Source organism: Apium graveolens, unplaced genomic scaffold, assembly GCF_009905375.1.
Source record: "Apium graveolens cultivar Ventura unplaced genomic scaffold, ASM990537v1 ctg8143, whole genome shotgun sequence".
Taxonomy (NCBI): domain Eukaryota; kingdom Viridiplantae; phylum Streptophyta; class Magnoliopsida; order Apiales; family Apiaceae; genus Apium; species Apium graveolens.
In genome coordinates this window covers 1-61,512 of record NW_027420923.1, presented here as the reverse complement: position 1 = coordinate 61,512, position 61,512 = coordinate 1, and the positions used below count along the sequence as shown (strand labels likewise).

The window sequence follows — 61,512 nt, the reverse complement described above, 5'->3', positions numbered from 1 at the left end:
ATACGTATATTATTTGAACTTTTCAAAGGCTTCAGACTTGTAATCTACCATGTTAAACATGGTAGATTAAAACACATAAAAGCAACACATAATCTGATCTTAACATATATTATCCATGATCTAATCATAAAAGAAAATATGACAAAAATCAGAAAAATCATAATCAAATCAGAAAAACAAGAATCACTGTTTACGGGCAGTAAACGACTTCAAACGCCTTACAGATGAGTCGTTGATAGATTTAGCTATCAGTTTTGTTCAGACGCTCGTTTACCTATGGAATAGGGTATTCGTTTGCATAAATCGGACACCAGACCCAGATTTCAGCAAATCTGCAGCAGCCAATTCAGAATTCGTATCTAATATGATTCTCATAATTAGAACAAACATAAATCATGTATATATCAGTATATACAGATTACATAATCATCTTATGATTATACAACTCACATGAATATCATATATTCAAACCATACATATATAAGCATTTTATATCAACATCAAATCATGGCGAATCACGTACATGCTCATATATCGAAAATAGTTAAACACATAAACGAATTAAAAACTTTTCGCAAGTAGCTCTGATGCCATTGAAGGGTTTTTAGCACATAAACGCAGCGAAAACGTAAATTTAAATCTTAAAAAACCGAAACCCTTCGTAGGATCCATGCGAAAAATATATTTAATTCGTAGTTCAGTATGTTTACCTTAAGAAGCTTTACGTTAATGGAAAGATGGAGGTCTTTAATGGCGATCCAAAAACGATGAACGGAGATCCTTAGCAGCTGCTCCTCAAGTGTGAAGCACTCCACCGGTATCCACCAAGAAATCGATGTAATGGAGGAGGAGGTGGAGAGAATTATGGTTTTTGTTATTTTTAGGTTAAGCCAAAATAAGGGTTTATAATTGTATATTTATAGGCAAAATTTTCAGCTGAAATTTTTTCCATAAAATATTATTATATACCCTTTATTTTTATTAACCTATTAATAATAATTAAAACACCTTTTAATTATTAATCCTTTTTCTAAACACTTTAGAAATAATTCTCACTTGATTTAATTTTCAAAAATTAAATTCTTAATTAATAATATTAAGAACATTTCTTAATTAATTTATAATCATTAAATCTCATTTAATCAATTATTAAATTTGCTACTTAATTATTTATTTTACAAATAATAATTACCAGCGATTATTAATTAATTCCTTCACCATTAATCATTCTTCTTTTATGGTGTGACCATGTAGGTTCAATATTAAGCGGTAGTAGAAATAATAATAATAAAACTATTTTATCATTATGTTATATAAATTCTCTAATTCATTTATATATGATTAATTAATTAATCATATTTATTTACATAGTGAGGGATACTTATCAGCATATCGCGACTATCCGGATAATACGAATTTACTGCTTAGAATACAAGAACCTATTCAGTGAATAGTTACCGTATAATTAATTTCTTCTTACCCTGCAATGTCCACGAATTAAATACAAGGCATGGATCTTGTGTCAAGCCTATCTAATTTAATCATTTGCTTTCTCATTTACTATGCTTAGTCTATGTAAATAGAAACTCCTTTCTAATTCATTCACTCTGGCCAGAGATTCCTGAACTAGCATAAGTGGATCAACATTGAACATTCTCTTCCTTCACTGGAAGGGGTAGATCCTTTATTGATCATACACTATCTTTGTGTACAATTCCTATACCCAGTAGAGCCCTAATAATTGTCCCTGGAGACTAAGAACTAAACCAAAGCCTAGTTCAGGTACACAAGATGACTATGATGACCTCAAGTCTAAGGATACTTGTACAACTATCACTATGTGAACAACTGCTGACACGTGAGTGAACTCCATCAGTTGTTCAGCTGTGCGAGTCATGTTCAGTGAACTTATTCTATAATAAGAACCTACATACTAGCTATAGTGTCACCACACAAATATCTATGAGAACAGGACATCCTTCATAATGAAGCAAGCATAGTATGTACCGATCTTTGCGGATTACTAGTTACCAGTGGTAATCCTACGACCCAGGAACTATTTAAGTTTAGAGTTATCATCTTTAGGTCTCATTATTATTGATCTCATCATAATCCATAAAAAGCTTACTCTAAACTATGGTATATCTTATTTAACACTTAAATAGATAAAGCCCGCAATAAAAAACACAAACAAGAGTCTTTATTAATATCAATGAAATCAAATAGATTACATAAAGTTATTCCTAAATTCTCATACATGATTGGACTTAGGAACATATCTCTTTCAATCTTCCACTTGTAATAGGGTTGTGCACCCTATATAACCACCAGCCCAGCGTGACAGAGACCTAGCTAGTCTCTGAGTTCCGGAACAAGTTTCATAGGATAGCCTGATCAGCTGTCCTCACCAGGGATCATCCAATACTTTTATATCTGAGCAAGTGATTTTGAGGTTCCCGGAGAGGAACAAATTTTATAGGTCCTGTGATGGAACAAGTTTTATGGTTCCCGTAACGGAACAATTAGTTTTATAGGTCCTGCGATGGGACGAATGATTTGAAAATGGAAGTAGCATGCTAAATTTAACCCTGGTATTTACACAACACAATTAATAAAATGTTTAGAGAGCATGCTAGCTATTAAAGATCCAGTTTTCAACAGTTTCTCAGTTTTTATCTGTTCACACTTGTTTACTTGTTTTCTACTAACAAGTTGTAATTTTTGTTCCTACAATTGTTCATTATAAACTGTTTTAGTTAGTATTAATATAGTGGTACTTCTGAGCGGTTGATCGCTCACTCTTGCAAATGTGGGTTGTATATTTTCGCATTGCAGATGCCTAGGGGATGTTGCTATTTTCTAAGGGCCAGTTTCCAATTCCTCCTGTGTCGAGCTCCTCTGAATAGGTTGTGTCTGACAAAGTATGGTCTGTGAGTTGCTGTAGAATAATAGTCATGGCAGGTTGCTTTAATAAGATGGTTTATAATAAGTGTGTAACCTAAATTAGACTTGAACCTGGAAAGATCATGTTGGAAGAGTTGTTTATATTGAAATAAAGTAAGTTAGTTGTATTATAACTGTAGTTTCATGTTGTTAGTGACGTCAACTACTGACCCGGAGTTGAGGCCATCACAACCTTTGTACCCCGAGGTTGGAGGAAGTGGACATGCTGGACGAAGTGAAGTTCGAGGGCATACTCCCCCTTACATACAAGGTTTGGCCCCTATTCTGGAAGACCAAGAATTTTTCTGGGACCTTATACTGAAGAGACTCCGAATCTTCGGATGATGATGTGGCTCCAAGGAGGAGGCGTGCTGAAAAGGAACCTATGACTGATGCTAACCAACGCCCCAGAAAACGCACAAGGGACGAATACCCAAGAAGTGTAGGAGAGGATCAGGGCTCATGAAGCCGAAATTCAAAGGTTAAAGCGTGATCTGGAGACACACCTAAGGCCCCCTCTAACCCCGAGGAGGAGGAACCCTCTGGTCATAGACCTGAATGGTCCGATACGAAGAAGGGTTGTTGCATCCAAGTGATCTTTTACCCCTAGGAGATCCTGATGATCCCACTCCACCATTCACTGAAGAGATAATGAATGCCCATATCTCAGGGAAGTTCAAGATGCCCACGATCAAAACTTATGATGGCACGGGAGATCCCGCTAATCATGTGAGGACGTTCTCTAATGCCCTATTACTACAACCCGTGAATGACGCCATTAAATGTCAGGTCTTTCCTCAAACCCTGTCGGGCATGGCTCAAAGATGGTATAGCCGTTTACCTCCGAATTCTATTGGGTCTTTTAGGGACCTAAGTCAAGCTTTTATTTAGCAGTTCATCAGCGGGAGAGTGCATGAGAAAAGTTTAGCATCTCTCATGTGCATTGTGCAGAGAGCGAAGGAATCTTTGAGAGACTACCTGAATCGTTTCACAAAGGAAACTTTAAAAGTCCCGGACCTTGATGACAAGGTAGCCATGATAGCACTGCAACAGGGAACTAGAGATGAGTTCTTCAGGATGTCCTTGGCCAAGCGTCCCCCTGAAAGCATGTTGTAGCTCCAAGATAGAGCTGGGAAGTACATCAAGGTGGAAGAGAGCATGAAGAAGACAGTAGTAATTAACGAGCCCACTGGAGGCAAGAAGCGAAAAACTGATCTGGAATATATTGCTGAGGACAAGTACCCCATAATTGAGCAAAACCCTGATTCAACCCCAAAGAAGGAGGACCTGGGCAAAAGTTCACTGAATACGCTAAGCTGAATGCTCCTAGAAGCCAAATCTTGATGGAAATCGAGAAAGATCAAGATATTCGTTGGCCTAAACCCTTGAAGGCAGATCCTGCCAAGCTAGACAAGAGCAAATATTGTAGATTTCACAAGGATGTTTGTCATGACACCGATGAATGTAGACAACTGAAAGATGAAATAGAATTCCTCATTCGAAAAGGAAGATTGAACAAGTACACTGGGGAAGGAAGAGATAAAAATAATAATGGGAGAACGGATTTTGAAGATCGTAGGAGGGACCAAGACGATCAGGGTGGAATCCCCAGCCTAGGGGACCGGTTATAAATGCAATCTTTGGAGGACCACAACCCCGAGGGCCTGTGATAAATACAATTTTTGGAGGACCAACTGCTGCTGGATTATCCAAGAACTCCAGAAAAGCATATACCAGAGAAGTATGCATATTGTTGGGGAGGCCCCGAAGAGGGTCAGGACATAAATGACAATGACTTTTGATGATTTTGACCTGGAGGGTGTGAAATTTCCCCATGACGACCCGCTGGTCATAACACCAATAATAGGAAACAGCCCGGTTAAGAGGGTCCTTGTGGATAATGGTGCTTCAGTGGATATCTTGCTCCATGACACCTTTCTAAGGATGGGTTAAAATGACTCCCAACTGACCCCAACCGACATGCCGATATATGGATTTGCGGGAGTGGAGTGCCCGTGGAAGGAATAATCAAGTTGCCAACAAACATAGGACAGGAACCAGGCAAGCAACACAGATGTTGGACTTCGTGGTGGTGAAGGCTAGTTCAACTTACAATGCTATCATGGGGAGAACATGGATACATGCATTTAAGGCAGTCCCTTCTTCCTACCATTCAGTTATGAAGTTTCCCGCCCAGAATGGGATTGGAGAAGGAGAGGGGAGATCAAAAAATGGGTAGAAGTTGTTATGTGGCCTCACCAAGGGTAGATGGAGTCGGTGGGCAGGTTCTGCCTATTGAAGATCTGGACATTCGAGAGAATGATGAGAAAAGAGGGAAGCCATCTGAAGACTTGGTTTCGATTCCTTTAGCTCCTGAGGATCCTGAGAAGTGACCTTCGTTGGAGCCACACTGGAGGAGCCCCTTAAAGGGAAGTTGGTGAAATTTCTGCAAGAAAATAGTGATGTATTTGCATGGTCGGCAGCTGATATGCCAGGCATAGACCCGAAACTGATTACTCACAAGCTGAATGTGGATCCAAGTCGGAAAACAGTGAAGCAAAAGAAGAGAAGTTTTGCTCCAGAAGGCAAGAAGCTATAAAACAGGAAGTAGAGAAGCTTTTAGAGGCTGATTTCATTGAGGAGATACAATTTCCAGAATGGTTAGCAAATCCTGTAATGGTGAGGAAGGCCAATGGAAAATGGAGGATGTGTGTGGATTTCACTGATCTGAATGACGCATGCCCTAAGGACTGTTTCCCTTTGCCAAGGATAGATACTTTGATAGATGCCACTGCTAGGCATGAGATGCTGAGCTTTATGGATGGATTTAGTGGATACAATCAAATCAAGATGCACAAGGACGACATCCCAAAGGTATCATTTATCACTGACTTTGGTGTTTATTGTTATCTTGTTATGGCATTTGGTCTCAAGAATGCAGGAGCCACCTATCAGAGGTTGGTAAATAAAAATTTTAAGGATCTTATTGGCAAGACCATGGAAGTGTATGTTGATGACATGTTAGTCAAGAGTCTAGTAAAGACTGACCATATAACCCATTAGAGGGAAGCTTTTGAGGTCCTGAGGTACCACAAGATGATGTTAAATCCGGTAAAGTGTGCTTTCGGAGTTGGATCTGGAAAATTTTTGGGATTAATGGTCTCCAAGAGAGGAATCAAGGCCAACCCCGACAAAATAAAGGCAATCCTAGACATGGAACCACCAAAAACTATCAAAGATGTTCAAAAGCTCACTGGAGGGGTTGTTGCGTTGGGACGATTCATCTCCAATTCTGGGGACAAGTGCTTGTCGTTCTTCAAGTCCTTAAAGAAGGTTAAGGATTTCGTATGGAGTGAGGAAAGCCAGAAGGCATTCGAGGAATTAAAGAAATATATGGCTTAGGCTCCGTTGTTGGCCAAGCCAGCTTTGAATGAAGTTTTATACCTGTACTTAGAGCTGTTCGCGAACCGAGCCGTTCGCGAACAAGCTCGAGCTCGGCTCGTTAAGGGCTCGCTTCGGCTCGGTTCGTTAAGGCTCGAGCTCGAACACAAAAATGTGTTCGTTAAGAAAACGAGGTCGAGTCGAGCTTTTGGCATGTTCGGCTCGAGCTCGGCTCGGCTCGGCTCGAAAAAAAATTAAAAAAAAATATTTTTTATATATTTTATTATTATGAATTTTATTCAGATTTTTTATAAATATTTTTAAATTATTGAACTATACGAATGTCAAAATATATATTTTAGTAATTTGAAAAAATTCAGATATTAAAAATTAATTTTTTTAATTTGATATTTTAATAATTAACAAGTGATTTGACTACTACTTGTAACTAGTATTTATTTCCGGATCAGTGTTTCGATTTTTTGAAATTATTTATAAATGATCCAACCGTACGGATGTGAAGATCTATATATTTAAGTGATATAATAAAAAATTTAGAAAAAATAAATATATTTGGTTTGCTATTTTAACAGTTAACTAGTAGTTTGACTAGTACTTCTCCCATATTAATGTTTCGATTTTTTAAAAAATATTTATGAATGATCAACCGTACGGATGTTAATATCTATATATTTTAGTGATATGACAAAATTTTTAGAAAAAAATAAATGTATTTGATTTGTTATTTTAACAGTCAACAGGTGTTTTGACCTTTACTTGTAACTAGTGTTTAGTCTCATATTATTGTTTCAATTTTTAAAAAATATTTATGAATGATACAACCGTACGGATGTAATATCTATATATTTTAGTGACATGATAAAAATTTTAGAAAAAAATAAATGTATTTGGTTTGTTATTTTAACAGTTAACCGGTGTTTTGACCTTTACTTGTAACTAGTGTTTAGTCTCGTATTAATGTTTTGATTTTTTAAAAAATATTTATAGATGATCCAACCATACGGATGTTAATATCTATATATTTTAGTGACATGATAAAAAATTTAGAAAAAAATAAATTTATTTTGTTTGTTATTTTGACAATCAACCTCTTGTTTGAACAATACTTGTAACTAGTGTTTAGTCTCGTATTCATGTTTTGATTTTTTTAAAAATATTTATAGATGATCCAACCGTACGGATGTTAAGATCTATATATTTTAGTGACTTGACAAAAGTTTTAGAAAAAAATAAATGTATATGGTTTGTTATTTTAACAGTCAACCGGTGTTTTGACCTTTACTTATAACTAGTGTTTAGTCTCGTATTAATGTTTTGATTTTTTAAAAATATTTATAGATGATCCAACCGTACGGATGTTAATATATATATATATATATTTTAGTGACATGATAACAAATTTAGAAAAAATTAAATTTATTTTGTTTGTTATTTTGACAATCAACAAATTTAGAAAAAAATAAATTTATTTTGTTTGTTATTTTGACAATCAACCATTTGTGTGAACAATACTTAGAACTAGTGTTTAGTCTCATATTAATGTTTAAATTTTTTTAAAAATATTTATAAATGATCCAACCGTACAGATGTTAAGATCTATATATTTTAGTGACATGACAAAAGTTTTAGAAAAAAATAAATGTATTTGGCTTGTTATTTTAACAGTCAACCGGTGTTTTGACCTTTACTTGTACCTAGTGTTTAGTCTCGTATTAATGTTTTGATTTTTTAAAAAATATTTATAGATGATCCAACCGTACGGATGTTAATATCTATATATTTTAGTGACATGATAAAAACTTTAGAAAAAATAAAATTTATTTTGTTTGTTATTTTGACAATCAACCACTTGTTTGAACAATACTTATAACTAGTGTTTAGTCTCGTATTCATGTTTTGATTTTTTAAAAAATATTTATAGATGATCCAACCGTACGGATGTTAAGATATATATATATATATTTTAGTAATATGACAAAAAATTTAGAAAAAATAAATGTATTTGATTTGTTATTTTAACAGTCAACCGGTGTTTTGACTTGTACTTGTAATTAGTGTTTAGTATCGTATTAATGTTTCGATTTTTTTTAAAATATTTATGAATGATCCAACCGTACGGATGTTAAGATCAATATATTTTAGTGATATGACAAAATTTTTAGAAAAAATAAAAGTATTTGGTTTGTTATTTTAACAGTCAACCGGTGTTTTGACCAGAATTTTTTAATTCAGCTCGGCTCGACTCGGCTCGTTTTGATGGAGAAAGCTCGTGTTCGGCTCGGTTTGACTCTGCTCGATTTTGTTCGATAAAAGCTCTTGTTCGGCTCGTTCGTTAACGAGCTCGAGCTCGAACACAGGTTTTTGTTCGTTATGAAAGCTCGGCTCGGCTCGTCAGAAAAAAATTAAAGCTCGGCTCGGTTCGATCAAAACTCGACTCGGCTCGGTTCGTGAACAGCTCTACTTGTACTTGGCCGTTTCAGAGAGTGCTTTGAGCACTGTATTGGTTAAGGAGGATCTGAAAATCCAGAAACCCGTATACTATGTCAGCAAAATTCTGCATGGAGCTGAGTTGAATTATTCAACTATTGAGAAGTTTACTTTAGCCTTGGTGATGACTTCAAGAAAGTTACGTCCTTACTTTCAGACTCATCAAATTGAGGTGCTCACAAATCAACCCCTGAGAAATATTATTCATAGTCCAAAGGTTAGTGGGAGGTTGATCAAGTGGGCAATAGAGTTGGGCGAATTCGACATCAAATATAAGCCAAGAACAACAATAAAAGCCCAGGCATTGGCTGACTTCGTGGTGGAATGTACCATACCCAACCAAGAAGTCGGGGGCAGGAGGATACCATACCTCAAGACCCTCAAGACAAGGAGGCTGATAAGGGGGACAAAGAACAGGATGATAAGGAGAAGGAATATTGGGTTCTCTATTTTGATGGAGCATCAAAAACAAATTCAAGTAGAGCAGGTTTGGTTTTACAAAGCCCTGATGTGTTCTTGATTGAGTATGCCTTGAAGTTAGACTTCCCGACTACAAACAATGAGGCGGAGTATGAAGCTCTGATAGCTGGCCTTGGCTTAGCAGGGACACTTAAAGTCAAGAACTTAAAGGTCTGTGGAGACTCGAAGCTGGTCATATCCCAGGTAAAGGGAAAGTTTGAAGCAAGGGATGATACGATGGCTAAGTATGTCCGCCTGGTAAGGGTTGTGATGACCCAATTCGATGAATGCCATGTTGAGCACATTCCAAGGGAGGAAAATGCTAAGGCAGATGCATTATCAAAGTTTGCTTCATCTGAGATAGAGGAAAGTTCAGGAAGTGTATACTTCCGTGTTTTAAAGACACGGAGCATTGATGTTAATCTTGTAGCTCCTATAGGTCTGGGGACATCATGGATAGATCCCATTAAGACCCGTATTCAAACCGGTTGGTTGCCAAATGATGCTACTGAAGCACGAAAGTTGGCTGTTAGAGCACTAAGATACTAGTTAATAGATAGGATTTTGTATAAAAGATCTTATGTAGTTCGTTACCTAAGATGTCTCAGGCCCGATGAGGCACGCTTGGCTCTTGAAGAAGTGCATGAAGGCATTTGTGGGCAACACTTGGGGGGCAGAGCACTAACTCATAAGATAACCCGTTTAGGCTTATATTGGCCAGAAATGATGGCTGACGCCAAAGAGTATTTGAAGAAGTGTGACCGCTGTTAGAAGCATGCGCCTGTCGTTAGACAACCCCCCGAGATGCTGACCTCCATCAACTCACCCATCCCCTCTGCTATGTGGGGAATGGATATACTTGGGCCTTTCCCCATGGCCACGGGACAAAGGAAATTCCTGATTGTAGCCATTGATTATTTTACTAAGTGGATTGAAGCAAAGCCTTTGGCCAAAATCACCACTAAGCAGGTTGCACAATTCCTGTGGGAAAATATCATGTGCTGGTATGGAATTCCCCGCATCCTAGTCACTGACAATGGAACACAGTTCAACAATGAGGAATTTAAGAAGTATTGTAAGGAGAACGAAATTGAATTACGGTTCACCTCTGTGGCTCACCTGCAAGCCAATGGACAAACAGAAGTTGCGAATCGAATAATCCTGGATGGACTAAAGAAGAGGATCGAGAAGTCGAGGAATAATTGGGTGGATGAAATACTCCCAATACTATGGGCCTATAAGACTACCTGTAGAGTCACGACTGGAGCAACTCCCTTTATGTTAACATATGGGGCAGAAGCAGTTGTTCCTGTAGAAATATCACATTCCACTCCCAGGATTCAAGCTTTCAATGCTGAGGAAAATGAAAAAGGGCAAAGGTTAGCCCTGGATCTAATCGATGAAGTACTAGATGAGGCACATGCGAAGATAATGGAATATCAGAAAAAAAAAACTTCATTCTACTACAACCTAAGGGTTAAGGAAAGGTTCTTCAAATAGGGTGACTTAGTCCTGAGAAAGATAGAAGCTTCTGGTGTAGGGCAGAGTGGGAAACTTGCCCCAAATTGGGAAGGGTCGTACAAGGTCAAGAGTGTTCAAGGTAGAGGAACCTACAAGCTTGAGACTATGGATGGTTTTGAAATCCCGAGAACTTGGCATGCACAAAACCTGAAGATTTACTATGTGTAAAGTGGTTGAGCACGATTCTCACTTGTCAAGATGACAAGAAGGTTGAAAAGCACCTTGAAGCTTTGCTTGCTTAGGATTTACATTTTTAGCTTTATTTTGAGGTTTCTTAAGACTTGTGTAAGGGGTGAATCCCAACAATTTTTGAAATCTAGAAAAGTTAGGAAAACTTTAAGAAAATTCTGGAAAAGTAGATATTACTTGGCAAAATCTGGAAAAATCCAGAAGAAACCTCAGAAATTCCAGAATAATCTGGTAGTTGGGTTTGAAAATCAGGGCCCGACCCATCTCATGGGCTCAAATTCTGGAAGGTTCCAGAAATAAGCTAGACAAAAAAGCCTAGAAAGTCCAAGTGTTATTAGGCCTAGGAGAATAGAAGTCCATCTAAAGGCCCAAAAGGGAAAAGCCCAATACAGAAAAAGCCCAGTAAAGGGTTCAAAAAATCCAGCCCAGGTTTAGGGCCCAGATCATGTATGTGGGCTTGAAATAATAAAATAAAAAAATCCTGATCCCATTCGATCAGAATTCGTATTGAAATTCTGGTCAAAAGGATGAGGTCGAAAATGCCTTCGACTAGGGCTGAAATAGAGGGATAAATCGACCAGACTTTGACCCAATTCGACCAGAATCACCATTTAATTTTTGGTCGAAATGTCTGAGGTCAATATAGCTTCGACTAAGACTAAGAAGGAGGCGTTTATTCGGTCAAAAACTCAAGATCCTGACCAAAATCGGTCAGTATTCTCCTCGAATCCTCCTGCCAGAAACAACCTTCGACCAAGACGTACAGAACCTCAATTCGACCAGGATCCTGGTCGAATAGGATTTCTGGTCGAAAAAGGGAGGGATATTTTTTAAAAAAATGTATAAATCCTGGTCGAAAATTCGACCAGGAGTTGCCCTGGTCAAAATCCTGGTCGAATTCCGTCGACCAGGGCATACTGATGGTTAATTCGACCAGGATCCTGGTCGAACAGGATTCCTGGTCGAACCAGGTATTTAAAAAAAAAAGAAGAAAAAGATGGAAATTCCTTGAATATTTTCTGAAAAATGTGAATATTTTCAGAAAATAAGGAATAAATCCAGAAAATTAATGGAAATTCTTTGAAAATTTTCTGAAAAATGTAAATATTTTCAGAAAATAAGGAATAAATCCCAGAATTAAGGGAAAAATCCAGAAAAATCAAGAAAAAATCCCAGAATTAAGGGAAAAATCCAGAAAATCAAGGAAAATCCCAAAATTCAGGGAAAATTCCAGAAAATTAAGGAAATATCCCAAAATTAAGGGAAAATTCCTGGAAATTAAGGAAAAGTCCCAGAAATTCAGGGAAAATTCCAGAAAATCAAGGAAAAATCCCAGAATTTAGGGAAAATTCCATAAAATTAAGGAAAAAATCCCAGAATTAAGGGAAAATTTCTGGAAATTAAGGAAAAATCCCAGAAATTCAGGGAAAATTCCAGAAAATTAAGGAAAAATCCCAGAATTCAGGGAAAATTTCTGGAAATTAAGATAAATTCCTAAATAATAGGGATAAAAGTAAATCGTTGTAAATGTGTAGGTCGCTCCACACTTTACGCAAAAGTGATACCCTGTAAGGGAATGAATGAACTTAACTTTTGCGAAACCTAGTCACTGTTTCCCAAAAGTTGGGGGGCAAATGATAGGGAAGAAAATAAGGTTTGGGTATGTAATTAATGTTGCATTAATCATATCAGAATTGGGCCAATTGCTAGGCCCATTTGAGAGGGCCCAAAACCCTGAATATTAATTAATTTCGTAATTAATTAGTAAGGGATAAGTCAACTGATAAGATGAGTCTTAATGGAGAAATAAATCCTTGTAGATTGGCCTCCAAGGAACCTGGTGGGATAAGGATTCAACTTCCTACCTCTTAGGACTCCAAAGCCCATTCTAATTCTGAGACTTGTCCACCAAGTCTCCAAACCCTAGTCCAATTCAAGGACTCCCAACATCTATATAAGGGGTCTCACCCCATCAATCAGAACTACATTTTTTGACTTGATCCTTAGCATTCAGCAAGGTACGTAGGCATCTTGTTAAGACAGATTGAGTCACGAAACACAAGAGTAGTCAAACCGAGCTTCGAAGCTCACGTTCCTTAGCATTAAATACAGCAATTAAGATACCTTAGTTTTTAATCCATAACAGAAGTATTTCGTGTTCTTATCCCCATATTGCAACCATAATTTTTTTGATCTCTGGAGCCAGTATATTTCTTTCTGATCAAGAATTAAATGGAGTTTTTGTTTGGCCTCTTGATGCATTATAACGACTGTTCGTACCTTCTACTCCGTAGTTGTTTCATCTCCAGCTTGCATTCTTTAATTTTCTTACTGAAGCACCCAGTTATTTCTCTCCCCCAAACTGCCAGTTTCTCTACGCATTGTTGAACTTTATGAGTAATATTAGCTGCTCTATCGTACTCCCATTTGTCCTTCACAATCTGGTAGCAAAGTGGCTTCGTCAGCCATGCATTCTCGAATCTGAAGCACTTCTTACCATTCCAGGTCTGTTTTACGATGGGCTCGAGACAAATGGGACTATGGTCCGAGGATGAACCTTCCTTCGTGTACAACTTTGCAAGAGGGAATATAGACAACCATGAACTGGAAACAACAACCCTGTCCAGTCTTATTTCAATCCAAGCAGCCGTATTCCTACCTCGTTCCCATGTAAATTGGTGGCCATTAAGAGGCAAGTCTTGCAGTGCTATGTCCTCCAGAACCCTGTTAAAGCCATCAATCAAATGTTGAGGATAAGCAACCCCACCTTTCTTATCTTATTGAGAATCTATATTATTCATGTCGCCAATAATACACCAAGGTAAGTTTGAATCACGTGCTAGATTTCGTAGTAAATCCAATGTTCTGCGTCTCATGTTTCTGTTGGGCCCCCGTAGAAACTAGCCAACCTCCAAGTTTGCATATTACTTAGTTGGAGCTCAACATCAATGTGATATTGAGACAAGCTGAGTAGATTAACTTGCTCATTTTCTCTCCACAGCAAGGCCAGGCCCCCGCTGCGTCCCAGGGGTTCAACAACAATCATCCCTTGAAACTTTAGACTCGACCTGATTCGTTCCATTTGATCTTTACTACTTAACGTCTCACAAAGAATAATAACAGAGGGTCTTTCTTAACTAACAGTAACAGCGCCTTTTAGGAACCGAATTTTTCGGGGCGACCCCAAGCCCTGGAAGTTAAAAGTACTCATGAGGAGTGGCGGGCCTGCACTGCAGCACCCGCCAAAAACAAGTTTTTTTGGTTCTCATTAATTTCAAATTGTGGGCTCATGATAATGTCCAAGTCCGTAGTACTACTCCCATTGGGCCCAACCTCATTATCCTTCCTTCTACGTTTTGGGTCGTTTATCACCAGGGCCTTATTTTCCAGCTCAGCAATTGTGGGTCCCTCTTTCAACGAATTATTATCCTGATCGATTGCTACTATATTTATATTTCTGTTAGGACTTGCAGATAGGATCCCTTGATTGACTCCGTTACTGGCTCCGGCTTCTTTTATGTTACTCATATCTGTTATTCCTGGATTCCCTCCTTGATAATTCAAATTAGCACCAATTTCGGTAACAACCTTGTCACCTCTGTCGGTCACTGTACTACTCACCGGAGCCGCCCCTCCCGTTCTAAGCCACTTACTTCCTATAGTATGATTTCGCCGATGAGGCTCAGCACGCATCCAAGAACCATAGGGTTTTTCGATCGGTTCCTCCGGTGTGTCAAATAACTTGGCGCAGAACTTGTCACTATGGCCTAGCAAACCACAGATAAAATAAAAAGTCGGGATCTCCTCATACTTAAGTTGACCCAACACCAGTTTGCTGCGTTTTTCTTTAACTTCATCCTCCTCTTCAACGGATTATCAATCGAAATTATAACACGGACACACATATACTCCCTCCAAACCCCTATGAAATTTTTTGCATCTGATTCCACAAATGTACCAATGTAGTCTCCTATATCCCGTACCACCCGTTGTGACATAAATCCAGCCTCCATATCGTGCAGTTGTACTCATATATCTAATTTGTTGATGGGCAATGTTCTTGGGTTGTCTCCTTCTTTCAGCCTTGCAAATAACAAATGGAATCGTCCAAAAGTCCACGGACTTCCATCTATCACCCTCTTGATGTCTATTTCGTGGTAGAACTGGAACATGAATCTATTAGCCTCCAATTGTTTAACATACATCCCTTTGCCTGGTCGCCAAAGTGACGCCATCTTGTGCTGCATCGCCTGATAATCGATGAGTGACTCAATAAGAAACCGCCCAACAAGACACCACCTTGTATCCACTTCACCCAGGCCCCCTTCCTTTTCATCATAAGTTATACCTCCTTGTTCCTCCTCTTCCAAACTAATCATAGCGAAACCTTCCTCCATTTCCTGAAGACTGCTGCGAACCGTATCCATGGGATTTAAACTAGATGACTAGACAAACACTGAACTTAAAACTTTCTGAAACGATAAAGACCTCTCAACGAGAGAACAATACTACCATGTCAAAAGACAAGACTTTTTTTTATTTAAGTCGTGTTAAGTTTGGTTTCTCTGAAACCAACTTATAGGTAAAAAAATCATTTTTCATAAAAAATATAAATCTTAGTTTATTCTTTATAACTATATATTTTAATCAGCCATATATCTATTTGATAACAAAATAATATTATGTTCTATTTTTTATTATCCATGTAAAACTTTGATAGACATATAAAATTATTACTTCTCTCTTTTTGCTAGGGACTTAGCGGTGTTGTTAGTTGTTACACTGAGGGGACTGATGGTTAGACTATTGAATGAATAAAGAGTCATGTATGTGGCGGGAAAGGGAACTTGGAATAGTTGTGATGCGTATGTATGTTTTTAACGTGCATGTAATTTGTGTTTTGTTTTTATGGAAATGGGTATTTTTTTTATGGAAGATGTGAAGATGAGAACCAACCAACTAAATTATCCTATGTTTTGCTTACAATAGTATAATATATATATATAATATATACTGTTATATTAAAGACGAAAAATTAAAAGTTTGTCGGTAGTCGGTCTAGTCAATGTAATTATCAGGTTTGATTTGTTTGTTTGGTATTCGTTGATTTATTAAATTAATCGTGTTGATTTATGCTGTTTGTGTTGATCTTGGATTGCAGTTATTACGACAGTTATAGAGAGATGAGAAAATCCTTGGGATTACCGGATCAACGGCTGCCTGTAGATTTTTGTTCAGATTCAGACGAGGACGAATTAGAGGACGATGATGAGATCTGGATGCAGGTATATATATATATATATATATATATTTGATTTATCGAAAATCGAGGATTAATCGGAAGAATTAATACCTAGTACTCGTACTCATGTTTTTATAGATATACCGTACTAGGGTTTTGTATACACGTACGTCCAGTCATATGGGATAACATCTTCAGTTCACCGTCTCTGTTTCTTTTTAAGCTGTTGCTGGTAGGATCATTGTAAAAATTAGGGATATAAGCGATATTAGAATTCCCGAGTCCCATGTATATTGTCTTATGTAATCAATTATCCCCACAACCTGCAGGTAGTACTTGTGTAATGTATACGTGTTTAATCTAAAGAGAAAAAGCAGGGACACAGTTGTTGGGATTTAATTGGTATAGATATCTTTCCTACTCTCCACTAAGTTACTAACTAACATTAATATTATGTCCCTTCAGAAACAATGCAACTCCATGTTGGAGATCGTTGGAATAGTCTATCTAGGCGAAGTTAATGTAGAGCCTCGGAATCAGCTTGGCAGGATTTACATGGCATCTCCTGTTGGTATTCTTGACATATACAATGTAGGCCAAGTAGATGAGGAGGACACTAGGGAAACACTTCAACCCGGAGATGAATTTGATGTCAAGGACATCAAAGGCCCTATTCCTTTCCAAAATGATTGTAACAGCCTGGACATTGATCTCTTTCATGGCGCCTTCAAGGGTCACATATATGATGTTTTTGCTAATAAGCAATTTTACTCTAGAGATGATGCTTATTTACAGGAGGTAAAACTTGCTTCAACTGATGGCACAGGAGATATTGTTCTTCTCATGGGCTTTTATGCTCATGCCACTATAGCACGAGTGGAGGTTAGGTTAAAGACCTCCGTTGCAGTAAATGTTCATGGATGCATTTCCGCATCCAACACTGAATTGGACAAATGCAGGGCTACTAGCGTACTCTTTCTGAAACAGCAACAGAAACGAATAATTGTAGGAACTGATGGCCTGATTCCCTTGTCCAGATCCCTTGTAGCTGTTCCATTTGAGTCTGATTTATATCTGGACATCTCCTTGGTTGTTGATGGTCATACTCTCCAAGCCACTATGTCTTTTTTCTGCTCGTAAAACCGGGGTTTTAACAAAGAATTTCAAAATTTCTCAGCAACAGTCAACTGGGATGCATTGTATTATAACTCCAAGAAGGTGAATGAAGCTTAATATGATGGTCTTGGATTGAAGCCTTCCTGAATTTGAATCACCTTTGTATCAGCAATTATGATTAGTTTGTGTTTTTTTAATTATCGCGTTCTGCCTTTTTTCTGAATGGAACTTTTCTACCTGAATCATGATGTATGTTGTAAGGAATCTTCCTTCAAAACTTAATTTATTATGATTATATGAAATGAAATGAAATGGGTCATTTTGACAAATATAACATTACTATCTGATTAGTCTAATAAAGCTCAAAATTTGTACTATAGAAGCATATCGTGAAAATTTTCATTTTTGTCCATAATTTCATACAATGTCATCATAACTGCATGATTGGTGTAATTAAACATCACTCACTTGTCTATAGTTGAACAAGGTTAGTTACTCAACTGAACTTGAGTTTTCTGATAAAAAAGGCATTAACAAACCTGATTAAGAAGTTCAATGTCTGAGAAAACCTTGGACATTAATTTGTACTCCTGCAATCAGTATATAAAAAAAAAAAAAAATTATCAGTCCAAATGTCCAGTAGAAAATCTGAGATAGAGTGCAAGGAATCTGCTGCAAGAAACATCCAACATCGAAGATTCATTTGGGTGTGATGCACGTGGATAATCATCAAACGGGGGTCAATGTCTGACATGACATACCAATTTTCCGATCTATTTGATGGTGGTCAGACATAGACACTTAGCTTCGCATATTGAAGCCCCTCGTCGGGATCAAAAATTGTTTAGAGACGTGAATCAACCAAGCAAAACAAGAATATACACACATCAGAAGCACACAACTAGTTGTGCAACAAAACATGAATTCATTGTTGTTTTATACAGGGAATGAGAAGGAGATGCGATCACGATGATTCACAATGATTACATTGATGAAATCAAGGATGTAAACAAAAATTTAGATCTAAAACGCATGCGCCAGAATAAGTTTTACAAACTTGAGATTTTAGACTCTGTCACATATACGGGAATTAATATTTCAGCAGCACTGCGTTCTGTTGTCTGGGTTCGAACTACATCCTCCGAAGATTTTGACGTAACGGAAAGTTTTTCTCAGCAGCTGGTACAGGGTTCTAATGTAATTGAATGCCCTTGGCAGCCAGGGGAAAATTGACTTAACAATTGCCATAGGATTCAGCCATGATTAGTAGAATAAGGGATGTCCATCCGGTAAATACTCGTGCACCCTTTCCCTTCCCTGTTTCTTGATCATACTGCTCCCAGAAATATCCGGTTTGCTGATAGTTCTTGACAATATTACTGAAGTTCAAATGAATTAAAGAAAAAGAACATTAAAAGAATAATTCAGAAACTATTATATGACACAGAAAATACATCATGCGGACAAAGATCATCCCAGCAGTACCTTACTAAATTGTCTCTCAAGTTATTGTAGATCTTCTCGGCCCTCTCCCTGTATGGTCCATTCTCTAATATCATTGAGAGAAAAGCATGTTAGATGTTGAGGAGAGATGCAAAAGTAAGATATAAATTTGTCAATCCTTCAAGAAAATGTCTTTTTCTTTTCAATCTTGGCTTCTACCTTTGTGTAGTGGTGCAGTGAGGATAGAATCAAGTAGTTCATATTTATCCAAATTGAACCTCTCCAATAAGGCGCATCATTTTCGGTATTGTACTTCATGTACAACGAGCTGTGACAATAAAACATGATGTTAATTTTTTTGTTCTATGAAGTTCTAAATTAAGCATAATTGGCGGAAATTATGTTCGTTACCTTGTTTTCGCTAGCGAGCGAATCCAAAGTCACTCCACAAGATTGCCTTGTCTGAGATGAGGTCGAGCTGTTTCTCTAAGATCCATGATTGTTGTCCATAGATATGCCGACATAAATCATGTGATATGATTATTAAATGATTAACATATTCCCTCTGTTCTACGACTGGTAGATAAAAAACAAGATAAAAAAAAAGCAGCGATCTCCAAAGCTTCATGCTACAAGTTGGGTTTTTTCTCTTTAGATTATGCCAGAAAAAGAATAGAGGTGCACCCCGGAATAGCTATGAGATATGATTTATTAGAGTGAATTTTATGCAACTTACCGCAGGAACAATTTTCCAGATAAATGGAAAAAGGCTAACATAACCAATATGAGGAACAAATCTTAGTATTGGCTCCTCTAAAACTTCTCGAATAAGCTGTCTGCTCAAGATATTATTTGGTCCATCCACTAGTTTCCAAGACAAAACGAACCTGAATGATATGGTATATGAGAAATGGAATGGGTCATTGTGAAAAATATAGCATTACTATCTGATTAGTCTAATAAAGCTTACAATTCCTTGTACTATAGAAGCATATGGTAAAATTTTACAATTTTGTCCATAATTTCTTACAAATTATTATGAGAACTATCTGTGAAGTGTGAAGTTTGAACTGGTTCTTGTAATGAAGAGGGTTCTCTTGTTTTTTGCATGTTTATGGACTTTCTCAGTTCACATTTTTTAAGAGCGGCCCATCAGATTACAGAACTAAAAGTTAGTTTCTTGTTAACTGAGTAGCATGAAGTGCCGAAGTGTGTGCAAATGATTTCATTTTATCCATCATCTTTTCGGTTATACTATTTCAGCTTAGATGCATATGATTCCTGTATTAGGTTTAAAATTATATTTTCACCTTTATTTTGCCTTAGATGTGTCGCATGCAATGGGATGGTACCTTCAGGTCCCGAAGCAGTGAAATATGTAGCACTTTTTTAAGTTAAGCCAAGTAAAAGCATGCGTGGTCGTTTAGCAAAACAAACAAGCATGGTTGGTTTTTTGTTTTCTGTTGTCCGGATAAAGAAGAACTTTCAATTTACTTGAAAGGCCAGATCAAAATAGGCAAAAACAGCAATATGCACAACATACCTTTTCTGTGTGATTTCCGAAATCGAAATAGCTCCAATGATTTGTCAAAGTGCATCTACAAATGTTACTAAAATGTCATATAACTGCGTGACTAGTGTAATTAAACATTACTCACTTTCTATTGTTGAACAAGGAAGGTAAGTTAACTGAAATTGTTTTTTCTGACAAAAAAGCATTAACAAACCTGATTAAGAAGTTCAAAGTCTGAGAAAACCTTAGACATTAATTTGTACTCCTGCAATCAGAATAAAAAATATCTTAGGTCCAAATGTCCAGTAGATGCCCCATATAGTAGAAACTAAATATATCGTACCTTGCCACGAACACTTTCTATTTTAAGAAAATCTGAGATAGAGTGCAAGGAATCTGCTGCAAGAGACATCCAACATCGAAGATCCACGTGACGTTCCTCATCATTTGGGTGTGATGCACGTGGATAATCATCAAAACGGGAGGTCAATGTCTGACATTTCATACCAATTTTCCGAATAATTTGATGATCAGACATATATACTTATCTTAGCACAAGAACCATGAAAAATTGCTACACGCTAAATTATATATTCCATGGATATAAATCCAGGGCAAAAGATCAATAAAATATATCAGTAGTAGGTTTCTGACAGCATCTGATAGCAAACGGTGTTACACAAAGTCAATGGATTTCTATTTCCACTAAAATTACGTATTGAGTACTTGAGGCATATGATAGCAATCGACCCAAAAAAAGGAAGAACCAAAAAAAATCTACAAATACAAAGGCTAAAAAGTAGGACCTGTGGGTTTAGTTGACGGATGGTAGTATTATCTCTTCCATGCCAATAGTAGCTACTTTCATCCTTTCCTGCAAAAGAAAAAATTTATTGTAATAACCGATACTCGTGCAAAGGTTGAACATTAACAGTATAACCGGAATTCTTTGTAGATAAGTAATAACCGAGGGATGATTATCATGAGAAAATGAATTATTAAGAAGAAACAGGAATAAGGACGAAGATATGCAAATACCAGACTGTGTGGTGTTAAACCACTGAAACCATGCGTTAGGCGAACAAAAGCTCTCTCCAAGAAAGATGAGATTTGTTTTTCTGATGTACAGACGCATACACATGAAAGTTTATGCACTAGAAGAAGTATGACCCACAACTACAATTTACTCTTTAAAAAAGAATAAGAAAGGATATTCGATAACATGGTTTATTGTTCACTTACTAGCATGCATGCAGCTGTAAAAATCATTATGTACATATTAACGGCACTGTGAGAATATATTTTTGTAACTGTTTCTACCATTATGTTCGCATGCACTCCTCACATATTTAAATACCTATAATTTTAACATTTTTATGATTCTATCTGAGATCAGATACTACCAAACCCCATTGGAAAGAGCAGTTATTTTCCTTGGGATCGAAAACTTGCATATAGTGTAACTGTGCACCATTTAATCCACCAGCTTCTTTCTGATCACCTTCCTCCTCAACCTCATCACATTGTTGTAAGGTCTCTCTCTTTGTTTTAGATGGTATACCCGATGCATAAGCTTACCCAACAATATTACACTTCATAAGGAACAGTAGAAGTTCCAACATGAAGTAGCCCGGGTCTTGGTGCTACAATGAAGAACTTAAATTTATTAATTGCAACTACAGTTAACAAGATAACTACAAGTGAAACCTACCCTCTATCCTTTATTAATTCTCATCTGAGACAAAGATTTCCTTTCTTCAAATAAGAGATTCAAATTATGCCCAGGTCACCAGCCTAAATTTGACAATTGACTATCACGATAACACCATTTAGCTCTTAATTCACTCACTGGTGTGAATGCAATTCATTCCATTACTTCTTCATGTAACATTTATTTTCTTTACCCAGTTAAAAATCAATTGCACAGGTTTTAGATGTGTTTTGGCTTGACTGTCTTCTATTAGGTAAAATATTATACTGGTATACTACATATCAACACCACTTGCAGAAGTAATAAACCAAGATAAACAGGTTTTATCCACCTGTGATTCACATAGCTCATCAGAAACTTGAAATACTGATCAGAAACTTGAAATACTTGAAATATCAGAAAGTTTCTGATATATTGAATACTGGAAGATTCGCATAGCTCATCATGGACCGAATCATGTCTAACAAAGTTCGATTTCTCCTTTCAGATACCCTATTCAACTGTGGAGTATATGGAGGAGTCCACTGGGAGACTATACCATTTTCTTTGAGATAAGCTAGAAACTCTCCATTCAAGTATTCACCACCTCGATCTGATCGAAGAGTTATAATACTATGTTTGGTTTGTTTCTACCACTTCATACGTATATTATTTGAACTTTTCAAAGGCTTCAGACTTGTAATCTACCATGTTAAAACATGTAGATTAAACACATAAAGCAAAACATAATCTGATCTTAACATATCATATTATCCATGATCTAATCATAAAAGAAAATATGACAAAATCAGAAAAATCATAATCAAATCAGAAAAACAAGAATCACTGTTTACGGGCAGGTAAACGACTTCAACGCCTTACAGATGAGTCGTTGATAGATTTAGCTATCAGTTTTGTTCAGACGCTCGTTTACCTATGGAATAGGGTATTCGTTTGCATATAATCGGACACCAGACCCAGATTTCAGCAAATCTGCAGCAGCCAATTCAGAATTCGTATCTAATATGATCTCATAATTAGAACAAACATAAATCATGTATATATCAGTATATATACAGATTACATAATCATCTTATGATTATACAACTCACATGAATATCATATATTCAAACCATACATATATAAGCATTTTATATCACATCAAATCATGGCGAATCACGTACATGCTCATATATCGAAAACTAGTTAAAACATAAACGAATTAAACCTTTTCGCAAGTAGCTCTGATGCCATTGAAGGGTTTTTAGCACATAAACGCAGCGAAAACGTAATTTAAATCTTAAAAAACCGAAACCCTTCGTAGGATCCATGCGAAAAATAATATTTAATTCGTAGTTCAGTATGTTTACCTTAAGAAGCTTTACGTTAATGGAAAGATGGAGGTCTTTAATGGCGATCCAAAAACGATGAACGGAGATCCTTAGCAGCTGCTCCTCAAGTGTGAAGCACTCCACCGGTATCCACCAAGAAATCGATGTAATGGAGGAGGAGGTGGAGAGAATTATGGTTTTTGTTATTTTTAGGTTAAGCCAAAATAAGGGTTTATAATTGTATATTTATAGGCAAAATTTTCAGCTGAAATTTTTTCCATAAAATATATTATTATTAACCCTTTATTTTTATTAACCTATTAATTAATAATTAAAACACCTTTTAATTATTAATCCTTTTTCTAAACACTTTAGAAATAATTCTCTCACTTGATTTAATTTTCAAAAATTAAATTCTTAATTAATAATATTAAGAACATTTCTTAATTAATTTATAATCAATTAAATCTCATTTAATCAATTATTAAATTTGCTAATTAATTATTTATTTTACAAATAAATAATTACCAGCGATTATTAATTAATTCCTTCACCATTAAATCATTCTCTTTTATGGTGTGACCCTGTAGGTTCAATATTAAGCCGGTAGTAGAAATAAATAATAATAAAACTATTTTATCATTATTTATATAAATTCTCTAATTCATTATATATGATTAATTAATTAATCATATTTATTTTACATCGTGAGGGATACTTATCAGCATATCGCGACTATCCGGATAATACGAATTTACTGCTTAGAATACCAAGAACCTATTCAGTGAATAGTTACCGTATAATTAATTTCTTCTACCCTGCAATGTCACGATTAAATACAAGGCATGGATCTTGTGTCAAGCCTATCTAATTTAATCATTTGCTTTCTCATTTACTATGCTTAGTTCTATGTAAAATAGAAACTCCTTTCTAATTTCATTCACTCTGGCCAGAGATTCCTGAACTAGCATAAGTGGATCAACATTGAACATTCTCTTCCTTCACTGGAAGGGGTAGATCCTTTATTGATCATACACTATCTTTGTGTACAAATTCCTATACCCAGTAGAGCCCTAATAATTGTCCCTGGAGACTAAGAACTAAACCAAAGCATAGTTCAGTGTACACAAGATGACTATGATGACCTCAAGTCTAAGGATACTTGTACAACTATCACTATGTGAACAACTGCTGACACGTGAGTGAACTCCATCAGTTGTTCAGCTGTGCGAGTCATGTTCAGTGAACTTATTCTATAATAAGAACCTACATACTAGCTATAGTGTCACCACACAAATATCTATGAGAACAGACATCCTTCATAATGAAGCAAGCATAGTATGTACCGATCTTTGCGGATTACTAGTTACCAGTTGGTAATCCTACGACCAGGAACTATTTAAGTTTAGAGTTATCATCTTTTAGGTCTCATTATTATGATCTCATCATAATCCATAAAAAGCTTTACTCTAAACTATGGTATATCTTATTTAAACACTTAAATAGATAAAGCCCGCAATAAAAAACAAAACAAGTCTTTTATTAATATCAATGAAATCAAAATAGATTACATAAAAGTTATTCCTAAATTCTCATACATGATTGGACTTAGGACATATCTCTTTCAATCTTCCACTTGTAATAGGGTTGTGCACCCTATTATAACCACCAGCCCAGCGTGACAGAGACCTAGCTAGTCTCTGAGTTCCGGAACAAGTTTCATAGGATAGCCTGATCAGCTGTCTCACCAGGGATCATCCAATACTTTTATATCTGAGCAAGTGATTTTGAGGTTCCCGGAGAGGAACAAATTTTATAGGTCCTGTGATGGAACAAGTTTTATGGTTCCCGTAACGGAACAATTAGTTTTATAGGTCCTGCGATGGGACGAATGATTTGAAAATGGAAGTAGCATGCTAAAATTTAACCCTGGTATTTACACAACACAATTAATAAAATGTTTAGAGAGCATGCTAGCTATTAAAGATCCAGTTTTCAACAGTTTCTCAGTTTTTATCTGTTCACACTTGTTTTACTTGTTTTCTACTAACAAGTTGTAATTTTTGTTCCTACAATTGTTCATTATAAACTGTTTTAGTTAGTATTAATATAGTGGTACTTCTGAGCGGTTGATCGCTCACTCTTGCAAATGTGGTTGTATATTTTCGCATTGCAGATGCCTAGGGGATGTTGCTATTTTCTAAGGGCCAGTTTCCAATTCCTCCTGTGTCGAGCTCCTCTGAATAGGTTGTGTCTGACAAAGTATGGTCTGTGAGTTGCTGTAGAATAATAGTCATGGCAGGTTGCTTTTAATAAGATGGTTTATAATAAGTGTGTAACCTAAATTAGACTTGAACCTGGAAAAGATCATTTGGAAGAGTTGTTATATTGAAATAAAGTAAGTTAGTTGTATTATAACTGTAGTTTCATTGTTGTTAGTGAGTCAACTACTGACCCGGAGGTTGAGGCCATCACAACCTTTGTACCCCGAGGTTGGAGGAAGTGGACATGACTGGACGAAGTGAAGTTCGAGGGCATACTCCCCCTTACATACAAGGTTTGGCCCCTATTCTGGAAGACCAAGAATTTCTGGACCTTATACTGAAAGGAGACTCCGAATCTTCGGATGATGATGTGGCTCCAAGGAGGAGGCGTGCTGAAAAGGAACCTATGACTGATGCTAACCAACGCCCCAGAAACGCACAAGGGACGACTACCCAAGAAGTGTAGGAGAGGATCAGGGCTCATGAAGCGAAATTCAAGGTTAAAGCGTGATCTGGAGACACACCTAAGGCCCCCTCTAACCCCGAGGAGGAGGAACCCTCTGGTCATAGACCTGAATGGTCCGATACGAAGAAGGGTTGTTGCATCCAAGTGATCTTTTACCCCTAGGAGATCCTGATGATCCCACTCCACCATTCACTGAAGAGATAATGAATGCCCATATCTCAGGGAAGTTCAAGATGCCCACGATCAAAACTTATGATGGCACGGGAGATCCCGCTAATCATGTGAGGACGTTCTCTAATGCCCTATTACTACAACCCGTGAATGACGCCATTAAATGTCAGGTCTTTCCTCAAACCCTGTCGGGCATGGCTCAAAGATGGTATAGCCGTTTACCTCCGAATTCTATTGGGTCTTTTAGGGACCTAAGTCAAGCTTTTATTTAGCAGTTCATCAGCGGGAGAGTGCATGAGAAAAGTTTAGCATCTCTCATGTGCATTGTGCAGAGAGCGAAGGAATCTTTGAGAGACTACCTGAATCGTTTCACAAAGGAAACTTTAAAAGTCCCGGACCTTGATGACAAGGTAGCCATGATAGCACTGCAACAGGGAACTAGAGATGAGTTCTTCAGGATGTCCTTGGCCAAGCGTCCCCCTGAAAGCATGTTGTAGCTCCAAGATAGAGCTGGGAAGTACATCAAGGTGGAAGAGAGCATGAAGAAGACAGTAGTAATTAACGAGCCCACTGGAGGCAAGAAGCGAAAAACTGATCTGGAATATATTGCTGAGGACAAGTACCCCATAATTGAGCAAAACCCTGATTCAACCCCAAAGAAGGAGGACCTGGGCAAAAGTTCACTGAATACGCTAAGCTGAATGCTCCTAGAAGCCAAATCTTGATGGAAATCGAGAAAGATCAAGATATTCGTTGGCCTAAACCCTTGAAGGCAGATCCTGCCAAGCTAGAGACAAGGAGCAAATGAATGTAGACAACTGAAAGATGAAATAGAATTCCTCATTCGAAAAGGAAGATTGAACAAGTACACTGGGGAAGGAAGAGATAAAAATAATAATGGGAGAACGGATTTTGAAGATCGTAGGAGGGACCAAGACGATCAGGGTGGAATCCCCAGCCTAGGGGACCGGTTATAAATGCAATCTTTGGAGGACCACAACCCCGAGGGCCTGTGATAAATACAATTTTTGGAGGACCAACTGCTGCTGGATTATCCAAGAACTCCAGAAAAGCATATACCAGAGAAGTTTATGCATATGTTGGGGAGGCCCCGAAGAGGGTCAGGACATAAATGACAATGACTTTTGATGATTTTGACCTGGAGGGTGTGAAAATTTCCCCATGACGACCCGCTGGTCATAACACCAATATAGGAAACAGCCCGGGTTAAGAGGGTCCTTGTGGATAATGGTGCTTCAGTGGATATCTTGCTCCATGACACCTTTCTAAGGATGGGTTAAAATGACTCCCAACTGACCCCAACCGACATGCCGATATATGGATTTGCGGAGTGGAGTGCCCGTGGAAGGAATAATCAAGTTGCCAACAAACATAGGACAGGAACCAAGGCAAGCAACCACAGATGTTGGACTTCGTGGTGGTGAAGGCTAGTTCAACTTACAATGCTATCATGGGGAGAACATGGATACATGCATTTTAAGGCAGTCCCTTCTTCCTACCATTCAGTTATGAAGTTTCCCGCCAGAATGGGATTGGAGAAGAGAGGGGAGATCAAAAAATGGGTAGAAGTTGTTATGTGGCCTCACCAAGGGTAGATGGAGTCGGTGGGCAGGTTCTGCCTATTGAAGATCTGGACATTCGAGAGAATGATGAGAAAAGAGGGAAGCCATCTGAAGACTTGGTTTCGATTCCTTTAGCTCCTGAGGATCCTGAGAAAGTGACCTTCGTTGGAGCCACACTGGAGGAGCCCCTTAAAGGGAAGTTGGTGAAATTTCTGCAAGAAAATAGTGATGTATTTGCATGGTCGGCAGCTGATATGCCAGGCATAGACCCGAAACTGATTACTCACAAGCTGAATGTGGATCCAAGTCGGAAAACAGTGAAGCAAAAGAAGAGAAGTTTTTGCTCCAGAAAGGCAAGAAGCTATAAAAACAGGAAGTAGAGAAGCTTTTAGAGGCTGATTTCATGAGGAGATACAATTTCCAGAATGGTTAGCAAATCCTGTAATGGTGAGGTAAGGCCAATGGAAAATGGAGGATGTGTGTGGATTTTCACTGATCTGAATGACGCATGCCCTAAGGACTGTTTCCCTTTGCCAAGGATAGATACTTTGATAGATGCCACTGCTAGGCATGAGATGCTGAGCTTTATGGATGGATTTAGTGGATACAATCAAATCAAGATGCACAAGGACGACATCCCAAAGGTATCATTTATCACTGACTTTGGTGTTTATTGTTATCTTGTTATGGCATTTGGTCTCAAGAATGCAGGAGCCACCTATCAGAGGTTGGTAAATAAAAATTTTAAGGATCTTATTGGCAAGGACCATGGAAGTGTATGTTGATGACATGTTAGTCAAGAGTCTAGTAAAGACTGACCATATAACCCATTAGAGGGAAGCTTTTGAGGTCCTGAGGTACCACAAGATGATGTTAAATCCGGTAAAGTGTGCTTTCGGAGTTGGATCTGGAAAATTTTTGGGATTAATGGTCTCCAAGAGAGGAATCAAGGCCAACCCCGACAAAATAAAGGCAATCCTAGACATGGAACCACCAAAAACTATCAAAGATGTTCAAAAGCTCACTGGAGGGGTTGTTGCGTTGGGACGATTCATCTCCAATTCTGGGGACAAGTGCTTGTCGTTCTTCAAGTCCTTAAAGAAGGTTAAGGATTTCGTATGGAGTGAGGAAAGCCAGAAGGCATTCGAGGAATTAAAGAAATATATGGCTTAGGCTCCGTTGTTGGCCAAGCCAGCTTTGAATGAAGTTTTATACCTGTACTTAGAGCTGTTCGCGAACCGAGCCGTTCGCGAACAAGCTCGAGCTCGGCTCGTTAAGGGCTCGCTTCGGCTCGGTTCGTTAAGGGCTCGAGCTCGAACACAAAAATGTGTTCGTTAAGAAAACGAGGTCGAGTCGAGCTTTTGGCATGTTCGGCTCGAGCTCGGCTCGGCTCGGCTCGAAAAAAATTAAAAAAAAATATTTTTTATATATTTTATTATTATGAATTTTATTCAGATTTTTTATAAATATTTTTAAATATTGAACTATACGAATGTCAAAATATATATTTTAGTAATTTGAAAAAATTCAGATATTAAAAATTAATTTTTTTAATTTGATATTTAATAATTAACAAGTGATTGACTACTACTTGTAACTAGTATTTATTTCCGGATCAGTGTTTCGATTTTTTGAAATTATTTATAAATGATCCAACCGTACGGATGTGAAGATCTATATATTTAAGTGATATAATAAAAAATTTAGAAAAAATAAATATATTTGGTTTGCTATTTTAACAGTTAACTAGTAGTTTGACTAGTACTTCTCCCATATTAATGTTTCGATTTTTTAAAAAATATTTATGAATGATCAACCGTACGGATGTTATATCTATATATTTTAGTGATATGACAAAATTTTTAGAAAAAAATAAATGTATTGATTTGTTATTTTAACAGTCAACAGGTGTTTTGACCTTTACTTGTAACTAGTGTTTAGTCTCATATTATTGTTTCAATTTTTAAAAAATATTTATGAATGATACAACCGTACGGATGTTAATATCTATATATTTTAGTGACATGATAAAAATTTTAGAAAAAAATAAATGTATTTGGTTTGTTATTTTAACAGTTAACGGTGTTTTGACCTTTACTTGTAACTAGTGTTTAGTCTCGTATTAATGTTTTGATTTTTTAAAAAATATTTATAGATGATCCAACCATACGGATGTTAATATCTATATATTTTAGTGACATGATAAAAAATTTAGAAAAAAATAAATTTATTTTGTTTGTTATTTGACAATCAACCTCTTGTTTGAACAATACTTGTAACTAGTGTTTAGTCTCGTATTCATGTTTTGATTTTTTTTAAAAATATTTATAGATGATCCAACCGTACGGATGTTAAGATCTATATATTTTAGTGACTTGACAAAAGTTTTAGAAAAAAATAAATGTATATGGTTTGTTATTTTAACAGTCAACCGTGTTTTGACCTTTACTTATAACTAGTGTTTAGTCTCGTATTAATGTTTTGATTTTTTAAAAAATATTTATAGATGATCCAACCGTACGGATGTTAATATATATATATATATATATTTTAGTGACATGATAACAAATTTAGAAAAAATTAAATTTATTTTGTTTGTTATTTTGACAATCAACAAATTTAGAAAAAAATAAATTTATTTTGTTTGTTATTTTGACAATCAACCATTTGTGTGAACAATACTTAGAACTAGTGTTTAGTCTCATATTAATGTTTAAATTTTTTTAAAAATATTTATAAATGATCCAACCGTACAGATGTTAAGATCTATATATTTTAGTGACATGACAAAAGTTTTAGAAAAAAATAAATGTATTTGGCTTGTTATTTTAACAGTCAACCGGTGTTTTGACCTTTACTTGTACCTAGTGTTTAGTCTCGTATTAATGTTTTGATTTTTTAAAAATATTTATAGATGATCCAACCGTACGGATGTTAATATCTATATATTTTTAGTGACATGATAAAACTTTAGAAAAAATAAAATTTATTTTGTTTGTTATTTTGACAATCAACCACTTGTTTGAACAATACTTATAACTAGTGTTTAGTCTCGTATTCATGTTTTGATTTTTTAAAAAATATTTATAGATGATCCAACCGTACGGATGTTAAGATATATATATATATATTTTAGTAATATGACAAAAAATTTAGAAAAAAATAAATGTATTTGATTTGTTATTTTAACAGTCAACCGGTGTTTTGACTTGTACTTGTAATTAGTGTTTAGTATCGTATTAATGTTTCGATTTTTTTTAAAATATTTATGAATGATCCAACCGTACGGATGTTAAGATCAATATATTTTAGTGATATGACAAAATTTTTAGAAAAAATAAAAGTATTTGGTTTGTTATTTTAACAGTCAACCGGTGTTTTGACCAGAATTTTTTTAATTCAGCTCGGCTCGACTCGGCTCGTTTTGATGGAGAAAGCTCGTGTTCGGCTCGGTTTGACTCTGCTCGATTTTTGTTCGATAAAAGCTCTTGTTCGGCTCGTTCGTTAACGAGCTCGAGCTCGAACACAGGTTTTTGTTCGTTATGAAAGCTCGGCTCGGCTCGTCAGAAAAAAATTAAAGCTCGGCTCGGTTCGATCAAAACTCGACTCGGCTCGGTTCGTGAACAGCTCTACTTGTACTTGGCCGTTTCAGAGAGTGCTTTGAGCACTGTATTGGTTAAGGAGGATCTGAAAATCCAGAAACCCGTATACTATGTCAGCAAAATTCTGCATGGAGCTGAGTTGAATTATTCAACTATTGAGAAGTTTACTTTAGCCTTGGTGATGACTTCAAGAAAGTTACGTCCTTACTTTCAGACTCATCAAATTGAGGTGCTCACAAATCAACCCCTGAGAAATATTATTCATAGTCCAAAGGTTAGTGGGAGGTTGATCAAGTGGGCAATAGAGTTGGGCGAATTCGACATCAAATATAAGCCAAGAACAACAATAAAAGCCCAGGCATTGGCTGACTTCGTGGTGGAATGTACCATACCCAACCAAGAAGTCGGGGGGCAGGAGGATACCATACCTCAAGACCCTCAAGACAAGGAGGCTGATAAGGGGGACAAAGAACAGGATGATAAGGAGAAGGAATATTGGGTTCTCTATTTTGATGGAGCATCAAAAACAAATTCAAGTAGAGCAGGTTTGGTTTTACAAAGCCCTGATGTGTTCTTGATTGAGTATGCCTTGAAGTTAGACTTCCGACTACAAACAATGAGGCGGAGTATGAAGCTCTGATAGCTGGCCTTGGCTTAGCAGGGACACTTAAAGTCAAGAACTTAAAGGTCTGTGGAGACTCGAAGCTGGTCATATCCCAGGTAAAGGGAAAGTTTGAAGCAAGGGATGATACGATGGCTAAGTATGTCCGCCTGGTAAGGGTTGTGATGACCCAATTCGATGAATGCCATGTTGAGCACATTCCAAGGGAGGAAAATGCTAAGGCAGATGCATTATCAAAGTTTGCTTCATCTGAGATAGAGGAAAGTTCAGGAAGTGTATACTTCCGTGTTTTAAAGACACGGAGCATTGATGTTAATCTTGTAGCTCCTATAGGTCTGGGGACATCATGGATAGATCCCATTAAGACCCGTATTCAAACCGGTTGGTTGCCAAATGATGCTACTGAAGCACGAAAGTTGGCTGTTAGAGCACTAAGATACTAGTTAATAGATAGGATTTTGTATAAAAGATCTTATGTAGTTCGTTACCTAAGATGTCTCAGGCCCGATGAGGCACGCTTGGCTCTTGAAGAAGTGCATGAAGGCATTTGTGGGCAACACCTTGGGGGCAGAGCACTAACTCATAAGATAACCCGTTTAGGCTTATATTGGCCAGAAATGATGGCTGACGCCAAAGAGTATTGAAGAAGTGTGACCGCTGTTAGAAGCATGCGCCTGTCGTTAGACAACCCCCGAGATGCTGACCTCCATCAACTCACCCATCCCCTCTGCTATGTGGGGAATGGATATACTTGGGCCTTTCCCCATGGCCACGGGACAAAGGAAATTCCTGATTGTAGCCATTGATTATTTTACTAAGTGGATTGAAGCAAAGCCTTTGGCCAAAATCACCACTAAGCAGGTTGCACAATTCCTGTGGGAAAATATCATGTGCTGGTATGGAATTCCCCGCATCCTAGTCCACTGACAATGGAACACAGTTCAACAATGAGGAATTTAAGAAGTATTGTAAGGAGAACGAAATTGAATTACGGTTCACCTCTGTGGCTCACCTGCAAGCCAATGGACAAACAGAAGTTGCGAATCGAATAATCCTGGATGGACTAAAGAAGAGGATCGAGAAGTCGAGGAATAATTGGGTGGATGAAATACTCCCAATACTATGGGCCTATAAGACTACCTGTAGAGTCACGACTGGAGCACTCCCTTTATGTTAACATATGGGGCAGAAGCAGTTGTTCCTGTAGAAATATCACATTCCACTCCCAGGATTCAAGCTTTCAATGCTGAGGAAAATGAAAAAGGGCAAAGGTTAGCCCTGGATCTAATCGATGAAGTACTAGATGAGGCACATGCGAAGATAATGGAATATCAGAAAAAAAAAACTTCATTCTACTACAACCTAAGGGTTAAGGAAAGGTTCTTCAAATAGGGTGACTTAGTCCTGAGAAAGATAGAAGCTTCTGGTGTAGGGCAGAGTGGGAAACTTGCCCCAAATTGGGAAGGGTCGTACAAGGTCAAGAGTGTTCAAGGTAGAGGAACCTACAAGCTTGAGACTATGGATTGGTTTTGAAATCCCGAGAACTTGGCATGCACAAAACCTGAAGATTTACTATGTGTAAAGTGGTTGAGCACGATTCTCACTTGTCAAGATGACAAGAAGGTTGAAAAGCACCTTGAAGCTTTGCTTGCTTAGGATTTACATTTTTAGCTTTATTTTGAGGTTTCTTAAGACTTGTGTAAGGGGTGAATCCCAACAATTTTTGAAATCTAGAAAAGTTAGGAAAACTTTAAGAAAATTCTGGAAAAGTAGATATTACTTGGCAAAATCTGGAAAAATCCAGAAGAAACCTCAGAAATTCCAGAATAATCTGGTAGTTGGGTTTGAAAATCAGGGCCCGACCCATCTCATGGGCTCAAATTCTGGAAGGTTCCAGAAATAAGCTAGACAAAAAAGCCTAGAAAGTCCAAGTGTTATTAGGCCTAGGAGAATAGAAGTCCATCTAAAGGCCCAAAGGGAAAAGCCCAATACAGAAAAAGCCCAGTAAAGGGTTCAAAAAATCCAGCCCAGGTTTAGGGCCCAGATCATGTATGTGGGCTTGAAATAATAAAATAAAAAAAATCCTGATCCCATTCGATCAGAATTCGTATTGAAATTCTGGTCAAAAGGATGAGGTCGAAATGCCTTCGACTAGGGCTGAAATAGAGGGATAAATCGACCAGACTTTGACCCAATTCGACCAGAATCACCATTTAATTTTTGGTCGAAATGTCTGAGGTCAATATAGCTTCGACTAAGACTAAGAAGGAGGCGTTTATTCGGTCAAAAACTCAAGATCCTGACCAAAATCGGTCAGTATTCTCCTCGAATCCTCCTGCCAGAAACAACCTTCGACCAAGACGTACAGAACCTCAATTCGACCAGGATCCTGGTCGAATAGGATTTCTGGTCGAAAAAGGGAGGGATATTTTTTAAAAAAATGTATAAATCCTGGTCGAAATTCGACCAGGAGTTGCCCTGGTCCAAAATCCTGGTCGAATTCCGTCGACCAGGGCATACTGATGGTTAATTCGACCAGGATCCTGGTCGAACAGGATTCCTGGTCGAACCAGGTATTTAAAAAAAAAAGAAGAAAAAGATGGAAATTCCTTGAATATTTTCTGAAAAATGTGAATATTTTCAGAAAATAAGGAATAATCCAGAAAATTAATGGAAATTCTTTGAAAATTTTCTGAAAAATGTAAATATTTTCAGAAAATAAGGAATAAATCCCAGAATTAAGGGAAAAATCCAGAAAAATCAAGAAAAAAATCCCAGAATTAAGGGAAAAATCCAGAAAATCAAGGAAAATCCCAAAATTCAGGGAAAATTCCAGAAAATTAAGGAAATATCCCAAAATTAAGGGAAAATTCCTGGAAATTAAGGAAAAGTCCCAGAAATTCAGGGAAAATTCCAGAAAATCAAGGAAAAAAATCCCAGAATTTAGGGAAAATTCCATAAAATTAAGGAAAAAATCCCAGAATTAAGGGAAAATTTCTGGAAATTAAGGAAAAATCCAGAAATTCAGGGAAAATTCCAGAAAATTAAGGAAAAAATCCCAGAATTCAGGGAAAATTTCTGGAAATTAAGATAAATTCCTAAATAATAGGGATAAAAGTAAATCGTTGTAAATGTGTAGGTCGCTCCACACTTTACGCAAAAGTGATACCCTGTAAGGGAATGAATGAACTTAACTTTTGCGAAACCTAGTCACTGTTTCCCAAAAGTTGGGGGGCAAATGATAGGAAGAAAATAAGGTTTGGGTATGTAATTAATGTTGCATTAATCATATCAGAATTGGGGCCAATTGCTAGGCCCATTTGAGAGGGCCCAAAACCCTGAATATTAATTAATTTCGTAATTAATTAGTAAGGGATAAGTCAACTGATAAGATGAGTCTTAATGGAGAAATAATCCTTGTAGATTGGCCTCCAAGGAACCTGGTGGGATAAGGATTCAACTTCCTACCTCTTAGGACTCCAAAGCCCATTCTAATTCTGAGACTTGTCCACCAAGTCTCCAAACCCTAGTCCAATTCAAGGACTCCAACATCTATATAAGGGGTCTCACCCCATCAATCAGAACTACATTTTTTGACTTGATCCTTAGCATTCAGCAAGGTACGTAGGCATCTTGTTAAGACAGATTGAGTCACGAAACACAAGAGTAGTCAAACCGAGCTTCGAAGCTCACGTTCCTTAGCATTAATACAGCAATTAAGATACCTTAGTTTTTAATCCATAACAGAAGTATTTCGTGTTCTTATCCCCATATTGCAACCATAATTTTTTTGATCTCTGGAGCCAGTATATTTCTTTCTGATCAAGAATTAAATGGAGTTTTTGTTTGGCCTCTTGATGCATTTATAACGACTGTTCGTCCCTTCTACTCCGTAGTTGTTTCATCTCCAGCTTGCATTCTTTAATTTTCTTACTGAAGCACCCAGTTATTTCTCTCCCCCAAACTGCCAGTTTCTCTACGCATTGTTGAACTTTATGAGTAATATTAGCTGCTCTATCGTACTCCCATTGTCCTTCACAATCTGGTAGCAAAGTGGCTTCGTCAGCCATGCATTCTCGAATCTGAAGCACTTCTTACCATTCCAGGTCTGTTTTACGATGGGCTCGAGACAAATGGGACTATGGTCCGAGGATGAACCTTCCTTCGTGTACAACTTTGCAAGAGGGAATATAGACAACCATGAACTGGAAACAACAACCCTGTCCAGTCTTATTTCAATCCAAGCAGCCGTATTCCTACCTCGTTCCCATGTAAATTGGTGGCCATTAAGAGGCAAGTCTTGCAGTGCTATGTCCTCCAGAACCCTGTTAAAGCCATCAATCAAATGTTGAGGATAAGCAACCCCACCTTTCTTATCTTATTGAGAATCTATATTATTCATGTCGCCAATAATACACCAAGGTAAGTTTGAATCACGTGCTAGATTTCGTAGTAAATCCAATGTTCTGCGTCTCATGTTTCTGTTGGGCCCCCGTAGAAACTAGCCAACCTCCAAGTTTGCATATTACTTAGTTGGAGCTCAACATCAATGTGATATTGAGACAAGCTGAGTAGATTAACTTGCTCATTTTCTCTCCACAGCAAGGCCAGGCCCCCGCTGCGTCCCAGGGGTTCAACAACAATCATCCCTTGAAACTTTAGACTCGACCTGATTCGTTCCATTTGATCTTTACTACTAACGTCTCACAAAGAATAATAACAGAGGGTCTTTCTTAACTAACAGTAACAGCGCCTTTTAGGAACCGAATTTTTCGGGGCGACCCCAAGCCCTGGAAGTTAAAAGTACTCATGAGGAGTGGCGGGCCTGCACTGCAGCACCCGCCAAAAACAAGTTTTTTTGGTTCTCATTAATTTCAAATTGTGGGCTCATGATAATGTCCAAGTCCGTAGTACTACTCCCATTGGGCCCAACCTCATTATCCTTCCTTCTACGTTTTGGGTCGTTTATCACCAGGGCCTTATTTTCCAGCTCAGCAATTGTGGGTCCCTCTTTCAACGAATTATTATCCTGATCGATTGCTACTATATTTATATTTCTGTTAGGACTTGCAGATAGGATCCCTTGATTGACTCCGTACTGGCTCCGGCTTCTTTTATGTTACTCATATCTGTTATTCCTGGATTCCCTCCTTGATAATTCAAATTAGCACCAATTTCGGTAACAACCTTGTCACCTCTGTCGGTCACTGTACTACTCACCGGAGCCGCCCCTCCCGTTCTAAGCCACTTACTTCCTATAGTATGATTTCGCCGATGAGGCTCAGCACGCATCCAAGAACCATAGGGGTTTTTCGATCGGTTCCTCCGGTGTGTCAAATAACTTGGCGCAGAACTTGTCACTATGGCCTAGCAAACCACAGATAAAATAAAAAGTCGGGATCTCCTCATACTTAAAGTTGACCCAACACCAGTTTGCTGCGTTTTTCTTTAACTTCATCCTCCTCTTCAACGGATTATCAATCGAAATTATAACACGGACACACATATACTCCCTCCAAACCCCTATGAAATTTTTTGCATCTGATTCCACAAATGTACCAATGTAGTCTCCTATATCCCGTACCACCCGTTGTGACATAAATCCAGCCTCCATATCGTGCAGTTGTACTCATATATCTAATTTGTTGATGGGCAATGTTCTTGGGTTGTCTCCTTCTTTCAGCCTTGCAAATAACAAATGGAATCGTCCAAAAGTCCACGGACTTCCATCTATCACCCTCTTGATGTCTATTTCGTGGTAGAACTGGAACATGAATCTATTAGCCTCCAATTGTTTAACATACATCCCTTTGCCTGGTCGCCAAAGTGACGCCATCTTGTGCTGCATCGCCTGATAATCGATGAGTGACTCAATAAGAAACCGCCCAACAAGACACCACCTTGTATCCACTTCACCCAGGCCCCCTTCCTTTTCATCATAAGTTATACCTCCTTGTTCCTCCTCTTCCAAACTAATCATAGCGAAACCTTCCTCCATTTCCTGAAGACTGCTGCGAACCGTATCCATGGGATTTAAACTAGATGACTAGACAAACACTGAACTTAAAACTTTCTGAAACGATAAAGACCTCTCAACGAGAGAACAATACTACCATGTCAAAAGACAAGACTTTTTTTTTATTTAAGTCGTGTTAAGTTTGGTTTCTCTGAAACCAACTTATAGGTAAAAAAATCATTTTTCATAAAAATATAAATCTTAGTTTATTCTTTATAACTATATATTTTAATCAGCCATATATCTATTTGATAACAAAATAATATTATGTTCTATTTTTTATTATCCATGTAAAACTTTGATAGACATATAAATTATTACTTCTCTCTTTTTGCTAGGGACTTAGCGGTGTTGTTAGTTGTTACACTGAGGGGACTGATGGTTAGACTATTGAATGAATAAAGAGTCATGTATGTGGCGGGAAAGGGAACTTGGAATAGTTGTGATGCGTATGTATGTTTTTAACGTGCATGTAATTTGTGTTTTGTTTTTATGGAAATGGGTATTTTTTTTATGGAAGATGTGAAGATGAGAACCAACCAACTAAATTATCCTATGTTTTGCTTACAATAGTATAATATATATATATATATATATACTGTTATATTAAAGACGAAAAATTAAAAGTTTGGTCGGTAGTCGGTCTAGTCAATGTAATTATCAGGTTTGATTTGTTTGTTTGGTATTCGTTGATTTATTAAATTAATCGTGTTGATTTATGCTGTTTGTGTTGATCTTGGATTGCAGTTATTACGACAGTTATAGAGAGATGAGAAAATCCTTGGGATTACCGGATCAACGGCTGCCTGTAGATTTTTGTTCAGATTCAGACGAGGACGAATTAGAGGACGATGATGAGATCTGGATGCAGGTATATATATATATATATATATATATATTTGATTTATCGAAAATCGAGGATTAATCGGAAGAATTAATACCTAGTACTCGTACTCATGTTTTTATAGATATACCGTACTAGGGTTTTGTATACACGTACGTCCAGTCATATGGGATAACATCTTCAGTTCACCGTCTCTGTTTCTTTTTAAGCTGTTGCTGGTAGGATCATTGTAAAAATTAGGGATATAAGCGATATTAGAATTCCCGAGTCCCATGTATATTGTCTTATGTAATCAATTATCCCCCACAACCTGCAGGTAGTACTTGTGTAATGTATACGTGTTTTAATCTAAAGAGAAAAAGCAGGGACACAGTTGTTGGGATTTAATTGGTATAGATATCTTTCCTACTCTCCACTAAGTTACTAACTAACATTAATATTATGTCCCTTCAGAAACAATGCAACTCCATGTTGGAGATCGTTGGAATAGTCTATCTAGGCGAAGTTAATGTAGAGCCTCGGAATCAGCTTGGCAGGATTTACATGGCATCTCCTGTTGGTATTCTTGACATATACAATGTAGGCCAAGTAGATGAGGAGGACACTAGGGAAACACTTCAACCCGGAGATGAATTTGATGTCAAGGACATCAAAGGCCCTATTCCTTTCCAAAATGATTGTAACAGCCTGGACATTGATCTCTTTCATGGCGCCTTCAAGGGTCACATATATGATGTTTTTGCTAATAAGCAATTTTACTCTAGAGATGATGCTTATTTACAGGAGGTAAAACTTGCTTCAACTGATGGCACAGGAGATATTGTTCTTCTCATGGGCTTTTATGCTCATGCCACTATAGCACGAGTGGAGGTTAGGTTAAAGACCTCCGTTGCAGTAAATGTTCATGGATGCATTTCCGCATCCAACACTGAATTGGACAAATGCAGGGCTACTAGCGTACTCTTTCTGAAACAGCAACAGAAACGAATAATTGTAGGAACTGATGGCCTGATTCCCTTGTCCAGATCCCTTGTAGCTGTTCCATTTGAGTCTGATTTATATCTGGACATCTCCTTGGTTGTTGATGGTCATACTCTCCAAGCCACTATGTCTTTTTCTGCTCGTAAAACCGGGGTTTTAACAAAGAATTTCAAAAATTTCTCAGCAACAGTCAACTGGGATGCATTGTATTATAACTCCAAGAAGGTGAATGAAGCTTAATATGATGGTCTTGGATTGAAGCCTTCCTGAATTTGAATCACCTTTGTATCAGCAATTATGATTAGTTTGTGTTTTTTTAATTATCGCGTTCTGCCTTTTTCTGAAATGGAACTTTTCTACCTGAATCATGATGTATGTTGTAAGGAATCTTCCTTCAAAACTTAATTTATTATGATTATATGAATGAAATGAATGGGTCATTTTGACAAATATAACATTACTATCTGATTAGTCTAATAAAGCTCAAAATTTGTACTATAGAAGCATATCGTGAAAATTTTCATTTTTGTCCATAATTTCATACAATGTCATCATAACTGCATGATTGGTGTAATTAAACATCACTCACTTGTCTATAGTTGAACAAGGTTAGTTACTCAACTGAACTTGAGTTTTCTGATAAAAAAGGCATTAACAAACCTGATTAAGAAGTTCAATGTCTGAGAAAACCTTGGACATTAATTTGTACTCCTGCAATCAGTATATAAAAAAAAAAAAAAATTATCAGTCCAAATGTCCAGTAGAAAATCTGAGATAGAGTGCAAGGAATCTGCTGCAAGAAACATCCAACATCGAAGATTCATTTGGGTGTGATGCACGTGGATAATCATCAAACGGGGGTCAATGTCTGACATGACATACCAATTTTCCGATCTATTTGATGGTGGTCAGACATAGACACTTAGCTTCGCATATTGAAGCCCCTCGTCGGGATCAAAAATTGTTTAGAGACGTGAATCAACCAAGCAAAACAAGAATATACACACATCAGAAGCACACAACTAGTTGTGCAACAAAACATGAATTCATTGTTGTTTTATACAGGGAATGAGAAGGAGATGCGATCACGATGATTCACAATGATTACATTGATGAAATCAAGGATGTAAACAAAAATTTAGATCTAAAACGCATGCGCCAGAATAAGTTTTACAAACTTGAGATTTTAGACTCTGTCACATATACGGGAATTAATATTTCAGCAGCACTGCGTTCTGTTGTCTGGGTTCGAACTACATCCTCCGAAGATTTTGACGTAACGGAAAGTTTTTCTCAGCAGCTGGTACAGGGTTCTAATGTAATTGAATGCCCTTGGCAGCCAGGGGAAAATTGACTTAACAATTGCCATAGGATTCAGCCATGATTAGTAGAATAAGGGATGTCCATCCGGTAAATACTCGTGCACCCTTTCCCTTCCCTGTTTCTTGATCATACTGCTCCCAGAAATATCCGGTTTGCTGATAGTTCTTGACAATATTACTGAAGTTCAAATGAATTAAAGAAAAAGAACATTAAAAGAATAATTCAGAAACTATTATATGACACAGAAAATACATCATGCGGACAAAGATCATCCCAGCAGTACCTTACTAAATTGTCTCTCAAGTTATTGTAGATCTTCTCGGCCCTCTCCCTGTATGGTCCATTCTCTAATATCATTGAGAGAAAAGCATGTTAGATGTTGAGGAGAGATGCAAAAGTAAGATATAAATTTGTCAATCCTTCAAGAAAATGTCTTTTTCTTTTCAATCTTGGCTTCTACCTTTGGTGTAGTGGTGCAGTGAGGATAGAATCAAGTAGTTCATATTTATCCAAATTGAACCTCTCCAATAAGGCGCATCATTTTCGGTATTGTACTTCATGTACAACGAGCTGTGACAATAAAACATGATGTTAATTTTTTTGTTCTATGAAGTTCTAAATTAAGCATAATTGGCGGAAATTATGTTCGTTACCTTGTTTTCGCTAGCGAGCGAATTCCAAAGTCACTCCACAAGATTGCCTTGTCTGAGATGAGGTCGAGCTGTTTCTCTAAGATCCATGATTGTTGTCCATAGATATGCCGACATAAATCATGTGATATGATTATTAAATGATTAACATATTCCCTCTGTTCTACGACTGGTAGATAAAAACAAGATAAAAAAAAAGCAGCGATCTCCAAAGCTTCATGCTACAAGTTGGGTTTTTTCTCTTTAGATTATGCCAGAAAAAGAATAGAGGTGCACCCCCGGAATAGCTATGAGATATGATTTATTAGAGTGAATTTTATGCAACTTACCGCAGGAACAATTTTCCAGATAAATGGAAAAAGGCTAACATAACCAATATGAGGAACAAATCTTAGTATTGGCTCCTCTAAAACTTCTCGAATAAGCTGTCTGCTCAAGATATTATTTGGTCCATCCACTAGTTTCCAAGACAAACGAACCTGAATGATATGTATATGAGAAATGGAATGGGTCATTGTGAAAAATATAGCATTACTATCTGATTAGTCTAATAAAGCTTACAATTCCTTGTACTATAGAAGCATATGGTAAAATTTTACAATTTTGTCCATAATTTCTTACAAATTATTATGAGAACTATCTGTGAAGTGTGAAGTTTGAACTGGTTCTTGTAATGAAGAGGGTTCTCTGTTTTTTGCATGTTTATGGACTTTCTCAGTTCACATTTTTAAGAGCGGCCCATCAGATTACAGAACTAAAAGTTAGTTTCTTGTTAACTGAGTAGCATGAAGTGCCGAAGTGTGTGCAAATGATTTCATTTTATCCATCATCTTTTCGGTTATACTATTTCAGCTTAGATGCATATGATTCCTGTATTAGGTTTAAAATTATATTTTCACCTTTATTTTGCCTTAGATGTGTCGCATGCAATGGGATGGTACCTTCAGGTCCCGAAGCAGTGAAATATGTAGCACTTTTTTAAGTTAAGCCAAGTAAAAGCATGCGTGGTCGTTTAGCAAAACAAACAAGCATGGTTGGTTTTTGTTTTCTGTTGTCCGGATAAAGAAGAACTTTCAATTTACTTGAAAGGCCAGATCAAAATAGGCAAAAACAGCAATATGCACAACATACCTTTTCTGTGTGATTTCCGAAATCGAAATAAGCTCCAAATGATTTGTCAAAGTGCATCTACAAATGTTACTAAAATGTCATATAACTGCGTGACTAGTGTAATTAAACATTACTCACTTTCTATTGTTGAACAAGGAAGGTAAGTTAACTGAAATTGTTTTTTCTGACAAAAAAGCATTAACAAACCTGATTAAGAAGTTCAAAGTCTGAGAAAACCTTAGACATTAATTTGTACTCCTGCAATCAGAATAAAAAATATCTTAGGTCCAAATGTCCAGTAGATGCCCCATATAGTAGAAACTAAATATATATCGTACCTTGCCACGAACACTTTCTATTTTAAGAAAATCTGAGATAGAGTGCAAGGAATCTGCTGCAAGAGACATCCAACATCGAAGATCCACGTGACGTTCCTCATCATTTGGGTGTGATGCACGTGGATAATCATCAAAACGGGAGGTCAATGTCTGACATTTCATACCAATTTTCCGAATAATTTGATGATCAGACATATATACTTATCTTAGCACAAGAACCATGAAAAATTGCTACACGCTAAATTATATATTCCATGGATATAAATCCAGGGCAAAAGATCAATAAAATATATCAGTAGTAGGTTTCTGACAGCATCTGATAGCAAACGGTGTTACACAAAGTCAATGGATTTCTATTTCCACTAAAATTACGTATTGAGTACTTGAGGCATATGATAGCAATCGACCCAAAAAAAGGAAGAACCAAAAAAAATCTACAAATACAAAGGCTAAAAAGTAGGACCTGTGGGTTTAGTTGACGGATGGTAGTATTATCTCTTCCATGCCAATAGTAGCTACTTTCATCCTTTCCTGCAAAAGAAAAAATTTATTGTAATAACCGATACTCGTGCAAAGGTTGAACATTAACAGTATAACCGGAATTCTTTGTAGATAAGTAATAACCGAGGGATGATTATCATGAGAAAATGAATTATTAAGAAGAAACAGGAATAAGGACGAAGATATGCAAATACCAGACTGTGTGGTGTTAAACCACTGAAACCATGCGTTAAGGCGAACAAAAGCTCTCTCCAAGAAAGATGAGATTTGTTTTTCTGATGTACAGACGCATACACATGAAAGTTTATGCACTAGAAGAAGTATGACCCACAACTACAATTTACTCTTTAAAAAAAGAATAAGAAAGGATATTCGATAACATGGTTTATTGTTCACTTACTAGCATGCATGCAGCTGTAAAAATCATTATGTACATATTAACGGCACTGTGAGAATATATTTTTGTAACTGTTTCTACCATTATGTTCGCATGCACTCCTCACATATTTAAATACCTATAATTTTAACATTTTTATGATTCTATCTGAGATCAGATACTACCAAACCCCATTGGAAAGAGCAGTTATTTTCCTTGGGATCGAAAACTTGCATATAGTGTAACTGTGCACCATTTAATCCACCAGCTTCTTTCTGATCACCTTCCTCCTCAACCTCATCACATTGTTGTAAGGTCTCTCTCTTTGTTTTAGATGGTATACCCGATGCATAAGCTTACCCAACAATATTACACTTCATAAGGAACAGTAGAAGTTCCAACATGAAGTAGCCCGGGTCTTGGTGCTACAATGAAGAACTTAAATTTATTAATTGCAACTACAGTTAACAAGATAACTACAAGTGAAACCTACCCTCTATCCTTTATTAATTCTCATCTCTGAGACAAAGATTTCCTTTCTTCAAATAAGAGATTCAAATTATGCCCAGGTCACCAGCCTAAATTTGACAATTGACTATCACGATAACACCATTTAGCTCTTAATTCACTCACTGGTGTGAATGCAATTCATTCCATTACTTCTTCATGTAACATTTATTTTCTTTACCCAGTTAAAAATCAATTGCACAGGTTTTAGATGTGTTTTGGCTTGACTTGTCTTCTATTAGGTAAAAATATTATACTGGTATACTACATATCAACACCACTTGCAGAAGTAATAAACCAAGATAAACAGGTTTTTATCCACCTGTGATTCACATAGCTCATCAGAAACTTGAAATACTGATCAGAAACTTGAAATACTTGAAATATATCAGAAAGTTTCTGATATATTGAATACTGGAAGATTCGCATAGCTCATCATGGACCGAATCATGTCTAACAAAGTTCGATTTCTCCTTTCAGATACCCTATTCAACTGTGGAGTATATGGAGGAGTCCACTGGGAGACTATACCATTTTCTTTGAGATAAGCTAGAAACTCTCCATTCAAGTATTCACCACCTCGATCTGATCGAAGAGTTATAATACTATGTTTGGTTTGTTTCTCCACTTCATACTTATATTATTTGAACTTTTCAAAGGCTTCAGACTTGTAATCTACCATGTTAAAACATGGTAGATTAAAACACATAAAAGCAACACATAATCTGATCTTAACATATCATATTATCCATGATCTAATCATAAAAAGAAAATATGACAAAAATCAGAAAAATCATAATCAAATCAGAAAAACAAGAATCACTGTTTACGGGCAGTAAACGACTTCAAACGCCTTACAGATGAGTCGTTGATAGATTTAGCTATCAGTTTTGTTCAGACGCTCGTTTACCTATGGAATAGGGTATTCGTTTGCATAAATCGGACACCAGACCCAGATTTCAGCAAATCTGCAGCAGCCAATTCAGAATTCGTATCTAATATGATTCTCATAATTAGAACAAACATAAATCATGTATATATCAGTATATATACAGATTACATAATCATCTTATGATTATACAACTCACATGAATATCATATATTCAAACCATACATATATAAGCATTTATATCAACATCAAATCATGGCGAATCACGTACATGCTCATATATCGAAAATAGTTAAACACATAAACGAATTAAAAACTTTTCGCAAGTAGCTCTGATGCCATTGAAGGGTTTTTAGCACATAAACGCAGCGAAAACGTAAATTTAAATCTTAAAAAACCGAAACCCTTCGTAGGATCCATGCGAAAAATAATATTTAATTCGTAGTTCAGTATGTTTACCTTAAGAAGCTTTACGTTAATGGAAAGATGGAGGTCTTTAATGGCGATCCAAAAACGATGAACGGAGATCCTTAGCAGCTGCTCCTCAAGTGTGAAGCACTCCACCGGTATCCACCAAGAAATCGATGTAATGGAGGAGGAGGTGGAGAGAATTATGGTTTTTGTTATTTTTAGGTTAAGCCAAAATAAGGGTTTATAATTGTATATTTATAGGCAAAATTTTCAGCTGAAATTTTTTCCATAAAATATTATTATTATTAACCCTTTATTTTTATTAACCTATTAATTAATAATTAAAACACCTTTTAATTATTAATCCTTTTTCTAAACACTTTAGAAATAATTCTCTCACTTGATTTAATTTTCAAAAATTAAATTCTTAATTAATAATATTAAGAACATTTCTTAATTAATTTATAATCAATTAAATCTCATTTAATCAATTATTAAATTTGCTAATTAATTATTTATTTTACAAATAAATAATTACCAGCGATTATTAATTAATTCCTTCACCATTAAATCATTCTCTTTTATGGTGTGACCCTGTAGGTTCAATATTAAGCCGGTAGTAGAAATAAATAATAATAAAACTATTTTATCATTATTTATATAAATTCTCTAATTCATTATATATGATTAATTAATTAATCATATTTATTTTACATCGTGAGGGATACTTATCAGCATATCGCGACTATCCGGATAATACGAATTTACTGCTTAGAATACCAAGAACCTATTCAGTGAATAGTTACCGTATAATTAATTTCTTCTACCCTGCAATGTCACGATTAAATACAAGGCATGGATCTTGTGTCAAGCCTATCTAATTTAATCATTTGCTTTCTCATTTACTATGCTTAGTTCTATGTAAAATAGAAACTCCTTTCTAATTTCATTCACTCTGGCCAGAGATTCCTGAACTAGCATAAGTGGATCAACATTGAACATTCTCTTCCTTCACTGGAAGGGGTAGATCCTTTATTGATCATACACTATCTTTGTGTACAAATTCCTATACCCAGTAGAGCCCTAATAATTGTCCCTGGAGACTAAGAACTAAACCAAAGCATAGTTCAGTGTACACAAGATGACTATGATGACCTCAAGTCTAAGGATACTTGTACAACTATCACTATGTGAACAACTGCTGACACGTGAGTGAACTCCATCAGTTGTTCAGCTGTGCGAGTCATGTTCAGTGAACTTATTCTATAATAAGAACCTACATACTAGCTATAGTGTCACCACACAAATATCTATGAGAACAGACATCCTTCATAATGAAGCAAGCATAGTATGTACCGATCTTTGCGGATTACTAGTTACCAGTTGGTAATCCTACGACCAGGAACTATTTAAGTTTAGAGTTATCATCTTTTAGGTCTCATTATTATGATCTCATCATAATCCATAAAAAGCTTTACTCTAAACTATGGTATATCTTATTTAAACACTTAAATAGATAAAGCCCGCAATAAAAAACAAAACAAGTCTTTTATTAATATCAATGAAATCAAAATAGATTACATAAAAGTTATTCCTAAATTCTCATACATGATTGGACTTAGGACATATCTCTTTCAATCTTCCACTTGTAATAGGGTTGTGCACCCTATTATAACCACCAGCCCAGCGTGACAGAGACCTAGCTAGTCTCTGAGTTCCGGAACAAGTTTCATAGGATAGCCTGATCAGCTGTCTCACCAGGGATCATCCAATACTTTTATATCTGAGCAAGTGATTTTGAGGTTCCCGGAGAGGAACAAATTTTATAGGTCCTGTGATGGAACAAGTTTTATGGTTCCCGTAACGGAACAATTAGTTTTATAGGTCCTGCGATGGGACGAATGATTTGAAAATGGAAGTAGCATGCTAAAATTTAACCCTGGTATTTACACAACACAATTAATAAAATGTTTAGAGAGCATGCTAGCTATTAAAGATCCAGTTTTCAACAGTTTCTCAGTTTTTATCTGTTCACACTTGTTTTACTTGTTTTCTACTAACAAGTTGTAATTTTTGTTCCTACAATTGTTCATTATAAACTGTTTTAGTTAGTATTAATATAGTGGTACTTCTGAGCGGTTGATCGCTCACTCTTGCAAATGTGGTTGTATATTTTCGCATTGCAGATGCCTAGGGGATGTTGCTATTTTCTAAGGGCCAGTTTCCAATTCCTCCTGTGTCGAGCTCCTCTGAATAGGTTGTGTCTGACAAAGTATGGTCTGTGAGTTGCTGTAGAATAATAGTCATGGCAGGTTGCTTTTAATAAGATGGTTTATAATAAGTGTGTAACCTAAATTAGACTTGAACCTGGAAAAGATCATGTGGAAGAGTTGTTTATATTGAAATAAAGTAAGTTAGTTGTATTATAACTGTAGTTTCATGTTGTTAGTGACGTCAACTACTGACCCGGAGTTGAGGCCATCACAACCTTTGTACCCCGAGGTTGGAGGAAGTGGACATGCTGGACGAAGTGAAGTTCGAGGGCATACTCCCCCTTACATACAAGGTTTGGCCCCTATTCTGGAAGACCAAGAATTTTCTGGACCTTATACTGAAAGAGACTCCGAATCTTCGGATGATGATGTGGCTCCAAGGAGGAGGCGTGCTGAAAAGGAACCTATGACTGATGCTAACCAACGCCCCAGAAACGCACAAGGGACGAATACCCAAGAAGTGTAGGAGAGGATCAGGGCTCATGAAGCCGAAATTCAAAGGTTAAAGCGTGATCTGGAGACACACCTAAGGCCCCCTCTAACCCCGAGGAGGAGGAACCCTCTGGTCATAGACCTGAATGGTCCGATACGAAGAAGGGTTGTTGCATCCAAGTGATCTTTTACCCCTAGGAGATCCTGATGATCCCACTCCACCATTCACTGAAGAGATAATGAATGCCCATATCTCAGGGAAGTTCAAGATGCCCACGATCAAAACTTATGATGGCACGGGAGATCCCGCTAATCATGTGAGGACGTTCTCTAATGCCCTATTACTACAACCCGTGAATGACGCCATTAAATGTCAGGTCTTTCCTCAAACCCTGTCGGGCATGGCTCAAAGATGGTATAGCCGTTTACCTCCGAATTCTATTGGGTCTTTTAGGGACCTAAGTCAAGCTTTTATTTAGCAGTTCATCAGCGGGAGAGTGCATGAGAAAAGTTTAGCATCTCTCATGTGCATTGTGCAGAGAGCGAAGGAATCTTTGAGAGACTACCTGAATCGTTTCACAAAGGAAACTTTAAAAGTCCCGGACCTTGATGACAAGGTAGCCATGATAGCACTGCAACAGGGAACTAGAGATGAGTTCTTCAGGATGTCCTTGGCCAAGCGTCCCCCTGAAAGCATGTTGTAGCTCCAAGATAGAGCTGGGAAGTACATCAAGGTGGAAGAGAGCATGAAGAAGACAGTAGTAATTAACGAGCCCACTGGAGGCAAGAAGCGAAAAACTGATCTGGAATATATTGCTGAGGACAAGTACCCCATAATTGAGCAAAACCCTGATTCAACCCCAAAGAAGGAGGACCTGGGCAAAAGTTCACTGAATACGCTAAGCTGAATGCTCCTAGAAGCCAAATCTTGATGGAAATCGAGAAAGATCAAGATATTCGTTGGCCTAAACCCTTGAAGGCAGATCCTGCCAAGCTAGACAAGAGCAAATATTGTAGATTTCACAAGGATGTTTGTCATGACACCGATGAATGTAGACAACTGAAAGATGAAATAGAATTCCTCATTCGAAAAGGAAGATTGAACAAGTACACTGGGGAAGGAAGAGATAAAAATAATAATGGGAGAACGGATTTTGAAGATCGTAGGAGGGACCAAGACGATCAGGGTGGAATCCCCAGCCTAGGGGACCGGTTATAAATGCAATCTTTGGAGGACCACAACCCCGAGGGCCTGTGATAAATACAATTTTTGGAGGACCAACTGCTGCTGGATTATCCAAGAACTCCAGAAAAGCATATACCAGAGAAGTTATGCATATTGTTGGGGAGGCCCCGAAGAGGGTCAGGACATAAATGACAATGACTTTTGATGATTTTGACCTGGAGGGTGTGAAATTTCCCCATGACGACCCGCTGGTCATAACACCAATAATAGGAAACAGCCCGGTTAAGAGGGTCCTTGTGGATAATGGTGCTTCAGTGGATATCTTGCTCCATGACACCTTTCTAAGGATGGGTTAAAATGACTCCCAACTGACCCCAACCGACATGCCGATATATGGATTTGCGGGAGTGGAGTGCCCGTGGAAGGAATAATCAAGTTGCCAACAAACATAGGACAGGAACCAAGGCAAGCAACACAGATGTTGGACTTCGTGGTGGTGAAGGCTAGTTCAACTTACAATGCTATCATGGGGAGAACATGGATACATGCATTTAAGGCAGTCCCTTCTTCCTACCATTCAGTTATGAAGTTTCCCGCCCAGAATGGGATTGGAGAAGAGAGGGGAGATCAAAAATGGGTAGAAGTTGTTATGTGGCCTCACCAAGGGTAGATGGAGTCGGTGGGCAGGTTCTGCCTATTGAAGATCTGGACATTCGAGAGAATGATGAGAAAAGAGGGAAGCCATCTGAAGACTTGGTTTCGATTCCTTTAGCTCCTGAGGATCCTGAGAAAGTGACCTTCGTTGGAGCCACACTGGAGGAGCCCCTTAAAGGGAAGTTGGTGAAATTTCTGCAAGAAAATAGTGATGTATTTGCATGGTCGGCAGCTGATATGCCAGGCATAGACCCGAAACTGATTACTCACAAGCTGAATGTGGATCCAAGTCGGAAAACAGTGAAGCAAAAGAAGAGAAGTTTTGCTCCAGAAAGGCAAGAAGCTATAAAACAGGAAGTAGAGAAGCTTTTAGAGGCTGATTTCATTGAGGAGATACAATTTCCAGAATGGTTAGCAAATCCTGTAATGGTGAGGAAGGCCAATGGAAAATGGAGGATGTGTGTGGATTTCACTGATCTGAATGACGCATGCCCTAAGGACTGTTTCCCTTTGCCAAGGATAGATACTTTGATAGATGCCACTGCTAGGCATGAGATGCTGAGCTTTATGGATGGATTTAGTGGATACAATCAAATCAAGATGCACAAGGACGACATCCCAAAGGTATCATTTATCACTGACTTTGGTGTTTATTGTTATCTTGTTATGGCATTTGGTCTCAAGAATGCAGGAGCCACCTATCAGAGGTTGGTAAATAAAAATTTTAAGGATCTTATTGGCAAGACCATGGAAGTGTATGTTGATGACATGTTAGTCAAGAGTCTAGTAAAGACTGACCATATAACCCATTAGAGGGAAGCTTTTGAGGTCCTGAGGTACCACAAGATGATGTTAAATCCAGTAAAGTGTGCTTTCGGAGTTGGATCTGGAAAATTTTTGGGATTAATGGTCTCCAAGAGAGGAATCAAGGCCAACCCCGACAAAATAAAGGCAATCCTAGACATGGAACCACCAAAAACTATCAAAGATGTTCAAAAGCTCACTGGAGGGGTTGTTGCGTTGGGACGATTCATCTCCAATTCTGGGGACAAGTGCTTGTCGTTCTTCAAGTCCTTAAAGAAGGTTAAGGATTTCGTATGGAGTGAGGAAAGCCAGAAGGCATTCGAGGAATTAAAGAAATATATGGCTTAGGCTCCGTTGTTGGCCAAGCCAGCTTTGAATGAAGTTTTATACCTGTACTTAGAGCTGTTCGCGAACCGAGCCGTTCGCGAACAAGCTCGAGCTCGGCTCGTTAAGGGCTCGCTTCGGCTCGGTTCGTTAAGGGCTCGAGCTCGAACACAAAAATGTGTTCGTTAAGAAAACGAGGTCGAGTCGAGCTTTTGGCATGTTCGGCTCGAGCTCGGCTCGGCTCGGCTCGAAAAAAAATTAAAAAAAATATTTTTTATATATTTTATTATTATGAATTTTATTCAGATTTTTTATAAATATTTTTAAATTATTGAACTATACGAATGTCAAAATATATATTTTAGTAATTTGAAAAAATTCAGATATTAAAAATTAATTTTTTTAATTTGATATTTTAATAATTAACAAGTGATTTGACTACTACTTGTAACTAGTATTTATTTCCGGATCAGTGTTTCGATTTTTTGAAATTATTTATAAATGATCCAACCGTACGGATGTGAAGATCTATATATTTAAGTGATATAATAAAAAATTTAGAAAAAATAAATATATTTGGTTTGCTATTTTAACAGTTAACTAGTAGTTTGACTAGTACTTCTCCCATATTAATGTTTCGATTTTTTAAAAAATATTTATGAATGATCAACCGTACGGATGTTAATATCTATATATTTTAGTGATATGACAAAATTTTTAGAAAAAAATAAATGTATTTGATTTGTTATTTTAACAGTCAACAGGTGTTTTGACCTTTACTTGTAACTAGTGTTTAGTCTCATATTATTGTTTCAATTTTTAAAAAATATTTATGAATGATACAACCGTACGGATGTTAATATCTATATATTTTAGTGACATGATAAAAATTTTAGAAAAAAATAAATGTATTTGGTTTGTTATTTTAACAGTTAACCGGTGTTTTGACCTTTACTTGTAACTAGTGTTTAGTCTCGTATTAATGTTTTGATTTTTTAAAAAATATTTATAGATGATCCAACCATACGGATGTTAATATCTATATATTTTAGTGACATGATAAAAAATTTAGAAAAAAATAAATTTATTTTGTTTGTTATTTTGACAATCAACCTCTTGTTTGAACAATACTTGTAACTAGTGTTTAGTCTCGTATTCATGTTTTGATTTTTTTAAAAATATTTATAGATGATCCAACCGTACGGATGTTAAGATCTATATATTTTAGTGACTTGACAAAAGTTTTAGAAAAAAATAAATGTATATGGTTTGTTATTTTAACAGTCAACCGGTGTTTTGACCTTTACTTATAACTAGTGTTTAGTCTCGTATTAATGTTTTGATTTTTTAAAAAATATTTATAGATGATCCAACCGTACGGATGTTAATATATATATATATATATTTTAGTGACATGATAACAAATTTAGAAAAAATTAAATTTATTTTGTTTGTTATTTTGACAATCAACAAATTTAGAAAAAAATAAATTTATTTTGTTTGTTATTTTGACAATCAACCATTTGTGTGAACAATACTTAGAACTAGTGTTTAGTCTCATATTAATGTTTAAATTTTTTTAAAAATATTTATAAATGATCCAACCGTACAGATGTTAAGATCTATATATTTTAGTGACATGACAAAAGTTTTAGAAAAAAATAAATGTATTTGGCTTGTTATTTTAACAGTCAACCGGTGTTTTGACCTTTACTTGTACCTAGTGTTTAGTCTCGTATTAATGTTTTGATTTTTTAAAAAATATTTATAGATGATCCAACCGTACGGATGTTAATATCTATATATTTTAGTGACATGATAAAAACTTTAGAAAAAATAAAATTTATTTTGTTTGTTATTTTGACAATCAACCACTTGTTTGAACAATACTTATAACTAGTGTTTAGTCTCGTATTCATGTTTTGATTTTTTAAAAATATTTATAGATGATCCAACCGTACGGATGTTAAGATATATATATATATATTTTAGTAATATGACAAAAAATTTAGAAAAAAATAAATGTATTTGATTTGTTATTTTAACAGTCAACCGGTGTTTTGACTTGTACTTGTAATTAGTGTTTAGTATCGTATTAATGTTTCGATTTTTTTTAAAATATTTATGAATGATCCAACCGTACGGATGTTAAGATCAATATATTTAGTGATATGACAAAATTTTTAGAAAAAATAAAAGTATTTGGTTTGTTATTTTAACAGTCAACCGGTGTTTTGACCAGAATTTTTTAATTCAGCTCGGCTCGACTCGGCTCGTTTTGATGGAGAAAGCTCGTGTTCGGCTCGGTTTGACTCTGCTCGATTTTGTTCGATAAAAGCTCTTGTTCGGCTCGTTCGTTAACGAGCTCGAGCTCGAACACAGGTTTTTGTTCGTTATGAAAGCTCGGCTCGGCTCGTCAGAAAAAAATTAAAGCTCGGCTCGGTTCGATCAAAACTCGACTCGGCTCGGTTCGTGAACAGCTCTACTTGTACTTGGCCGTTTCAGAGAGTGCTTTGAGCACTGTATTGGTTAAGGAGGATCTGAAAATCCAGAAACCCGTATACTATGTCAGCAAAATTCTGCATGGAGCTGAGTTGAATTATTCAACTATTGAGAAGTTTACTTTAGCCTTGGTGATGACTTCAAGAAAGTTACGTCCTTACTTTCAGACTCATCAAATTGAGGTGCTCACAAATCAACCCCTGAGAAATATTATTCATAGTCCAAAGGTTAGTGGGAGGTTGATCAAGTGGGCAATAGAGTTGGGCGAATTCGACATCAAATATAAGCCAAGAACAACAATAAAAGCCCAGGCATTGGCTGACTTCGTGGTGGAATGTACCATACCCAACCAAGAAGTCGGGGGGCAGGAGGATACCATACCTCAAGACCCTCAAGACAAGGAGGCTGATAAGGGGGACAAAGAACAGGATGATAAGGAGAAGGAATATTGGGTTCTCTATTTTGATGGAGCATCAAAAACAAATTCAAGTAGAGCAGGTTTGGTTTTACAAAGCCCTGATGTGTTCTTGATTGAGTATGCCTTGAAGTTAGACTTCCCGACTACAAACAATGAGGCGGAGTATGAAGCTCTGATAGCTGGCCTTGGCTTAGCAGGGACACTTAAAGTCAAGAACTTAAAGGTCTGTGGAGACTCGAAGCTGGTCATATCCCAGGTAAAGGGAAAGTTTGAAGCAAGGGATGATACGATGGCTAAGTATGTCCGCCTGGTAAGGGTTGTGATGACCCAATTCGATGAATGCCATGTTGAGCACATTCCAAGGGAGGAAAATGCTAAGGCAGATGCATTATCAAAGTTTGCTTCATCTGAGATAGAGGAAAGTTCAGGAAGTGTATACTTCCGTGTTTTAAAGACACGGAGCATTGATGTTAATCTTGTAGCTCCTATAGGTCTGGGGACATCATGGATAGATCCCATTAAGACCCGTATTCAAACCGGTTGGTTGCCAAATGATGCTACTGAAGCACGAAAGTTGGCTGTTAGAGCACTAAGATACTAGTTAATAGATAGGATTTTGTATAAAAGATCTTATGTAGTTCGTTACCTAAGATGTCTCAGGCCCGATGAGGCACGCTTGGCTCTTGAAGAAGTGCATGAAGGCATTTGTGGGCAACACTTGGGGGGCAGAGCACTAACTCATAAGATAACCCGTTTAGGCTTATATTGGCCAGAAATGATGGCTGACGCCAAAGAGTATTTGAAGAAGTGTGACCGCTGTTAGAAGCATGCGCCTGTCGTTAGACAACCCCCCGAGATGCTGACCTCCATCAACTCACCCATCCCCTCTGCTATGTGGGGAATGGATATACTTGGGCCTTTCCCCATGGCCACGGGACAAAGGAAATTCCTGATTGTAGCCATTGATTATTTTACTAAGTGGATTGAAGCAAAGCCTTTGGCCAAAATCACCACTAAGCAGGTTGCACAATTCCTGTGGGAAAATATCATGTGCTGGTATGGAATTCCCCGCATCCTAGTCACTGACAATGGAACACAGTTCAACAATGAGGAATTTAAGAAGTATTGTAAGGAGAACGAAATTGAATTACGGTTCACCTCTGTGGCTCACCTGCAAGCCAATGGACAAACAGAAGTTGCGAATCGAATAATCCTGGATGGACTAAAGAAGAGGATCGAGAAGTCGAGGAATAATTGGGTGGATGAAATACTCCCAATACTATGGGCCTATAAGACTACCTGTAGAGTCACGACTGGAGCAACTCCCTTTATGTTAACATATGGGGCAGAAGCAGTTGTTCCTGTAGAAATATCACATTCCACTCCCAGGATTCAAGCTTTCAATACTGAGGAAAATGAAAAAGGGCAAAGGTTAGCCCTGGATCTAATCGATGAAGTACTAGATGAGGCACATGCGAAGATAATGGAATATCAGAAAAAAAAAACTTCATTCTACTACAACCTAAGGGTTAAGGAAAGGTTCTTCAAATAGGGTGACTTAGTCCTGAGAAAGATAGAAGCTTCTGGTGTAGGGCAGAGTGGGAAACTTGCCCCAAATTGGGAAGGGTCGTACAAGGTCAAGAGTGTTCAAGGTAGAGGAACCTACAAGCTTGAGACTATGGATGGTTTTGAAATCCCGAGAACTTGGCATGCACAAAACCTGAAGATTTACTATGTGTAAAGTGGTTGAGCACGATTCTCACTTGTCAAGATGACAAGAAGGTTGAAAAGCACCTTGAAGCTTTGCTTGCTTAGGATTTACATTTTTAGCTTTATTTTGAGGTTTCTTAAGACTTGTGTAAGGGGTGAATCCCAACAATTTTTGAAATCTAGAAAAGTTAGGAAAACTTTAAGAAAATTCTGGAAAAGTAGATATTACTTGGCAAAATCTGGAAAAATCCAGAAGAAACCTCAGAAATTCCAGAATAATCTGGTAGTTGGGTTTGAAAATCAGGGCCCGACCCATCTCATGGGCTCAAATTCTGGAAGGTTCCAGAAATAAGCTAGACAAAAAAGCCTAGAAAGTCCAAGTGTTATTAGGCCTAGGAGAATAGAAGTCCATCTAAAGGCCCAAAAGGGAAAAGCCCAATACAGAAAAAGCCCAGTAAAGGGTTCAAAAAATCCAGCCCAGGTTTAGGGCCCAGATCATGTATGTGGGCTTGAAATAATAAAATAAAAAAATCCTGATCCCATTCGATCAGAATTCGTATTGAAATTCTGGTCAAAAGGATGAGGTCGAAAATGCCTTCGACTAGGGCTGAAATAGAGGGATAAATCGACCAGACTTTGACCCAATTCGACCAGAATCACCATTTAATTTTTGGTCGAAATGTCTGAGGTCAATATAGCTTCGACTAAGACTAAGAAGGAGGCGTTTATTCGGTCAAAAACTCAAGATCCTGACCAAAATCGGTCAGTATTCTCCTCGAATCCTCCTGCCAGAAACAACCTTCGACCAAGACGTACAGAACCTCAATTCGACCAGGATCCTGGTCGAATAGGATTTCTGGTCGAAAAAGGGAGGGATATTTTTTAAAAAAAATGTATAAATCCTGGTCGAAATTCGACCAGGAGTTGCCCTGGTCAAAATCCTGGTCGAATTCCGTCGACCAGGGCATACTGATGGTTAATTCGACCAGGATCCTGGTCGAACAGGATTCCTGGTCGAACCAGGTATTTAAAAAAAAAAGAAGAAAAAGATGGAAATTCCTTGAATATTTTCTGAAAAATGTGAATATTTTCAGAAAATAAGGAATAAATCCAGAAAATTAATGGAAATTCTTTGAAAATTTTCTGAAAAATGTAAATATTTTCAGGAAAATAAGGAATAAATCCCAGAATTAAGGGAAAAATCCAGGAAAAATCAAGAAAAAATCCCAGAATTAAGGGAAAAAATCCAGAAAATCAAGGGAAAATCCCAAAATTCAGGGAAAATTCCAGAAAAATTAAGGAAATATCCCAAAATTAAGGGAAAATTCCTGGAAATTAGGAAAAGTCCCAGAAATTCAGGGAAAAATTCCAGAAAATCAAGGAAAAATCCCAGAATTTAGGGAAAATTCCATAAAATTAAGGAAAAATCCCAGAATTAAGGGAAAATTTCTGGAAATTAAGGAAAAATCCCAGAAATTCAGGGAAAATTCCAGAAAATTAAGGAAAAATCCCAGAATTCAGGGAAAATTTCTGGAAATTAAGATAAATTCCTAAATAATAGGGATAAAAGTAAATCGTTGTAAATGTGTAGGTCGCTCCACACTTTACGCAAAAGTGATACCCTGTAAGGGAATGAATGAACTTAACTTTTGCGAAACCTAGTCACTGTTTCCCAAAAGTTGGGGGGCAAATGATAGGGAAGAAAATAAGGTTTGGGTATGTAATTAATGTTGCATTAATCATATCAGAATTGGGCCAATTGCTAGGCCCATTTGAGAGGGCCCAAAACCCTGAATATTAATTAATTTCGTACTTAATTAGTAAGGGATAAGTCAACTGATAAGATGAGTCTTAATGGAGAAATAAATCCTTGTAGATTGGCCTCCAAGGAACCTGGTGGGATAAGGATTCAACTTCCTACCTCTTAGGACTCCAAAGCCCATTCTAATTCTGAGACTTGTCCACCAAGTCTCCAAACCCTAGTCCAATTCAAGGACTCCCAACATCTATATAAGGGGTCTCACCCCAGCAATCAGAACTACATTTTTTGACTTGATCTTAGCATTCAGCAAGGTACGTAGGCATCTTGTTAAGACAGATTGAGTCACGAAACACAAGAGTAGTCAAACCGAGCTTCGAAGCTCACGTTCCTTAGCATTAAATACAGCAATTAAGATACCTTAGTTTTTAATCCATAACAGAAGTATTTCGTGTTCTTATCCCCATATTGCAACCATAATTTTTTTTGATCTCTGGAGCCAGTATATTTCTTTCTGATCAAGAATTAAATGGATAGTTTTTGTTTGGCCTCTTGATGCATTTATAACGACTGTTCGTCCCTTCCTACTCGTAGTTGTTGCATCTCCAGCTTGCATTCTTTAATTTTCTTACTGAAGCACCAGTTATTTCTCTCCCCCAAACTGCCAGTTTCTCTACGCATTGTTGAACTTTATGAGTAATATAGCTGCTCTAATCGTACTCCCCATTTGTCCTTCACAATCTGGTAGCAAAGTGGCTTCGTCAGCCATGCTTCTCGAATCTGAAGCACTTCTTACCATTCCAGGTCTGTTTTACGATGGGCTCGAGACAAATGGGACTATGGTCCGAGGATGAACCTTCCTTCGTGTACAACTTTGCAAGAGGGAATATAGACAACCATGAACTGGCAACAACAACCCTGTCCAGTCTTATTTCAATCCAAGCAGCCGTATTCCTACCTCGTTCCCATGTAAATTGGTGGCCATTAAGAGGCAAGTCTTGCAGTGCTATGTCCTCCAGAACCCCTGTTAAAGCCATCAATCAAATGTTGAGGATAAGCAACCCCACCTTTCTTATCTTATTGAGAATCTATATTATTCATGTCGCCAATAATACACCAAGGTAAGTTTGAATCACGTGCTAGATTTCGTAGTAAATCCAATGTTCTGCGTCTCATGTTTTCTGTTGGGGCCCCCGTAGAAACTAGCCACCTCCCAAGTTTGCATATTACTTAGTTGAGGCTCAACATCAATGTGATATTGAGACAAGCTGAGTAGATAACTTGCTCATTTTCTCTCCACAGCAAGGCCAGGCCCCCGCTGCGTCCCAGGGGTTCAACAACAATCATCCCTTGAACCTTTAGACTCGACCTGATTCGTTTCCATTTGATCTTTACTACTTAACGTCTCACAAAGAATAATAACAGAGGGTCTTTCTTAACTAACAGTAACAGCGCCTTTTAGGAACCGAATTTTTCGGGGCGACCCCAAGCCCTGGAAGTTAAAAGTACTCATGAGGAGTGGCGGGCTGCACTTGCAGCACCCGCCAAAAACAAGTTTTTTTGGTTCTCATTAATTTCAAATTGTGGGCTCATGATAATGTCCAAGTCCGTAGTACTACTCCCATTGGGCCCAACCTCATTATCCTTCCTTCTACGTTTTGGGTCGTTATCACCAGGGCCTTATTTTCCAGCTCAGCAATTGTGGGCCCTCTTTCAACGAATTATTATCCTGATCGATTGCTACTATATTTATATTTCTGTTAGGACTTGCAGATAGGATCCCTTGATTGACTCCGTTACTGGCTCCGGCTTCTTTTATGTTTACTCATATCTGTTATCCTGGATTCCCTCCTTGATAATTCAAATTAGCACCAATTTCGGTAACAACCTTGTCACCTCTGTCGGTCACTGTACTACTCACCGGAGCCGCCCCTCCCGTTCTAAGCCACTTACTTCCTATAGTATGATTTCGCCGATGAGGCTCAGCACGCATCCAAGAACCATAGGGTTTTTCGATCGGTTCCTCCGGTGTGTCAAATAACTTGGCGCAGAACTTGTCACTATGGCCTAGCAAACCACAGATAAAATAAAAAGTCGGGATCTCCTCATACTTAAAGTTGACCCAACACCAGTTTGCTGCGTTTTTCTTTAACTTCATCCTCCTCTTCAACGGATTATCAATCGAAATTATAACACGGACACACATATACTCCCTCCAAACCCCTATGAAATTTTTTGCATCTGATTCCACAAATGTACCAATGTAGTCTCCTATATCCCGTACCACCCGTTGTGACATAAATCCAGCCTCCATATCGTGCAGTTGTACTCATATATCTAATTTGTTGATGGGCAATGTTCTTGGGTTGTCTCCTTCTTTCAGCCTTGCAAATAACAAATGGAATCGTCCAAAAGTCCACGGACTTCCATCTATCACCCTCTTGATGTCTATTTCGTGGTAGAACTGGAACATGAATCTATTAGCCTCCAATTGTTTAACATACATCCCTTTGCCTGGTCGCCAAAGTGACGCCATCTTGTGCTGCATCGCCTGATAATCGATGAGTGACTCAATAAGAAACCGCCCAACAAGACACCACCTTGTATCCACTTCACCCAGGCCCCCTTCCTTTTCATCATAAGTTATACCTCCTTGTTCCTCCTCTTCCAAACTAATCATAGCGAAACCTTCCTCCATTTCCTGAAGACTGCTGCGAACCGTATCCATGGGATTTAAACTAGATGACTAGACAAACACTGAACTTAAAACTTTCTGAAACGATAAAGACCTCTCAACGAGAGAACAATACTACCATGTCAAAAGACAAGACTTTTTTTTTATTTAAGTCGTGTTAAGTTTGGTTTCTCTGAAACCAACTTATAGGTAAAAAAATCATTTTTCATAAAAAATATAAATCTTAGTTTATTCTTTATAACTATATATTTTAATCAGCCATATATCTATTTGATAACAAATAATATTATGTTCTATTTTTTATTATCCATGTAAAACTTTGATAGACATAAAATTATTACTTCTCTCTTTGCTAGGGACTTAGCGGTGTTGTTAGTTGTTACACTGAGGGGACTGATGGTTAGACTATTGAATGAATAAAGAGTCATGTATGTGGCGGGAAAGGGAACTTGGAATAGTTGTGATGCGTATGTATGTTTTTAACGTGCATGTAATTTGTGTTTTGTTTTTATGGAAATGGGTATTTTTTTATGGAAGATGTGAAGATGAGAACCAACCAAAACTAAATTATCCTATGTTTTGCTTACAATAGTATAATATATATATATATACTGTTATATTAAAGACGAAAAATTAAAAGTTTGGCGGGAGTCTGTTAGTCCAAGTAATTATCAGGTTTGTTGTTGTTTTGGTATTCGTTGATTATTAAATTAATCGTGTTGATTTATGCTGTTTGTGTTGATCTTGGATTGCAGTTTATTACGA

General features: G+C 37.2%; 3 protein-coding genes and 1 long non-coding RNA gene across 4 annotated transcripts; 2 read left to right on the top strand and 2 right to left on the bottom strand.

Annotated features, from left to right (window-relative positions):
* The first annotated feature begins 16,128 nt into the window (after positions 1–16,128).
* LOC141704705 (uncharacterized) lies at positions 16,129–17,383 on the top strand. The gene is made up of 2 exons (XM_074507895.1): positions 16,129–16,286; positions 16,709–17,383. Exons 1-2 carry the CDS (start codon positions 16,134–16,136, stop codon positions 17,381–17,383), a joined length of 828 nt encoding a protein of 275 aa, XP_074363996.1. The 5' UTR covers positions 16,129–16,133.
* Positions 17,384–20,386: 3,003 nt separating this feature from the next.
* LOC141704706 (uncharacterized) lies at positions 20,387–21,052 on the bottom strand. The gene is made up of 3 exons (XR_012568041.1): positions 20,659–21,052; positions 20,530–20,580; positions 20,387–20,400 (listed from the first exon to the last, which is right to left on the bottom strand). It is a non-coding gene; the product is annotated as an uncharacterized LOC141704706 (long non-coding RNA).
* Positions 21,053–38,771: 17,719 nt separating this feature from the next.
* Positions 38,772–40,140, top strand: LOC141704707 (uncharacterized). Its single transcript, XM_074507896.1, has 2 exons — positions 38,772–38,931; positions 39,358–40,140. Exons 1-2 carry the CDS (start codon positions 38,779–38,781, stop codon positions 40,123–40,125), a joined length of 921 nt encoding a protein of 306 aa, XP_074363997.1. The 5' UTR covers positions 38,772–38,778; the 3' UTR covers positions 40,126–40,140.
* Positions 40,141–42,040: 1,900 nt separating this feature from the next.
* Positions 42,041–59,089, bottom strand: LOC141704704 (alpha-glucosidase 2-like). Its single transcript, XM_074507894.1, has 7 exons — positions 58,849–59,089; positions 44,002–44,082; positions 43,770–43,837; positions 43,307–43,456; positions 43,176–43,226; positions 42,990–43,046; positions 42,041–42,337 (listed from the first exon to the last, which is right to left on the bottom strand). Exons 1-7 carry the CDS (start codon positions 59,087–59,089, stop codon positions 42,146–42,148), a joined length of 840 nt encoding a protein of 279 aa, XP_074363995.1. The 3' UTR covers positions 42,041–42,145.
* Positions 59,090–61,512: the final 2,423 nt, after the last annotated feature.

Bases quoted from the DNA above. Each gene is read 5' to 3' on its own strand.
- LOC141704707 (XM_074507896.1), top strand. From the start codon at position 38,779: ATGCTGTTTGTGTTGATCTTGGATTGCAGTTATTACGACAGTTATAGA. The intron at 38,932-39,357 runs GTATATATATAT...ATGTCCCTTCAG, and splicing joins ATGATGAGATCTGGATGCAG to AAACAATGCAACTCCATGTT.
- LOC141704704 (XM_074507894.1), bottom strand. From the start codon at position 59,089: ATGGCTTTAACAGGGGTTCTGGAGGACATAGCACTGCAAGACTTGCCT. The intron at 43,457-43,769 runs GTCCTACTTTTT...ATGAAATGTCAG, and splicing joins TCCGTCAACTAAACCCACAG to ACATTGACCTCCCGTTTTGA. The intron at 43,047-43,175 runs GTTTGTTAATGC...TAACATTTGTAG, and splicing joins ACTTTGAACTTCTTAATCAG to ATGCACTTTGACAAATCATT.
- LOC141704705 (XM_074507895.1), top strand. From the start codon at position 16,134: ATGCTGTTTGTGTTGATCTTGGATTGCAGTTATTACGACAGTTATAGA. The intron at 16,287-16,708 runs GTATATATATAT...ATGTCCCTTCAG, and splicing joins ATGATGAGATCTGGATGCAG to AAACAATGCAACTCCATGTT.